This window comes from Erinaceus europaeus, chromosome 3 (genome assembly GCF_950295315.1).
Source record: "Erinaceus europaeus chromosome 3, mEriEur2.1, whole genome shotgun sequence".
Classification (NCBI taxonomy): domain Eukaryota; kingdom Metazoa; phylum Chordata; class Mammalia; order Eulipotyphla; family Erinaceidae; genus Erinaceus; species Erinaceus europaeus.
The window spans coordinates 72943986-73015537 of NC_080164.1; the positions used below are offsets into that span (position 1 = coordinate 72943986).

The following is a 71552-nucleotide window of genomic DNA, read 5'->3' on the forward strand; positions in this document are numbered from 1 at the left end:
GGCACTGAGCTCCAGCAATAACCCTGGAGGCAAATATATATATATATATTATTTATTTATTTATTTATTATTGGATAGAGACAGAATTGAGAGGGGAAGGGGGAAATAGGGAAAGGGACAGGGAGATAACTGCAGCCCTGCTTTACCACTCACTTTCCCTCTGAAGGTGGGGACCAGGGACTTGAACCTGAATCCTTGTGCATGTAATGTGTGCATAACCAGGTGCACCACCACCTGGCCCCTCACTGCGCTTTTCATTCCTCTGGTCACTATTAAGAATTTTTCTGGGAGTCGGGCTGTAGCGCAGCGGGTTAAGCGCAGGTGGCGCAAAGCACAAGGACCGGCATAAGGATCCCGGTTCAAACCCCGGCTCCCCACCTGCAGGGGAGTTGCTTCACAGGCGGTGAAGCAGGTCTGCAGGTGTCTCTTTCTCTCCTCCTCTCTGCCTTCCCCTCCTCTCTCCATTTCTCTCTGTCCTATCCAACAACGACAACAACAATAATAACTACAACAATAAAACAACAAGGGCAACAAAAGGGAATAAATAAAATAAATATTTAAAAAAAAGAATTTTTCTATGAACACCTTCATTATTTATCTGGATTTATTTTAGTCCTTCATAATTATCAGTTCATTTAGCATTTCTAGGGCTGTTGCTTTGAGCTCTTTGTCAGGAAGTTTGTATTTGGGGTTTCTTTAGACTTCTGTCTTGGACAAACAGACAATTTGAATTGTCTTCCCATTATGTTTGTTTTTTGTTTGTTTGTTTGTTTGTTTGTTTTGTTTTTTGTGAAGACCAGGGTCAACAGTTCATGTAGTGGCTGGCTGCAGCAAGTGCTGAGGCAGTGGGTAGCATGGACCTAACCAGATGGTGCCTAGCTGGAACCAGGTAGGCTGAACCGATGGTGCATTAGACAGTAGCCACATATGACAGCCAGGCTGACAGTAGACAACCCTACCAGAGGTTGTGCCGGGGCAGGTGGCTGCAACAGAAGCAGTAGCAACCAGAGGCAAAGTATTCAGAGCTAGTGAGAGTTTACAGTGGTGAGGTACTGGCCTAGTGGTATGGAACAAGTGGAGACTGGATTTTTTTTAATTTTATTTTTCTGTTTTGAAAGTTTCTGTTCCTACCAAATGGATTCTGGGCCTTTTTTTTCTTTCTTCTCTTTGTCAGTTCATTTGAGCTCCAGGTTTGTTTCTTTGCCATTTTCCCATATTGTAGGTTCTTTCCTTCCTTTAGTTATTATATATGTATTAAGATAGTTGTTGTAAAGTCTTTGTCTAGTGTATGTAAATCTGCCATTAAGTTTCTCTCATGGACATGGCTGTTGATTTAGTTTTCCTCTAAATGGGCCATGCTCTGCTGTTTGTTTATATACCTTGTAATTTTTTTTAGTTGAACACTGGACATGTGAATCTAATAATGTGCTAACTGTGGAAATCTAGTAAAGTGTAATAACCTACCCCTGCATTCATTCATTTTTGCTTGTTTTCTAATTTTATTGTTTTAAAAATTTGTTGATTTTTGTTTTTTATTGATTTTCTAAAATTTCTTTATTGGGGAATTAATGTTTTACATTCAACAGTAAATACAATAGTTGGTACATGCATAACATTTCCCAGTTTCCCATATAACTGTACAACCCCCACTAAGTCCTCTGTCATCCTTTTTGGACCTGTATCCCCCCACCACCAATTTCTTATTAATTTTAAGGTTTAGTTATTTGATGGGGCCAGGCAGTGGCACACCTGGTTAAACACATGCATTACAGTGCACAAGGACCTGGGTTCAAGCCCTGGTCCTCACCTGTAGGAAGAAAGCTCCACAAGTGGTGAAACAGGGCTGCAGGTGTCTTTCTATCTCTATCCAATAATAAATTTAAAAAATTAAGAAAAGATGTAATTATTTGTGAGGGGTGGGTGGTAGCACACCTGGTAGAGTGCACACATTACCGTGCACACAGAGCCGGGTTCAAGCCCCTAGTCCTTACCTGCAAAAGTAAAGCTTCATGAGTGGTCAGTTAGTGCTGCTCTTCCCCTTCCATCAGTTTGTCTTTATCAAACATGAAAAGAAACACAAAAAAATTTTTTACAGATAATTTCAATAAAAATATTTAATTGTTAAGGAGAGAGAAAGAAAGCATGGGATGCCAGGCATTGAGCTTAGGACCTTGAGAGTCTAAGTCACTATCCATGTGCCAACTCCTGGCCCCTGCTTGTTTTTTTTTTTAATTCCCTTTTGTTGCCCTTGTTGTTTTATTGTTGTAGTTATTGTTGTTATTGATTTCATTGTTGTTGGATAGAACAGAGAGAAATGGAAAGAGGAGGGGAAGACAGAGGGGGAGAGAAAGATAGACACCTGCAGACCTGCTTCACCGCCTGTGAAGCGACCTCCCCTGCAGGTGTGGAGCCAGGGGCTTGAACTGGGATTCTTACGCCAGTCTTGCGCCACGTGCGCTTAACTTGCTGTGCTACCGCCCGACTCCCTGCTTGTTTGTTTTTTAAACTGTTGTGTGTTGTTTCTGGGCTGAGGATCAGCTTGAGAGATAAACTTAATAATATCTTCTCATCGGCTGAGAAGACATAATAATGGATATGCAAAAGACCATACCTGAGCCTCTGAAGTTCCAGGTTCAAGCTCCAGCAAGTGTGTGTGTGTGTGTGTGTGTGTGTGTGTGTGTGTGTGTGTGTGTGTGTGTGTGTGTATCAAGGCTCTTCTGAACTTTTTTTTCTTGTGTATATAACCACTTTTTAATTTTCTCCATATGTGCTAATACCATGACCCTAAAATTGGAAAAAAGCAAAGTTACAGCAACCCTATAGTCATTTCAGAGAAGGAATTTATAAAAAATGCAGGGTAATCCAGCAACAATAATTGTCCACCTCTTTGTCTACAGTGCTGTGACCAGATAAGACTATTGACTCATCTGGTGTCATAACTGATTTTCTAGAAAGCCATCTCATCTTACATTTCACATAGACCAGCTGCTTGATGATGAGATCTGTGATAAGATGAATGAGTTCTATGGACTGAGAACTAATTGTCATACTCTTCTGCAGTGGGTGTGCTCTTAGTAAATATCCGTATGGGACCCCAATAGCTGTACACATGCTCATTTGGAGAAGCTCATCCACCTACTTCTAACTCCTCAATATTCAAATACTGTTATTTCCCTGACCAGCCAAACCATTAGCAACTTGTCTTTAACCATTAGATCTATACTTCTTATCATCTCAGTGTAGAAAAAGCTCAAAATTGTGCCTAAGTAGACTACAGTTCCTCCCTGTCTTTCAATGGCACCACTGAGTGAGTCTGTAATATTGCGTCAACCATCTATATTTTGTTGGTTCCAGCAAATCAGGACTAAGTTACTTCCTTCTCAAGTGGGAACCATAGATGAGGACTGAATGAGAGGAGACAGTACAACAGGAGGTTAGTATCAGAGCATTCTGAGCCATCTGACCATGCAGCTTTTTTGTGTCTTCTGCACCATCTTGAGTCCAGTCTATTTTATTAATGCTGTAAGGGTCTAACTTTGTTGTTGGTCAAATAAAATCTATAATGTGAAGTTCAGGACATTTGATTACTAGGTATTTCTTCACTAAGGACCAGTAGTAAATCAAGATCTTGTTTTTCAAATGAATAATACTTTTCTGGAAAAGAGGGCATGAATTTGCATCAAACCTTACAACCATGGTTCTCTTATTTGTATTTACAAAAAGCTCAATAGAACACCTATTTGCCAAATACTTTAACTAGCATAGGATCTGCTGGTTCATAGGCCCAAAAGTAAGAGCAGCTAGCACTTCAGCCTGGGCTTTAGGCTTGGTACAGGACCTTGTCTTGCTTTAGTTTGCTGAAAATTAATTGCTCTCAGCTGGGGAGATGGTACAGCAAATAATGCATTGGACCCTCAAGCATGACGTCCTGGTTCGATCTGCAGCATTGCATGTGCCAGAGTGATGCTCTGGTTCTCTTGTAAATAAATGGAAAAAAGAACTAAAGGAGAATTACTTAGTAAGAACATTCTGATTTATGACATTTTGCCTTCACACACACACACACACACACACACACACACACACACACACACACAAAGTACAGTAAGTACTGCCTTCTTTTTTTAGTGAGAAACAATGTAATTTTTTTTTTTTAACCTTGGAGGAGATAGTCAGACATGCTTCTAATCATTGGTTCTCCAGAAGCTTTACTGAGGTGGTTCTCCAGAAGCTTTACTGAGGTGGCTGGCCTTTGATTTTTCATGGATATTATCTCTAGTCTGTTCACATGTCTTTCAAGGTATGGATCTAAACAGTTTATTACTTTCTACTCATTAGATTCAGTCAGTATGATGTTATCAATCTACCAGGATTTGCATATGCTATATAACAGAAAGCAGGAGAGTTTGCTTAATGAAGGCAAGACTATAAAGTGCTACTGTTGATCCTACCAGATAAAAGCTTCTTGTCTGCATCAATTGGGATAGAGATCCAGTAGTACCATACCAAGTGTTTTGTCCAGTGAAGATAATTTTATCCTTAGGCTAGAGTAGTAACTCAGTGGGTAGAGGACATACATGCCCCTGATCTATATTCTGACAAGCACATATGATGGGATGGTGCTCTAGTCCTGTGTGCCTAGTTAAATAAGTAGATAAATAAAGATACTACATCTTGAATAACAGTTACAGTTGTAGTCAACGCCTGATTAATTTCGTGTTAACTTTGTCCAAAATCTAAGAGGATCCTTTACAGTCTAAAGATGAGTCAAATGGAGATCTGATAGTATTTTCATCCCTGTATCTTCCAAGGTTGACACTAGCACTAAATTCTACAATTTCCCCTGAGTGTAGTATTGCTGTTCAATGACTTCTGCTTGGTCTTACCTGCTTGCTGTGATCTCAATGTGATCTTTCTCCTCGCCTCCCCAGGCCCTCACCACCACCCCAACTTATATTGAAGATCTAACTCCCAGAGTAATGGTATGGGATCTTTGGGAGGTTGTTACATCATGAGGTTGGAATCTTCGTGATTATTGGGATTAGTGCTTTATAAAAGAGACTCTAGAATTCCCTACCCTTTCTACCATATGAGGCTATAGAGAGAAACCACTGTTTAATCAAACTGTCTAATCAGAAGGCACTGTTCTAATCAAACATTGAATCTGCTGGTGCCTTGATCTTGGAATTCATAGTCTCCAGTTTTGTGAGAAATAAAGTTCTGTTGTTTATAAGCTCCCCAGTCTCTGGTGCTTTGTTATAGCATTTTGATTATACCATCCTGAACAAAGACACATGGTAAGCCAATGTGGAGGAATTCTGCCAGTTACCAAATGTGTCTGTTCCAATTTATACTTTCAGACACTGGTATCGTAACTATAAAAGTGGACCTGCAGATGCACTTGGACCACTGTAACTCAACCTTGGGCTAAAATTACAATTTTCACCTGCTCAAAAGTAGCATAGAAGCAGGAAGTAGAAGCCAATGAGAAGTAGAGTAGAAGTTCGTCCCAGGGCCCTGAGGATAGTTCAACATGTTAGAGCACTGGATTTATATTGTTTGATTAATTTTTTAGAGATAGGGAGAGTGAGAGAGACCACAGCATTGAAGCTTCCTTCAATGCTGTGGGGCCTACATTGCACACATGGCAAAACAACGTACTAACCAAGTGAGCTATTTTGTTAGGCCTGGTTTTTCTTGTTGTTGTTTTTGGCTTCCAGGGTTATTGCTGGAGTTCAGGTGCCTGCATTACGAATCCACTGCTCTTGCAGGCTATTTTTTCCCTTTTTGTTTATTGTTGTTCTTATTATTGTAGTTATTGTTGTTGTTGGGTAGGACAGAGAAAAATGGAGAGAGGAGAGGAAGAAGACAGAGAGGGGCAGAGAAAGACACCTGCAGACCTGCTTCACTGCTTGTGAAGCAACCCCCCTGCAGGTGGGGAGCCAGGGACTCGAACCAAGATCTTTACGCCAGTCCTTGCACTTTGTGTCGTGTGTTTAACCTGCTGTGCTATGCCCAGCCCCGTTAGACCTGTTTTTGCATTCCTGATGTCCTATAAACCTCAGGTTTAATCCCTGGCACTACCATAAATTAGAACTGAGGAGAGTTCTGGTCTTTCATAACAATAAGTAAGTCTTTACTGTTGAATGTAAAACATTAATTCCCTAATAAAGAAATTAAAAAAAAAAACTAAGTCTTTTTATTTTTTTTATGCAAGATTGGTTTGGCCTTAAAAAAAAAATAGTCCGGGAGTCAGGCGGTAGTGCAGCGAGTTGAGCATACATGGAGCGAAGCACAAGGACCAGCGTAAGGATCCCAGTTCGCATCCTGGTCACGGTTCTCCACCTGCAGGGGAGTCGCTTCACAAGCAGTGAAGCAGGTCTGCAGGTGTCTTTCTCTTTTCCTCTCTGTCTTCCCCTCCTCTCTCCATTTCTTTCTGTCCTATCCAACAATGACAACATCAATAACAACAACAATAGTAACTACAACAGTACAACAAGGGCAACAAAAGAGAATAAATAAATAGTCCATGTAATGCTTCACATTTATAGGTAATACTTTTTTGAAAAAGCACTTAACTTTTTTTGTTCTTGGGAGATTTATACTCACATGATTCCAATGCTCCATTCACACTTCCCTTAAACTTGTTTTTATTAGTGGCTTAATAGTGATCTACAAGACTGTAAGATTCTAGGGCATAGTTCCATACCACATCTGCTACCAAAGTTCTGTGCCCCTACCCTTCCAATAACTATCATAGTTCTCATAAAGTTTTAGAGACAGCTCAGCTACATTTTCCTTTTTTCCCCTCACGCAAGTTCATGTGTTTAATTTTTTTTTTTTACCAAAGTACTGCTCAGCTCTGGTTTATGGTAGTGTGGGAGATTGAACCTGGGACTTTGGGGCCTCAGGCATGAAAGTCCCATTGCATAACCATTATGCTATCTCTCCCTGCCCGTTTGAATTCTCTAGATTCCACATAGGAGTGAAACCATCTGGTAATTGTCTTCCACTTTTTTTCCCCCTTTTGCTGCCTTATTGTTTTATTGTTGTTGTAGTTATTATTGTTGTTATTGATGTTGTCATTGTTGAATAGGACAGAGAGAAATGGAGAGAGGAGGGGGAGATGGGGTGGGGGGAGGTGAGAAAGACAGACACCTGCAGACCTGCTTCACTGCTTGTGAAGTGACTCCCCTGCAGGTGGGGAGCCGGGGGCTGGAACCTGGATCCTTATGCTGGTCCTTGAGTTTCAGGCCACATGCACTTAACCCACTGTACTACCACCTGACCTTCGTGTTCCACTTCTTTTTCATTTTATTTTATTTTATTGCCTCCAGGGTTATTGTTGTGGTTCAATGCGTGCATTATGAATCCACTGCTTCTGTGGCCAGTTTTTCAATTTTTTGGATAGGGAAGAGAGAAATTGAGAGAGGAGGGGGAGACAGAGAGAGGGAGAGAAAGACACCTGCAGACCTGCTTCACTGCTTGTGAAGTGTCAACCCAGATCCTCGCACTTAGTAGTAAGTGCACTTAACCAGGTGCGCCACCACCCAGCCCCCTCTTCCACTTCTTTACTTCACTAAGCATAATCATCTCCAGTTCCATCCATTTTGTCTCAAAGGACACAATATAATGTTTTTTAGTTTCAGAGTAGTATTCCATGGAGTGTTTAAACCATAACTTCTTTATCCAGTCACCTGTTGATGGGCATTTAGGCTGGCTTCATTCTGGCTGTAGTGAAAAATGCAGGTACTGAACATAGGGGTCTGTGTCTTTTTGAATTAGTATTTTCAAGTCCTTTGGATAAATGCCCAAGAATGGTATCACTGAATCACAAGGTATTTCCATTTTTATTTGTCTAAATATGTCTGTGGGCCATGTGTATTTCTTTAAAAACTATTTAGGTGGGAGGTAGGTAGTATAATGCCTATGCAAAAAGACTTTCATGCCTGAGTTGCCAAATCTTTTGCCTACTTTCTTATTGGGCTATTTCTTTTCTGTTGAATTGTATGATTTCTTTATAGATGTCTGGTATCAATTATTTATCAGGTGTGTGATGTCTAAGTATCTTCTCCCAGTTACTGGGTTGCCTGCTTATCTTTAAAGTTTGCTTTTTATGTGTAGAAGTTTTTTTTTTTTTTTTCAGTACGATGTAGTCCCATTTACTTAATTGTCTTAGCTTCACTTACCCATGGTTTGTGTCTCCAAATACATCTTTTGATGTTCTGGTCCTAAAGTGTTTCACTGATATTTTTGTCTATGTATTTCATAAATATTCAGGTCTTTGATCCAGTCTGAGACAATTCTGGTTTATGATGTTGAGTGATTGGTCTAATCTCATTTTCAGACCTGTGGCTATCCAGCTTTCCCAGCACCATTTGTTGAGGCCCCAGGCCCCATGGTACTTGGGAAATGGAAGCTTTTTGGTTGTCTCAATATCAGCAGCCCTTCCCTCAGACCACCTTCTAGGGAATCTGCCCAGGGTCAGGCCTCACTAGGACCTGAGAGAGCCCTGCTATTATGGCAATATAGCCATCTCTATTTTTAATTAAAAATTTGTATTATCTTTATTTATTTGATAGAGACAGCCAGATATTGAGAGGGAAGCAGGAGATAGAATGGAAGAGAGAGAGACATCTGCAGCACTGTTTCATCCACATGAAACTTTCCTCCTGTAGGTGGGGCTGGGGGCTTGGACCTGGGTCTTTGTACATTGTAACATGTGCTCAACCAGGCTTATCACCACCCAGCCCCTATAACCTTCTCTTTTCCCTCCTCACCTTATCCTAGAGCTGTGTCACCCTAAGGCAGTAGAGGATGCCGTAAATGACCGCCTCACTGGGCTGGCACCTCTGAATATTGCGGATCTGCTGATTGAAAATCTTGTGACTGGTGAGGAAATCCATGAGGCAGTTGTAGAGGTAACAGTGGGTGGCACTGTCAAAGGCAGTGGACCACTGGTAGACAATTTGGCTTGCTATTTCAAAAGAAGCCAGGAGATTGCATAGGTACCATGGAGTGGTGTCCAGCACGAAGCACCAGGACTGGGCTGTAGGCTTGAATGGATTCTATGCTGTGCAGGCAGCCTTGGTGACTCAGCTTCTGCCATGTCCACAGAATAATGTTGGTCCTTGAGCTCTGGAGAAGACATATTTACAGCAGTTCCATGGTGCTGGAAACAGCCCTGGCCACCCTTCATCTATTTATTGGTCAATTCTAGGTAGAAGAGGTCAGTACACAGAGCCACTGGTGTGGCCATGTCGAGTGACCAGTGACAAAGAGGTGAGTAGATTCACAAAGTCAAGGATACTTTCTTCCTGTACAAGGTAATTAGAGCACACCTTGTGGAATCACACTTTGTAGGTCTTAGGGTACCCTCTAAGACATGAGACTGTCTGGCTCTGGCTCCATTCTGGACTTGGTGATGTGGGGGCCGGGGAGGGGGTAGTGTACTGGATAGTGCAAAGCACAAGGACTGGCCCAAGATTCCCGGTTTGAACCCCCAAACCCCTACCTGCAGGGAGGTAGCTTTGCAAGGGGTGAAGCAGATCTGCAGGTGTTTTCCTCTCCTCTCTCGGTTTCTCTCTGTCCTATCCAACAACAATGGGAAAAAAAGATGGCTACCAGGAGCAGTGGATTCATAGTTCAGGCACCAAGGCCCAGCGATAACCCTGGAGGAAAACAAAAACTAACAACAACAACAAAAAAACCTGGAGATGAGATGGTCACTGCTTAAAAACCTCTGTTTCTGTTGGGTTGTCGGAAATGTTATGGCATTTTTTTCTATGTTTCTCAGAGGTCATTTACTTATATAAAGAATAAATACCAATCGATGTATTGCCCATTTTGTTTGATAATTTTTTGCCATCTTTCAGTGAGCTTCATAATTCCTCATTCATAGAAGGACCTGTCTTTATTGGTGAAAAACTGAAAAAGATGCTGATTTACAGCTTTATCTGAACTGAGAGCAAAACAAATGGAAACCTCATGATGCAAGGTCAGGCAAGTGGTAGGTGTGGACTCACGCTGTTATAGACACAACTCCTTTATAATTAAAGAACTCTGGAGAGCTCTGGACGTTTCTGGGTGGTGGATTTGTTCAAACTGTTCAATTGCCAATAGTACACATGCAAAAATGACTGTTTCACTCCTTGACAGGAGCTTGAAAAAGACGGCACCTTTATAATCTCACCACACTGAGATCACAGCCTTCCTCTGATGAATGTCTGCTTTCAGTGTCATTTGAGGCGAATCATCAGGACCAAGACTGGTTTTGCACCCCATTGTTGTAAAAAGTCTGCTTCTCATCACCAGTTATCAGTTGCCTCAAAAAAAAAAAAAAAGGGTCAGTTTTCCTCATGTTTAATGAGCATAGTCACAGATAATTTGTATGCACTGTCAAATGAACTTCTTTGAGTTTACGAGGAACCTAAATACTGAGCTTGCTGACGTATCCCAACTTCTCCAGGTGGTTGTGAACACCTGAATGGTGGATGTTCAATGTTCCTGCAACCTCTTCTGTCATGTGAAATGGCTTTGACTTGATCAAAGTCTTTATTTTGCCATCAGTAGGCTTCCCTGACTGAGGAGCATTGCTGAGCTCAAAATCACCACCACAGAATTTTGTGAACCGTTGTTGGCACTGATGTTCTGATGTTCATGTAGAGCTCTGTCACTATAAACTTTATGCAACTTTTCACAAGCTTGATATGCTTTCTTCCCTTTATGGAAGTAAAACAATGCAGTATGGTGAAAATGCACTTTGGCTTTCCATCTTTCACTTAATGTCAAATCTCCAAAACTCAACCAAATTGCTCAATTCTTTTCTTTTGAATAAAGCTAGAACTGTCACCGGTGGGAGTCAAGCAGTAGTGCAGTGGGTTAAGTGCACATGGCACAAAGAGCAAGGACTGGCATAAGGATCCTGGTTCAAGCCCTCCTGCAGGGAGGCTCCATCTTTCCTCTTTCCATCTTTCTCTCCCCCTCTCTGTCTTCCCCTCCTCTCTCCATTTCTCTCTATCCTATCCAACAACAATGACATCAATAATAACTACAACAATAAAACAACAAGGGCAACAAAAGGGAATAAATAAATTAAAATATATTTTTAAAAACTGGCACCTGTAAAATGATATAGCAGTAACAGGTGTGAATGACCCTAATACTTCCATACATGAACTATTGCAAAAATGCATCATGACTTTTCCGACAACCCAATAATATCATGGTGTCCCCCACACTCTTCTCACTGCTGCTGAGACAAGTAGACAATCTTCAGAGTCAGCACATCCTCTTCACTGTACGGAGTTACTTCCATGGGGAGGGGCGTGCACCACAGATGCTACAGATCATATCACTGCAGTTTCAAACAGCAGGGCAACTGAAAGCCCAGTAAGACATTACACAGGAGCTCCTGCAGCTGACTCAGCCCCTCCAAGGTCAGAGACTTTTCTGCTCCAGCACCAAATTCAGAAATGTTGGTGGACACCCAAGGTTCTATTCCAACTTGGCCTGACTTGAGGCTGCAAAAAAAGCAAACCCAGGCTCGCTAGCACACTAGCAGTTTGCTCTCCACACCAAAGACCTGTATAAATGTAAATCTAGGTGGAGCCAGACAATGGAAATCCAGATGTTTTTACCTGGGCTCCTGGATTCTCCTCTCAATTCATTATCCTTAACCCAAAGTTCCTGCTGCTCCAAGTTTCAAATGTTTTATTTATTTTTAGTTAATTTAATTATTTTTTTGGCCTCCAGGGTTATTGCTGGGGCTCGGTGCCTGCGCTACAAACCCACTGCTTCTGAAGGCCATTTTTCCCCTTTCATTGCCGTTGTTGTTGTAGCCTTGTGGTTATTATTGTTATTGTTGATGTCGTTCATTGCTGGATAGGACAGAGAGAAATGGAGAGAGATGGGGAAGACAGAGAGGGAGAGAGAAAGACACCTGCAGACCTGCCTCACCACCAGTGAAGCGACTCCCCTGCAGTTGGGGAGACGGGGGCTTGAACCGACATCTTTACCCTGGTCCTTGCGCTTCGCGCCACGTGCGTTTAACCCGTTGCGCTACCGGCCGACTCCCTTTTAGTTAATTTTTATCAGAGCCCTGCTCAGCTATGGCTTATGGTGATGCAGGGGATTGAACCTTGGAACTCTGGTGTGCCACAGGCATGGAAGTCTACTGTGTAAACCACTACGCTGTGTCCCTAGCCCTTCAAAGTATTTTGATCTTATTGTTTGTTTTGTTTTAATATTTATGAGAGAGAAGGGGATCAAGAGAGCCAGAGTATGACTTTGGCATATGCAATGCCGGGATCAAACTTAGGACCTTATGCTTAAGAGTCCCAACACTTGATCCACTGCACCACCCTTGTAGGCAGCTTTACCCACTGTCAGGGCTGTCAGCCAACAATTCTCAACAGGGGTTGATTCTGGAGCCAGACATGAGGATTTAGAGAAAAGCCTTAGAAGATGATGAAGGAGGGAGTCGGGCGGTAGTGCAGCGGGTAAAGCGCATGTGCGGCAAAGTGCAAGGACTGGCGTAAGGATCCCGGTTCGAATCCCCGGCTCCCCACCTTTGGGGGAGTCGCTTCACAAGGTGTCTCTTTCTGTCTTCCCCTCCTCTCTCCATTTCTCTCTGTCCTATCCAACAACAACTACATCAATAACAACAACAATAATAACAACAACAACAAAAAAGGGACAACAAAAGGGAAAATAAATAAATTAAAAAATTTAAAAAAAGAGAAGAGGGTGGAGGAAAGCAAACTCTTCTTTCTCTAAGGCAGTGAAAGAGTTTGACTTAAATTCCAGCAGTGGAGCTGGAACTGCAGATGGTGGCTGGAGGTCTGGATCCTGACACAGATCCCTATCAGGATCTGGGTTCCACATCTGCATTATGGGTTGGGTTGTGCAGCAACAACAACATACTGTTGTTTCTTCTTTCAAAACCCCCCCCCCAGAAATTTTAATATAGTCTTGTTAACTGCCCCTGCCTTGTCTCTTTTGGGAGTGCAAGTGTGTGTGAAGTGGGGGGAAAGGACCATGGATTCTATTCTTTTTCTCAAGCTAGGTGGGGAATTTGTGAAGATCACTGGTAGAAAGAGCTGCTTCTTCCCAGAACCAACTATAATTTTTGTCAGTGGGGTACGGGACAATCTCCAGATGTATGGGGATGACTCCTCAATATGCAAGAGCCAACAGTCTGGAGGGGGTGGGATGGGCAGGATGCAGACATGTAATAGATGCAGCAGGGGGGCAGGATGGGAGAAGCTGTGGTGCTATAAGGGTCACATGGGATGAGTGTGTCAGTCAGTAAGGCTTCCGGGAAGAACACTTCCGGGGGAGGCCAGAAGAAAGACAGCATTAGGGAATGATCAGTGGATACAATATTTTCCAGGTAGATATTATTTTTTTAAAAAAATTATTTTTTATTACTTTTTAATATATATTTTTTAAATTGCCAGGGTTATCACAAGAGCTTGGTACAAATCTACTGTCCCTGGTGACCATTTTTTCCCTTATTTTTTTTCTTCTTTATTTGATATGGCAGAGAGAAATTGAGAAGGAGAGGGTAATAGGGAGAGAGACAGACACCTGTAGTACTTTATTCACCGCTTGTGAAACTTCAGGTGAGGAATGAGGCTCGAACCCAGGTCCTTGATCATGGTAATGTGTATGCTTAACCAGGTGTGCCAGTGCCCAGTCCTCTTTTTAAAAAATATTTATTTGGGGGCTGGGTGGTGGCGCAGTGGGCTCCCCACCTGCAGGGGGGTTGCTTCACAAGCGGTGAAGGAGGTCTGCAGGTGTCTTTCTCTCCCCCCATATTCCCCTCCTTTCTTGACTTCTCTCTGTCCTATCCAACTACAATAGCAGCAATGAATGGGAAAAAATGGCTTTCAGGGGCAGTGGATTTGTAGTGCAGGCACTGAGCCCCAGCAATAACCCTGGAGGCAATATATATATATATATATATATATATATATATATATAATTTATTTATTCATGAAGATAGGAGGAGAGAGAGAGAAAGAACTAGACATCACTCTGGTACATGTGCTGCCGGAAATTGAACTCTGGACCTCATGCTTGAGAATCCAATGTTTTATCCACTGCATCACCTCCTGGACCAATACGTATATATAGCAGGGGTTGTCGTATGCTTTACATTGGTTTGTCCTAGCCCTCCCCCCCCCCCCGCCAAGAGAATTGGATCAGTCCTGTTAATTTCGAGGGCCTGCTTGGCCCCACCCGAAGGAACCCCGGGAGAGGGTTCCTGAGTTGGAGAGTGCCAGAGTTCCTGAGTTCCTGAGTCCGAGAGTTCCTGAGTTCCTGAGTCCGAGAGTTCCTGAGTTCGAGAGTTTCAGAGTTCCAGAGTAAGAGAGTGCCTGAGTTCCTGAGTTGGGGAGTTCCTGAGTTCCAGAGTAAGAGAGAGAGTGCTTGCACCGCGGCAAAGAGACAGCAGAGTTCTGTTTGGTGATTAGTTTGTCTTAGTTTGTGAATCGTTGTTCCTGAATAAAGAAATACAGCTTCCCTGCCCAGCCGTTGTCTCCGCGTCTCTGTTACCCGCCGTGAAGCTAAACCGCCCAGCAAGAGCCTTCCCAAAAATTTTAAGAACAAGGGGTAGATAGCATAGTGGTTATGCAAAGAGACTCTCATGCCTGAGGCTCCAAAGTCCCAGGTTCAATCCCTCGCACCTCCATAAGCCAAAGCTGAGCAATGCTCTGATAAGGAAAAAAAAAAAAAAAGTACTGGGTAGAAACAGAAATAGAGAGGGGAGTAGACAGAGAGACATCTGGAGCACTGCTTCACTGCTCCTGAAGCTTTTTCCCTGCTGGTCGGGACCAGGTACTTAAACCTGAATATTTATACATTGTAACATGTGTGCTCAACCAGGTGTACCACCACCTGACCCACCAGGTAGATATTCTCTGCTTCCAGAGTCAATTTTCAGATGGAGAGGTGTGGATTGTGAGCAGATCTGAAATGGAGTCATAGTGTTCTTGAGACTCAGCCCAGACTGAGGCTCTCAGGGTGTTAATCAGATACCAGGTTTCACTACTTGAAAGTCAGTATTCAACAGAAAAGGGTTGGTTACAGGTAAAGATTATTTCTCCAGATGCTAGGAATCTGAGAAGATGGCAGGCACATACCTCCAAAAACTGTCCCCCTCTCAGAGATTTTAGGGCTGCATAGGGATAGAAGAGGGGAGCTTGGGAAATAGGGAAGGATGCTGGAGAAGGCTAAGGGGTCCAGCCCCATGGTTGTGTCTTTGACACCAGTGGTCATGTGCCTAATCCACTCCACTAAATTATTAAAAATGAACTTAAGATAAACATTATTCTGCGAAGTTTATATTTTGGAGGATCTTGTGCTGAGTATTAGAGACCTTCCCTCAAGGACATTTCTTACCTGATCTCTCCATGGGCAACTAGCCCCTCCCTGGTTTATCAGACACACAAATACAGTTAGTGAAAAAGTCCCTTTCTTAGTATCTATAGGAAAGTAAAGATAGCATGGGAAATCATGAGGTGAAAGCCATATTTGTGCAGGGTGACTAAGTTAAAAATAAAATGTTTCTTTGGTGTAATTATAAGGGGGGGTGGATGGTGAGGACTAGGTTGGGGAGGAAGCAGGGACAACAAAAACCTCCAAACCAAGACGTCTGTTTTTTGTTGCTTTAATTTTTTTTTTTTTTATTTCTATGGCTGGGGAGAAAGCATAGTGGTTATACAAAAGACTTTCATGTCAGACGCTCTGAGTTCCCGAGTTCAATTCCCAGCATCTCCTTAAGCCAGAGCTGAGCAGTGCTCTGGTAAAGATTTATGCCATGAGGTAGAACAAACCACCAGTCTTCTCTGGCATATATGATGCCAGTAATTAATCCCAGAGTTCCCATGCATGAAAGTCGTGTGTTCTACCCTCTCTGCCACCTTCCTGGCCACTGTTTGTGTTAGTGGCTGAGCCCAGGGCCTTAGACATGCAGAACATGTTTCCTGCCATTAGGCTATGTCTTTCAACTACACTGAGGTCTAACTTGGGAACAGTGGAGAGCCATGGATCAAGTTTATGCAGGACACTGAACTGATCAGAGTGGGAATTTGAGATAATGCTTTTATCAGCTACTGATTTCCTCCATACATAAAGCCACAGGCCTCATCTCGAAAGCATGTACTCATGCTACAAACCACACCAGAATTATTCCCTTTCCACTCTGTTCTGTTGGTGTCAATCATAGGTTACCTTCTACATAGCTCCTGTGGCAAGACTTTTTTTTTCTAGGAATATAGGTGACAAGGAGCAACCTACTCACATTTCTCCCAAGAAGATCTCTTACTGATTACTACCCAGGCATTCCGCTCAGTAGCTCAGAGGCAAGTGATGTCCAACCCAGGCTTCTAGGATTTGACTCTCTGGCTCAAGCCCTGATCCTCCACAACCCTTGCTCACAGGGGTGGAAAATCAGACAGCTCAGGACAGGACCTGCAACTGAGGTGTGGTAGTGAGATAAAGGACTTGAGTTAGACAGCACGTCATCAGGTGGTCGCCAGTTAGTCGCCAGGTATGTATATATAGACTGTAGGCAGACTGGTGACCCTGCAGCAGGCAAGCACTAGCCCTATCCCAGGTCCCTGGCAGATGACTGATCAATTGCATCACTTTCATTCACATGCAGTCAACCCAAAGCTAAAGACAACTATAATCAATTAACCAGAGCTGGTGCCTGCTATTCTTGACCCAGACCCAGACCCAGACCCAGACCCAGACAGGATCCAAAGGTCAAGGTGAATGAGTCAGAAGCCAGGCTGGAATTTCAAAAGCCCTGAGGTAAAGGGCAGGGCCGGAGTTGGTCAGCTTGGGAAGCAGAACTATGGGGCAGGAGATGATGATTCACATTTGTTCAGAACTTGAATTTAAAAAGCACTTTCACTAAATGCCTGCAGCTCTTGAGGTAGAAATGACTCACTTCCAGATTATAGATGAGGAAAATTCACCTGTTGTTACTTAACTGGAGTAGCTTCTACTTTGGTCTCTCTGATGGATACACTTCCTCTGAGGGTTCTGGGTCAAAATCTTGGGAACATAGGTAAACACAGAAAAGATCAGATTCTTTCCTAAAAGTTTATCCTTGAGCTGAGGCCCACTGGGAGAGCAGCCTACTGTGTGGCATTTGTTGGTTCCTGGTGGTGTTATTATTCCTCTTTGCCCTTTTCTTTCTGAGTGTTGCATCATTGAGTGTGGAGTGGGGAGGAGCTGGCCCAGGAGTCATGACTGTGCTCCAGAGAGGGGGTACAGGGCTACTGCTCCCCACCCAACCTCTCCTCCCCTTCCTAATTGCTCAGCAGTTTCTGCAACTCTTTGAGCCAGAAGCTCTTTTCTTCCTGGGCCAGAGTTTGTCTCTGTTTCTTTTAAAGGATCTGAAACCCTTGTTGAAGCTGTGGAATATAGGTCTCAGGGCCTGTGTTTGGACTTACAGCTCCTTACCCTCAGTCTTGCTCCCATGGGGAGGGTTGACACAGGCAGGCAGGTGGTAGGAGTCCCAAGTACCAAGAAGTCAAGATCCCGGGAAACAGAACAGTCAGGAGGGGTGAAATGAGTGGGCAACAGCAGAGCTGGCAATGGCTGCCACTTGCTGGATGAGAGTGATACTGACTTTCTGGAAACAGCTGGGAAGGTCTTCTGAGGGCAGGTCTCCTGCCTTTTGCCAGTTCCTAGTCCTTCTCTATGTTAAGTTAGGGTTACAGGACTGAATTCTGTCCAGTCCTGCTGGCCTATGAACCGGTAAATGTTGCATGGGAAATGTGGTAATGACCCAATTGCCTGGAAGTCCTTTGAACTTTCTAGCAACGACATACTTGAAGCCTTTGGCCTAGTGTTGGCTGATTTTCTGACAACAGAGAACAAAAGCTGCCCCCTAGTGCCTGAGCAGCTGCAGGACCCTGGCTCAGAACCAGTGGGGAGATTGCAGGAAGCTTGATGATTGGCCTGAGCCCTCAGGGCTATGGAGACTGCAGTGAATGGACAGTACACCCTGGCAATGGCATAGGTGTTGGATCTGAGTAGTGGCTCCACATGGAACTAGAGGGTTGCCTTCACTCACTGCTGCCATCGACAGCTTGAACACCACAGTTTGAAAAGAGTCCCTGAAATGGCCCTAATATACAGTTTTTGTTTTTGTTGTTGTTGTATTTACCTTCAGGGTTATTGCTGGGGCTCAGTGCCCGCACTACAAACCCACTGCTCCTGGAGGCTCCCCCCCCTTTGTTGCCCTTGTTGTTTATCATTGTTATTATTGTTGTTGTTATTGCTGTCGTTGTTAGATAGGACAGAGAGAAATGGAGAGAGATGGGGAAGACAGTGGGGGAGAGAAAGATAGACACCTGCAGACCTGCTTCACCACTTGTGAAGCGAACCCCCTGCAAGTGGGGAGCTGGGGGCTTGAACCAGGATCCGTACGCAGGTCCTTGTGCTATGCGCCATGTACGCTTAACCTACTGCGCAACTGCCCAGCCCCCTAAAACAGTTTATACTTCAAACATAGGAACTGGCCTGTGGGCCCCCAGGGCAGGACTGGGAACTAGCAGAACAAGGCAGGTCATGCTAAGACAAGATGACCTGGAGTACAGCTGTCCACTGAGGGCCAGCGTTTCCAGGAAGCATGTATAGGATGCCCTTCCAGCAGGTGAGGCCCTCCCACTCAACTGCACCCTGAAACTTGCCACTCCAGGATCTTAGAGGTATAAAGAGTCAGAACTTACCCTGGGAATTATAAGGAGTAAGGGAAAAAAAATCATGCAATGCTAGCACTCCAAGAGTTTTCCCAGAAAGAATGGCCCATATCAAACCTTGGGTGTTTGTACTCAAACCGGGGACTACAACATCCTGCGGAAAGGCAGTCCTCAGAACAACCTCAAGAGGGTGCCATCATCACAGTGTTTTGTTCCCAAATTCTACCACCAGGCACACCTGCCCGCCTGCCTCTGTTGTCAGACTGAGGTCACTGTGGATTTGCAGAGGAAGGAGGCTCCATTTCATACAGGATCCTACACATGACCCGTAGCCCTTGCCTCCCTGTGACCCTGGGGCTCTGACCCCATAACTAGTACTGTCCTGAAAGTGTCTCCTGGCCCCTACAACTACTGAGACTAGGGGGTCAGAGTTGGGCAGCATGTGGATACAGTTGGGAGTTGGGGATCTGGGGCTGGAAATCACATAGCTACCAGAACCGGCATATCCCTGGAGAGAAGCTGGGAACTGGCCACTATCCTCTGGATACCCCACCTCCAGCTCCCATCTTGTAGGTCTGAGTCCCCTTACACAGACAGCTCCTGGAGTGAAGGCAGGAGGCTGGCTGGGATGGTTTCAGCCCTGGAAGCATTCTGGTCTAGATGCTGCCATCCTTTCTGGTGACTTCAGTGTAAACTAATGGGGAGGGGGTGTAGAGGTTGTGTGTCCCAGAAGATAGCTCCCTCGTGCCCTGAGGTTGTGAACATCCTAGGGTGTGGGGCAGGGCGAGTTCTGGGGCAGATTGAGGGTTCCTGCTTGCCACCCAGGAAGCCACATGGTCAGCAGCAGCACTGCCTTTCTAGGAGCCCATGGGGTTTGCCTTCTAAGCAGAGGCAGCCTGGGAAAGGGTGGGGAGTGGGCCTGTGAAAGGGGCTCTCCCTCCCTTGAACCAGGGCAGTGGGTCCATGTCTCCCTAGTCAGAACCTACACAAAGAAAGGCATGAGGCTACAGAATTTCAGAGTTGCTGGGGACAGCTGCACCCAAAGTAATGCTGATGCCCAGGCCAAGATCATGCTCCACCTTCCCCTCTTTTTCTCCAAGTGCCTCTAGCTGCTTTAGTTCTGTAAGAACTTAAGTCTGCATCTATCAGCAGGGCAGACCAGTTCAGGCTTCCTCCTCATCCCAGCAGCCCCCAACAGCACTGTGGTGTTAGCTTAACACTGCGGCCACACCTGAGTATACACGCTCTGCCATTTAGCTGCTGGGGGAGCTGGGGAAGTCATCAGTGCTCTCTGAGCTGCAGACCCTCACCTGCACCATGAGGAAGGTCACTAAGCCATCTAGAGGCTCTATTAAGGAAGGGAACTGAGAGCCCAGAACAAATGTGCCAGGTTACAGAAGGGTGATTAGAGGCTGGACTTCACTTTGGATCTGAGTGATAAGTAGGACCCTCCTCTTGGCTCCCCCTCCTCTGACCCTGCCCTTATATTCCACCAGCTTTTCTTGCATTTATATATATATATATATATATATATATACAGAGAGTGAAAGACCACAGCACAGAAGCTTCCTTCAGTGTGGTGGTGGTGGATGGCTTTGATCTTAGGTCCCACACATGACAAAGCAACATACTATCCAAGTGAACTACTTTGCCAGCCCGGCTTCTTTTACTCTTGTAAAGGTTCCCACCATGCACACTTCAAGGCTGAGTAAAATTGCATTGGTCTTTTATTGAGTTTTTCCACGAGCAGCCTAGATGCCTCCAGCGGCTGTCCACTTCCTCAGTCCCTGGCCTCTGCTTTGGGGGGTTGGGAGGGGCCTCCAGTTTGGAGCTGCCAGTCCTGCACCTTTTCCCAAGGACTTGCTACAACTGGATCCCTAGTCACTGGGCTTTTGCTGCTTAGGAGACAAAGCCTGTTCTCCCTCTGCCTCCCTTGTTTGTACCAAGTGGCCCAGACAGGTGCTGAGCTCTCCTAGGGAATGGACAGACCCTGTTCTGGTTCTGCAGGCAGTGACTCCACCTCGGGCCACTCCGGCCCTCTGCAGCACAGGTTAACAGAAGGCTTGGACCTACAGTTTGGTGTTGAGGTGGAAAAAATGGGGTGCTGCATAGGTTGTAGCAGGAGGCACGTGCCAGGTAGACGAGGTTGGGCAAAGTCTGTGGCGGAGGGCACTGTCGAAAGATGCTGGGGGCAAGTGCATTAGGCCAGTGGCCACAGGGGCTGGGGCTGTGGTGGCCAGGAAGTGGGCTGGGAAGGCTGGGATGACCAGGGGGCTGAAGGGAAGTGTGGCTTGGCCCTTTAAGGGGTCTGGGGTGCCAGCAAAGTTCAGTGGGCAGCGTAGCATGGTGCCCCTGTAGGCCTCTGGGAGGGCAGGCCCCAGGGCTGGGCCCAGCAAGCAGGATACAGCCAAACTGGGCCCCACAGGTTTAGTCCCACACTCCTTGGCATCCATCTCCTTAAGATAGGGGGACACAGCACGTAGTTTTTTGCCACCATGGGCAAAATCCTCCACCTCCAGGCTGCGCTTGTTACTGAGGCCTGGGTTGGTAGGGAAGGTGGGGAGGGGCATAGGGCTCTCAGCAGGGACCTTGGCCATGGGGGATACCCAGCAGGCTTTGGGCTTAGGGTAGAGGTTGCCCTTTCTGGAGCTGCCTTTGTGAAACGCAGAAGGACGACTGGCATCTCCACCCCACACCAGTTGGGGCTCTTTGACCTGCAGCCCATCCTCATTACCAGAAGGCCTTGGTAGCACCCCTTTTTTAAGACTGGGGAAGAAGTCCCGGGGGTACTGGCTGATAGGCTTCGGCACTTCAGTGGGGCAGGCATGGAAACAGCCAGTGAAGATGGGGGCTGATGGCCGGGGGCCCACATGAGCCTCCTCCCTGAGGGTGCCCCCGGTGGCAGACAGTCCCTCCTGAGGAGTCAGCTGGTGCCTGGAGATCTCAGCTGGTTCTGGGCTCTGGGGACGCTCTTGATGGCAAACAGCTGGCGGTGCCTGGAGCTCTCTGTTAGGACCTCCTGTCCCATGGCAACAGCCCTCCTGGCACTGCAAGGCCCCTGCCTTGCTCACCTGGGCCAGGAGCTTCTTTTTGGCTAGTGGTGACATGATGCCATGTGTCCCTTTGCAGTAGAAGCTGGACAAGAGTCGCTTGTAGGCCTCAGGGCAGCATGTGGCACCCAAGAAGGGCAAAGAGGACCCCAAGGTTGGGCCTGGCTCTTCTATGTTGTCCTTAGGGAGCTCCTGGCTGGGAAGCTGGACCAGGTCAGTGGCAGCGGCATCTGTTTTGATTTTTCCTGGCATCATCTAGAATGAGAGAAAGCTATGCCTCAGGGGTGGGTATAAGCCATGCATCCTAATCCAGGGCCCTGGTGTTAGCAGGGTCACAGGGAGTGGGAGGGATACTGGGTGTCTGTCTCTGTTAGCCCTTCCAGGACCTCTGTGCAAATTCTGGTGATGGGAACCACGCCGGAGTTCAGCTCCCACATAGGCCCTCACTTAGGGTCCTCTAGTAGAAAACAGCTTGCACAAGCATCGAAGAGGCCCTGGAGTCCCCCTTCGCAGGCTCTGCCCTCAAAGCAGGAGGGCTGGAGAGGCAGGTGACAGGGAGGCTGAGCTCACCTGGTCTCCCTGCTTCTCTTCCTTGACTTTCTTCGGCCTCTCTGTGGCCCCATCATCCCCCCGAGGATCTTTGGTCATCTTGTATTGCTTCTTGGGCTTGGAGGGGGGCAACGGCTTATCATCCTCCCCCTTCAGGTGCCGCACGTATGGGAGGACCAGCCTGAGGAAAAGCCGGGAATGTCCACCAGGAGGCCATGGCTGGGGACCTCTTCTGGGAGCACCTCCTGCTCTTCCCCACAGCCACCAGCACCCCTGCCTCCCAGGGCACACAACCCACAGCCGCAGGGCTCTTCTTGTCTTCCTTATGCAGGAGGCTATGGGCTGAACTGGCTGAGATGCACCTGCACACACAGCTGGTTTACCTGCACTCCCACCTCCCACCCCTGCAGCTGTCTCAGCTCCCGCAGGAGGTCACTGTGCTCAGGGGCAACCCCTGCCTACCTCTCGTAGTGGCGGCGTGTGCACGTGGCGGCGCTGGTGCTCCCTGGGCTGCCCCCCAGCTCGTCGTACACGTTCTTCCAGAGGCGGCGGCCAGTCACCTGCAAGGACACCCCATGAGCGTGAGGCTGGCACACACCTCCACAGCAAAAGCTACAGTGCTGCTTCCCCAGCTGTGGGGTCGGGAGGCTGCCAGTTCTCCCTCCCAGTCTGCTGGCCCAAGCAGCTTTCTGAGTGAGGGCAGGGTGGAACAGATGGGGAAAGAGGAAAACTTGCTTCGGGCAGCAAAGTACCAGCGAGAAGGCAGCCCCTCCTCCCCTGCACAGGAGAGCCAGGAGAGGTGCTAAATTTGGGAACCTGCCTCTTCCTTCTGTCTAGAGGCGAGGACAGCTCTAGTGTTCTCCACCCTCCTCCCCACTCCCTTTCCAAAATGTGCAGGACCTCAGACACTCAGAGGGGTCATCCTTACCAGCTCATAGGCACCCAGCTTCTCCACGGCCTTGTAGATCTTCCACAGGTTAACTGGAGGAAAGAGAAGGCCAGCCGCAGTCAGTCTCTGTGGGAGGGAGGGCACCAGCAGCCCTTGGGGGTCCAGTGATGAGAGAGAAGGAAACCCTGCCCCACCCCTTGCCAGCTCTGTGTCTGCAGGAGACAACCCCTTAGGACTGGCAGTGACCAGGGTCGCCTGAGTGGAGGTGCCTGCCCAATGCCCTGCCTTGGTGGGGTCCCCTGCTGGGCCCCCCCTCCCTGCCTGCACCCCAGGGACGCACTCTGCTTGAAGCCGAGATGGGGCACCCTCTCGATGGGCGTGTGTCGCTCCTTCATGAACTTGTAGAGGCTGACCAGGAAGGCCTGTTCCTCCTCCCGCTCCTGCTCCTCCCGCTCCCCGCCTGTCTCGGGGGAGTCCTGGGGAAAGAACAGGAGGCACCAGGATGAGCCCCCAGTTGATGTTTGGCTGGGGACAGGCGGAGATCACTGACGGTTGAGGAGGAGTGAGGTACCTGGCCTCCAGCCCCAGACTCACATAGGAGGGAACAGGCTTCCAGCAGCCCACCTACTGCTCTGGACGACAGTGGTTGTTCCTGGGGCCCAAAAAGTACAGTGTCTGTTCTTAGTGCCCCGGACCCTCATTCATTTAGCTAAGGTGCACAGAAGCCTGGCGAGCAGCTCTGCACCTTCTGCAGGCCTCTCTCCAACTCAGGTCACTTTTCCATCCTGTGCTGGGTTGTTAGATCTGTCTTAGCTTCTCTCCCAGACTGTGAGTTCCTGGAGGCTGGCTGGTCCCTGAGCTCAAAACTGAAGGAACAGAGGGATCTGGTGCTTCCTGGCACCATGGGGCCACTCCACAGGTCCTGTGTCCATCAGGCCTTTGCCCTAGTAGTCTGTCTCTTTGACCCCCAGCCTGCTCGCCGAATTCAGAGAGGTGAAGCCCTATTCGAGGCTTCTAGAGGCACACTGGCAGATGCACAAGGACTTCTGGCTTCCATTCTGAGAGGGGCAATTTCTGCTGATAAATAGCATCTAGCTGTGGCTCAGGACAGATAGGTATTGCAGGGCTTAGACCAAAAGTTCTAAAAACAGCTTTTAGGTCCTGGCTAGGGAGGCCCCAAACACTGAGAAAGTAAATTATTGAGGCCAGGAACACAGATCCTAATGCAGACAGCCCTCACTTAAAATATCTGACTCAGGGTGGAGGAGATAGTATAATGGTTATGCAAAAAGCTTTGGTGCCTGAGGCACCAGAAATCCCAAATTCAATCCCCCATCATAAGCTTGAGCTGTGCAGTGCTCTGGGGAAAAAAAAAAATCTAATTCAAGTGCCATTTCCATATTTCTTACTTATCAAAACTCCCTGCTAATCAACACATACAGTCACATGTCCCCTCAGAGAAGTTTAACTTGCAGGAGAGGTCAAGTAGCTATTGCATGTAGGTCTTAGTGAAGGTTCTCCCACTGCTGCCCCTGGAGAGTCTGCTTTTTAGTCCCCCTTCCTGATTTCAGACAACTGTGAAACACTGTAACCATTTGCAACCTGTTTCCTTTCTACACAAGTCAGGAATTCTATTCCAAACTGTGGCACTGAGCAAAAGACCAAGATGAATAGGTGCTAAGGCTGACTGCTCACCCTCTGGCCCCTGTATTCCACTGTGCTGGACAAAACAGCCTCACTGATCTCAAAGTGGCTTTAATATCCATGTGATAAGTCTGGATGAGTGGATGGCTGTAAATCTAGTGTTGCGTCACAGAATAGTGCTTTTGTCTGTTTTCTAGATTAGGGCTCTGCTATGAAAACAAAGTCATAGGTGTTGTTGAATCTTGCCTACCCAACCCCACTCCCACACCGCCCAGTGGGGCCTGAGACAGTGGGGCTGGGCCTCTCTCCTGACAAATGTCCCCCTCCTGCCAGCCTGGGGAGTCTCGAAGCTCACCCGGGAGGGCTGTGCACAGGCTGGGGTGGGGGTAGTCCCCAGGGGATCACCCGACTCACCTCCAGCTGGATGGGGCTTTGGCTCCTGCTCTGTTCACCATCAGGTTTAGGGGACACAGGTGGGTCTAGTGGGTCACCCCCCTCTGGCTGTTTCCTTTTCCCTTTGACAGGAGGTGCTGTAAGGAAAGAAAGAAGGGGAGGGGAGGGATAGAACACATGAGATGCAGAAAGGGACAGGGGGTGAGGAGAGGTCTCCTGGGAAAGGTGACAAGCTCTCCATCTGAACAGATCAAGAGGGGGTCCCCCCTTTTCCTTCACAACATGTCCACTGCCCAGTGGTCACAGGCAGGCTGGCACTTGTCATGTACTTACGGGCTCTTCTTGGCTGCTCTGTATACCCTCCTCTTTGGAGGGGAAAACTTAAAGCACTTTGAGGCCAAGTTGGGGTTGGGGGCCATGGTACTCAAGGAAATCATTTCCAAAACATGTCCCCCATTTAGGCAGAAAGCTTTTTTTTTCAGTTGTTCAGCTGAATTTGGGGAGCTCCTGGGGTCCCATATTTTATGGGCTCCCAAAGCACTATAGTAGGGGTGGGGGTGGGGGAAGAGGGTTCCTAGCCCATAGATGCTCCAAGGACAAAGAGAAAAACAAGTTCCTGTTTGTGAAGCATCAGACCTCCCCCCAGCACCTACAGAGCTCTGCCTCAAGTTAGGCCCCACTCTGCCCTGGCCTGCCAGCGTCCTGGCCCTCGCTGCACACGGGCAGCCCTTCCCAGCTCCCAGCTAATCACAGCGCTCCTTCCTCTCTAGCCACCCTCTAGCCAGCTACTCTTGGCTGTCCGGACCCACATCCGGGCCTGTCCTGGCTCCTGACAAAGGGTGAGGCATCACAGCACCCACACACAGTGGGTCCCAGGTAAGTCAGCATGAGTGAGCCTTCAAAACCATGCACAGAAGGCATGGAAGACCGGTGGGCTCTCAGGGCACTGATGAATGACGATGACAGCTGCAAAACACAACCCCTTGACATTGTGGAAAACAACCAGATGTGGCCTGGGGGGGGGGGGGTGGCACAGTGGATAGAAACCCTGACTTGCAGGCACAGAGTCCTGACCTGAGTTTGATCCTTCGCATTGCATATGCTGTTTTTGTTTTTTTGCTTTTGCATTAAATAAATACACATGCACACATGGGAAACTGCCTCTGTACCTGATCTCAGATCAAAGACTAGGAGCCCGTGGTTTTTTGCCAGCTAGCCATCCTTCCATCTTCCTTTCTTCTTCCCTCCCTTCTTTTCTTTTTCTTTCTCTATTTATTCCTCCATTTTTGTTAGTATAATAGGAATTATTTTTTAGTCCTCATTTGTTTCAACTCAGGAAATCCCTGATACAAAAAGAATCTCCTTAACAACAGATGGATCCCAAAATGACCCACGAGACTAGACTGAAGTGGTGTTTGAATCTTTGACACTGGAGAGGGTCTTTTTTGGTGGTTAACACATACCACTACGCCCATAATTACTCATGCTTCTTCGGCTCCATGTTCCTGGCTCTTTCACATGTGTTCTCTCTGTTAGTTCCAGGTGGAACCCCATTTTAAAGAGAGGAAAACTGAACCCAAAGAGGTTCCAATGCTTGTCTTTCTGGGGGACCAGGATTCAAAACAAGGTGGGTCTGAGTGCCAGTGCAGTGGCCTAGCTTCGCCACCACTGTGGGCGGTGTGGCTGTTACCAACACTTGCAAAGCCTTAGCGAGGAGTCCAAATCAGTATGGAAGAGAAATCACTCCAAGAGCAAAAGATTCTGGGGCTGAGGAGGTAGAGTGTGTACCTTGTATGTAGGAGGCCCTGGGCTTGGTCCCCAGCACAACATGAAACCAAAAAAAGACTGAAACAAATGGGCCATCATAGATGGCAGAGCTGACTCCTAATCATTTGAGACAAAGTTAACCTCTAGAGATACCTGGTGCTAACAACTGTGCCCCCCCCCCACCCACCTCCAGAATGGTGCTTTTTCTACCAAGCCCATGGGTGACTCTGCCTTCATCTGTGAAATGGGGATTTGCTAGGAATTCCTCGTGTCTTCTAGACCATCAGCACAGCTGCTCTACCAGCGTTTCTCTTCCCCTCATGTCCTCACTGATTCACTCTCATGTCTTCTCTCCCTTCTGAGTAGAGGTATCCTCTGTATACCTTCTGTCTTGGGTCCTAGGCATTTGAGGATCCTCTCCATCTGTTCCTGTAGCCAAGGCTTCTCACAGGAACCCTCCTGCAAACGTGCTATATGACCCAGCAAGTCGCTGCCTTTGAACCTCAGAAAAATAAGGTGGTCAGACTACGCCCCCTTAGAACCTCCCTGGGAGCATTATCAATGCACTGCCCCCTGCCCCCCAACTCCCAGTTTGATTTTCAGGTCTTCCAAGGTGCACCAGGATTTTAAGCTCCCCAAGGGAATCCCAGAGGGGTTGAGAGCTGGCTGGTCAGTGTGTCCTCATTCCTGCTGACCAGTTCTAGAGTTTGTGAGCTCTACCTGGGTTGCATTGAGGGAAATTCTCCTGGAGTGGACACTCAGGTTACCTGGAAAGGAGGTCATCAATGTGAGCTGTTCAACCCCTGACAGGAAAAGGAGTAGAGTTCTTGCCTAGAGACACAAAGGCAAACACTCGCTTTATCTGTGTCTCACTGAGTCCCCAGATGAACTCAACCACCATGTTCTATGTGCTGCAGCGCCCCACTTCTTCACTCTTAGATGAAAGACGGGGAGATCCTCTCCCTCTCTCTCCAGGGTCCCTCGGTCCTGCTCCTGGTTGCCCTAATCTCTCCCTTCCCTAAATATTAAGGCTCCAATGAGTTCTGCTGAAAATAAATAAATACAAAGTTTGAAAGCTTCTGCATAAGGGATAGGTAAATCCTTTGATCTGCCAAGCTTTAACTGCCACATTTCCTTTTTTTTCTTACATATGTTTATATTTTATTTTATATTTATTTGTTATATTTATTTATTTATTTATTTATTTTACCACAGCACTGCTTAGCTCTGGCTTATGGTGGTACAGGGGATCGAACCTGAGACTTTGGAGCCTCAGGCATGAGAGTCTCTTTGCATAACCATTATGCTATCTACTCCCGCCTGCCACATCTCCTAATGCACAGTCTAGGATGGAGGATGGAATCTCTCTGATTCTAGAGGGAAGGAAGGGGCTTCTGGACCAACCATCCAGGCAGAAGTGACTGTGATTGCTGCTGCTGCTGCCAAAGAGCCACCGAATTACTAACTTGCTTCCCTCTGATCACAAGGTCTTAGATAACACATTGTAATGAAGGAGGTCAATCCGATCACTAAAAGGGAACCTCTACTCGTTAAAAGAATGTCATTCAAACACCACTGTTTCCATTCAGAGACTGATATCAGTGATGGTGATTACTGTGTCACTGTTTACTTGAGACATATCTGAAATTTACACAGTATAAGCCAGAGATCTATCCCCTGCCCCCATTGGTTAGGTAGTTCCAGTACTGATTCAGTGAACTCTACCCCCTGTGATATCAAGTGCTACTTCCCCCTCATTCTATTTTTTTTAATTTTTACTATCTTTATTTATTTATTGGAGACAGCCAGAAATCCAAATGGAAGGGGGTTATAGAGAGGGAGAAAGAGAGACACCTGCAACATTGCTTCACTACTTGTAAAGCTTTTCCCCTACAGGTGGGGACTGGGGGCTCATATGCAAGTCATTATAATATGTGCTCAACCAGGTGCGCCACCACCTGGCCCCTTTTCCCTCATTCTAAAGGCCTGTGAGGAATACCTTTTTTTGTTGTTGTTGTTGTTTTTATTGATGTTGTTGTTGAATAGGACAGAGAGAAATGGAGAGAGGAGGGGAAGTCAGAGAAGGGAAGAGAAAGACAGACACCTGCAGACCTGTTTCACCACCTCTGAAGCAACTCCCCTGCAGGTGGGGAACCGGGGGCTTGAACCAGGATCCTTATGCTGGTCCTTGCGTTTTATGCCACGTGCACTTAACCCGCTGTGCTACCGCCCGACCCGAGGAATACCTTTTCCTGTGGTATACTGGGCTTCATGCATACTGTTTTAATTTGTGGAATTTTGTAGAAAAACTTACTATTCAAAAGGCAAGCCCCCCCCCATCACTACTCTTCCTTTTAAGTTTTAAAAGTTTCATCTGAACTTTAGGATAAATTTGTCACATTCCCATTAAAAAAAAAAAGGTAAATAAAAGGGTCAGGGGCTGGGAGATAGCTCACATGGTAAAGGACACATTACCATGTGTGAGGCCCAGGGTTTGAACTCCTGGCCACCACATGGGAGCACCATGCGAAGGGGAAGCTTCATGGGGCAATGCTGAGATGTCTGTCCTGTCTTTGTTTTTCTCCCTAGAGATATCTGGAAGATATCTAGAGAGAAAGGAATAAAGGAAGGAAGGAAGAAAGAAATCTCCCAGGAGGAGTGAGTGGACTTGCACTGGTGTGAAGTCCCATTGAAGCCCTGGCAGGAAAAGAGAAGGGCAGCGAGATGGCTCACGGTAGGCTCATGCCTTGCGGTGCTCACAGACCTAGTTCAAACCCTGGCACCACATGGCAGTACTGTGGCCCTGGGGACACCCTGGTGCTCTGTCTGAATGAAAAAGTCAACCTCAACACTGAAGAGATAGCTCAACTGGTAAAACACAGGACTCTTGTGATGGAGCCCTGGTTCAAGACCTGACACTGCATGTACCACAGTGGTTATCTGGCTTCTTCTATTTAATATGAAATACATTTTAAAAAAAATGTTTAAGAGAAAAAAATCAGGGAGGTTGTGCGGTGGGTAGAGCACTGGACTTTCATCGTGTTCAATCCCCTGGTGTCAAATGTGCCAGACTGATGCTCTGGCTCTTTTCCTCCTCACTAATGAGTAATTAAATAAGTCTTTAAAAAAAGAACATGTCAGCCCAAGTGCAGTAAAACCACACATGTATGAGGCCCCAGCTCCATAAAACGAAGTAAATAAATAAAATGCCTTTGGGGTTTTGATGGAATTGTATTTCAACTTGGAAATTACTTCGAGGTTTAAGTAACATCTTTATGCTAATTCATCTTCCTTCTTAGGACCACAAATCTCCAGTGGTTTAGGCTTTCCTCGGTAGTTTTCAGACATCTCTCTTTATGGTCCTGTGCATTGCCTTCTGTTTTGTGCCACTACATAACAGTGTGAAAAGAGGTTTGATAATGGACAGCAGACCTTCTCTCCACAGCCTGTCTTCTCACTCACTGGGAGGAAGAGGACTGAGGGAGGCAGATGGCTAAGGTGAGAAGAAAAGCCCTGGGTCCCAGTTCCTCACTGCACAGTGACTGGGCATGAGAGGGTGCTGGACAAAAGAATTGCTCCAGCCCATCCTGTGTTAGTAATCTGGTTTCTGTTCCACTCCACAGCTCATGTTACAGTCAAGTTGAATTGCTAAAACCACAGCAGCGAAAAGGTTAGTTTCAGTCACGAACTCCAAAAGAGGGTGCTCTCTAAAGTATAGTTCCTACCCCCTTCTTCCTTTTGCACACCAAACACTTCACCACCTCAAACCAGTGTGCTGCTAAGCCTTGGCCTAGACTTCTTCATACTCATTGAGTTTTTTTTTTTTTATTTTATTCACCGGGTCCCCTCCTCCCACTTTTTTCCCCTCCTAGTTATATTATCTGAGGTTCAGAAGGGCTCAATGGTTTCTCTGAGGAGGCACAGCTTACTAGCAGCAAAGTTGGGACTCAGAACCAGAAGGGTCTAACTGCCTCAAGGCACTCAACTCTGTTTTTTGTTTGCTTGTTTATATGGGGGTAGGGAGGCCCTGAATTCCTTACCTGTGCTCAGAGGGGACACACTTGCTCACGTTCCCTGAGTAGGTATGCAGTTTTTCATCATATCAGCTCTTTTTCATTATTTATTTTTATTATTGGATAGAGACAGAGAGAAACTGAGAGGCAGCAGATAGAGAGGGAAAGAGACAGAGAGACACCTACAGCCCTGCTTCACCATTTATAAAGCTTTCCCCCTGCAGGTGAAGACCAGGGCTTGAATGTGGGTCCTTGTGCACTGTAATGTGTGCACTTAACCAGGTGCACTGCTGCCTGGCCCCATATCAGCTCTTTAATTTGTTGACAAAAGCCTTTCCCTGTAAGCCCTCAAGATAGCTCACCACGGAGCGTGCCTGCTTTGCCATGTGTGCAACCCAGGTTCGAGCCCTCAGTACACCACATGGGAGTACTATAGCACTGCAGGAAGCTTTGGTGCTGTGGTGTCTCCCCCCTCTGCTTTTCTTTTGATCTGAGAGTAGTAAAGCCCGTCCTACCAGATGACAAGCTGCATCATATGAGAGTGGGTACCATACAGGTACGTCTTCTACAAAGTTGGCAGCTGCTTCTGTACATGTTGCCTCATGTATAAAATGGGCATGCTAGACTCCATGGGCCCAATGTTTCAAACAGAGTAAAGAGAAAGGAACAACTCCCCCCACCAAACACAGGCAAGTGTGCCCTCCTGGGTGAGATCTTTGTTTGGACTCTCCTACTTCCCCACTGTGTCTCACAGTTCAGAGGGGTGCGTTCACAGCACAGGGCCTCCAGAAATGCCAGCCACGTGGATGCTGTACAAGCAACTGCACATAACTCCTGTGCCCAGAGAGCAGCTGGGGCTGTGGGCTCAAGTAGAGTGTCTCTGCCCCCTCCTCCCCCCTCCCTCCCTGCCCCACTCATGGTGTGACGGGAAGGAAGCAACACTTCCTTTCATGAAAAGTCACCCACTGGGAGCAATGCGTCAATTATGACAATAATGCTAACAAGCAGCCTCAACAACAACCAGACACAGCCCCACCCCCTCGCCTGAGGTTGGCCTGAGGTTGCTGGCTTAAGTTTCTCTTAGACTGAAACAAAGACAGCCTTTGAAGCGGCTGTCCACTCAGCCTCCCAGGAGTCCGCTGCCAGGCGGAGACTCTATGTGGTGCTCCCAGTCCAGAGGGCGGTTTGTGGAGTGGAGCCCAACAAAGACCTTCACTTCTGTCCATAGTCAGGCAGAGCAGCTGGACATGGGATCCCCTGATGGCCCCGGGTGCAGTTCCTGCCCCAGCCCTGCCTCAGTGTCTTGGCTGCAAGGTGAGGGGCACCGGGTTTGGAAGCAGCCAGCATTAAAGTGAGGGTAGTGGGTACGGAGGCACCAGATGTGAAGACTACAGACTTCTAGGCCTCTCTGGGACTCTTGTCCCCCTCTCATCAATTCTGGGTGTCCTAGAAGATCCCATTCCAGGATAGAGTTGAATCCCCAGTGCCCTCCCCTCCAAGTCTGGGCGATACTGACAGTATCAGTAATCGCTGCATCTATGGACTGCTTCCTATCTTCTCATGAACTACACTTTGTGTTCCCACTCCATAGAGAAATCCGAACCAGAGGCATTTAAGTGACTTGTTCAAGATGTGGCACAAGAGGACCCCTGCAAGGGAAGGGGTTCAGTTTTTCCATTCCTATCCTAGACACCTCTGCTGGAAGCTGGTCTAAAGAGGCTGACCAGGGCAAGGAGTGACCAGAATAAAGGAGACAGGGTGGGGTCCTGAGTGCCCACCCCTTCCTCACTGCCAGACCAGGGCTGGTCTCTAAAATCTCATTTCTCAGACTCCAGATCATAAAGTGTGTGTGTGGGGGGGTGGGGGGGTGGTGGTGGCTGTTTCTCCACGGCCCTTTCTACTGTTCCTCCAAGTTCTGGTCCCCAGCTTTTGGAGGGGTAGTTGGAACTACGGCTGGGGGGGGGGGGTGTCCCAGGCTGCTCGCTGCAACACCCCTTCCCCCTTCATGGCTCAGGCTGTAGGCACAGACCTCCCTACTGTGCCCACGATGCTGGTGGGGGTGGGGGTGGGGGTGAGGGGGGAGAGGCACCTGCTACCTACCGGCCTCCTGGTCAGCCAACGACTCCGAAAAAAAACCAAGCGGCTGTAGGGCCTGATCAATGCAAAGCCTCCAGACTTCTGGCTCCGGCGCCCAGCGGACACCCTCTTCCACCCCCATCGCATCAGTAGCCGGCCCTCGGTGCAGGCGCTTCTCTCTCTCCATCACCCCAGGCCGCCACCCCATCCCTTCTGGGGAGGTGAAAGACAGAACAGAACCAAGTAGAAGCGATTTGTTTTTTCCCCTGCTGGAGGCGAGGGACAGGGACAGGAGACTAGAAGAGAGGCCAGAGAAGCAGCACCAAAAACACACACGACGGCCCTGAGAGCAAGGATGGAGGGTGGGGTGGGGGGCTAGAAGCAGGTACCTGTGGGAGACTCAGCAGAGCCCTCGACAGAAAGAGCAACAGCCGATTCTTCAAAGTGCATCGAGCAAGTTCTTCAAAACCCGCGCAGAGGCACTTTCAGGAAACCCGCGCGCCCCGCGTCCGCGCTCCATCCTCCCGGGCTTCTGAGAAGCGCCGGGATGACACTGCGGCTGACAGCTGTCACAACAAATGAGCTGAGACCAGCTCGAGATTGAAACCGCAGCAGGAAGTGGGCCGACACAACGGTACAGGACTTGGTGAATTTCAGTGAAGAGACAACGCAAAAGAGTTTCGAGATAAACGCCCGGGAAGCCCCTGGCCGCCAAAACTTTTCGTCTTTCCGTTTTCCGCAGAGCGAAGACCGACAACCCGCCGCCCCGCCTCCCCCTCAGCGCGGGGCGATGGGCGCAGCGCCCCAGCTCCCGCCGGGTCTCGTGCGCCCGAGACCCCGAGTGGCCCTGGGGCCCCGCGCCGCCCCCCAAAGTGACACCGACCGTCCCGGGCCGGGGGCGATGGGGCGCCGCTCTCTCGCCCTCCCTGCGAGGCCCGGGGCCCCGACCCGGCCGCTTACCCATGGCCCGAGACCCTCCTCGCTCGCAGCTGTGCCAACCCCGCGCTTTCCGCGCTACTGACCCGCGGCTCCGCTCGCCGGCGCCGCCCCGCAGCTCCGCCCCGCTAGGGCTCCGCCCCCGCCCCGCTTCGGGATTTTATTGGTTAACTGGATTCTTCCGGGCGGGGGCAAGAACCACCTCCTGGAGTTCGAGGAACTCTGGGAGTTGTAGTCTGTACTCCACCACCCCAACTTAAAGACCCCAACTTAAAGACTAAGGGCTACTCTTACAGCTCTTATCTGAAAGAGGACACCTGGGAACCAGGTGCTTCCTTTTGCCTCCAGAATAAAAAAATTATAAAGTGTTGGAAAAATCCTCCTAGAGAGCAGGGAGATAACCCAGAGACAGAGCACAGGACTCAGCTTGCGTGAGTTCCCAGGTTTTATTCCCAGGGCATATGCCAGAGCTGAGCTGTGCTCTGAGGACGCCCTCTCCTTCTCTTACAAGAATAAAAATAAATAAATGAAAAAACTTCCTTGCTTGCCTACAGTGTAGTAGGGCTTACATAGATCTAGAAAAATGCTTCTGAAGGGTCAGGGAGATTGCGCAGTGGAAAGACGTTGAACTCTCAAGCTTGAGGTCTCAAAATTCAATCCCCGGCAGCACATGGACCAGAGTGACGTCTGGTTCTTTCTCTCCTCCTATTTTTCTCATAAATAAATAAATAAATACTTAAAAAAAAAGAAAAATGCTTTTGATTGACTGGAATAGCTTTATGGACATATTTCAACTTGCAATACACAAAGATAGAAAGTGCTAACTACAAGGTGAACAGTTCAAAGAGGGAACATCCAAGTGAGTTGATAATGAGGCTTTGGATGGAGCAGGGGCCTGAGGAGGAGAAGCCGAACCAGCCACAGCTGGGATTCTGCTAGTGGAAGGAGTGACGAGTCACAGAGGAGGAAACTGAGGCTTGACTTTGACATCCCGAAGTCTTTTGGCATTATTCACAATAGTTAAAAAGTGGAGGGGGTCGGGCGGTGGCGCAGTGGGTTAAGCGCATGTGGCGCAAAGCACAGGGACCGGCGTAGGGATCCCGGTTCGAGCCCCCGGCTCCCCACCTGCAGAGGAGTCGCTTCACAGGCGGTGAAGCAGGTCTGCAGGTGTCTATCTTTCTCTCCCCTTCTCTGTCTTCCCCTCCTCTCTCCATTTCTCTCTGTCCTATCCAACAACGAATTGTGTCAACAAGGGCAATAATAATAACCACAACGAAGCTACAACAAGGGCAACAAAAGGGGGAAAAATGGCCTCCAGGAGCGGTGGATTCATGGTGCAGGCACCGAGCCCAGCAATAACCCTGGAGGAGGAGGAAAAAAAAAAAAAGTGGAAGCAACTCATGTATCAACTGGTGGATGAATGGTTAAACTGTGATATGTACATACAGAGGAATAATAATTTAGGGACCAGGTGGTGGTACACACATTACAGTGCCCAAGGATCCAGGTTCAAGTCCCTGGTCCCCACCTGCAGGGGGAAAGCTTCACGAGTGGTGAAGGAGGGCTACAGGTGTCTCTTTTTTTTTCCTACCTCCCCCCTCCCCTCTCATTTTTCTCTCTGTCTCTATCCAATAAATAAATATTTAAAAAATTAATAAATCTTAGATATAGAGATTGAGATAAACAGGAAAAAAAATCACAACACACTTCACATGTGGTGCCAGGGTTTGAACTGGGCCTCCTTGTATAGTTACATGATCTATCAGGTGAGCTATCTCTTCAACCCAATATTTGTCTTTTTGTATCCAGTTTATTTCAGTTATCTTAATGTCTTGGGGCTCATCATGTTGTGGTATGTGTCAGAATTTTCTTCTTTTAAAAGAAAAAGAAAGCCTGAGGAGGTAGTATAATGGTTATGCAAAGAAGACCTTCATGCCTGAGATTCCAAGGCTCCAGATTCAATCCCTGGCACCACCATAAATTAGTGCTGAGTTGTGCTTTGTTGAAAGAGAAAGAAAGAAGGAAAGAAAGAGAGAAAGAGAGAGAGAGAGAGAGAGAGAGAGAGAGAAGATTGGCAAAATAGCTCACTTGAATAGCATGCTTCTTTGTAATGTGAGCAGTCTAGGCTTTGACCCAACTCTCACCTCATCGAAGGAAGCTGCGATGCTGTAAACCGCCCCCTCCACCTGTCAAGACAGAGAGAGAGAATGAGAGAAGGATTGAGAGGCAATATCACTCTGGTTTATGCAGTGCTAGGGATCGAACTCAGGACCTCATGTTTACAGCCCTGTGTTCTATCACAGTGCCATTTCTCCCAAGAAAAAATCAAGAGAGAAAGGCGGTAAAGGGAGGGAGAGAGAAAGAGAGACACTTACAGCTCTGCTTCACTACTTGTGAAGCTTCCATCTGTAGGTCTTTGCTTACTGTAGCATGTGTGCTCAACCAGGTGTGCCACCAGCAGGAGCATAAGATTGATGTTTATTGTTGTCATAGGGGTTTCACTATTATTGGCTGACTTTTTCAGTTAGAAATATGCACAGAAATTTATAGAGAGACAGAAGCTTTTCAGTGTGGTGGGGACTGAGCTCTCTCTATCTGAAAAAAAAAATCAACACAGGGCACTGAGATACTGTATATGAGAGCCCCAATTCCACAAATAAGGATAAATATCACATCAGTCTACTTATATGAGGTACTTGTAGTTAAATTCACAAAAAAAGAAAGTAGAGTGATGGTTATCTGCGATTGTGAGGAGTAGGAAACACAGTTCGTAGTTTATACATACAGAGTTTCATTATCATTATCATTATCATTATCATTATCATTATCATTATCATTATCATTATTAGCCAGAGCACTTCTTTGCTCTGGCTTATGGAAATTCTAGGCATTGGACTTCAGAGTCTAAGGTATGAGAATCTTTTGCACAAACACTGTGCTATCTTTCTGGTCCAGAGTTTCAGTTTCATAAGAGGAAAAAAATTCTGGTAATGGACAGTGATGGTGATCATACAAGAATATGAAATACTTAATGTCATTGGTCTGTCCACTTAAAATCATTAAAATGGTCGATTTTATGTTATGTGTATTTGCCAGGGTTTCTTAAAAATATTTTTATTTATATTTATTATTATTGGATAGAGACAGAAAGAAATTGAAAGGGGAGGGGTGATAGAGAGGGAAAGAGACAGAGAGACACCTGCAGTCGTGCTTCACCACTCATGAAGCTTTCCCTCTGCAGGTGGGGATTAGGGGCCTGAACCCGGGTCCTTGCACACTGTAATGTGTGTGCTTAACTAGGTACCCTACTACCTAGCCCCCCAGTTTTTTTTTTAAGCCCAAGTTCAGAATGGGACTAGTAAGACTTTGAACTTGCTCCTAACACACAATAGACATTTTTTGTTAATTGGCTTTACATATGTGTATAATACAATACCTCTACACTTTGCATAATCACTGTCCAGATTTTGTAAGACAAAATAAGGTTCTGGGAGGTTAATTCTCTCAAGTAACATATCTAACAAGTAGTGGAACTAGAGCTAAACTCAGGCCTTGGGACTCCAGAGATGGTCTCCTTATGCTTTGCCCTCAGTCACGTCTTCAAAGGGCTGTTAGCAGAATCAAGGAGTATGACCCAAGAAAGAGAGAATATAAGGAGAAAGAAATGGAAGGAGTGGGACACCCAGATATCCAGCAGGGCACTGGAACTGAGGCTTGGAATTCTGGAGTAGAGCACAGACTAAAAATAAAGATCCTTAAAGAATCCTCAGACTCAGGCCCCCCATCAACCCTATTTGCATTCATTACTGCCCACCTGTTACCCTAAACAAATGGGCTGTGGGTTGGTGATCCTGAAACACTGGTCCTTACTCCTTGGCTCTGGGATAGGAGAGCTGTCTAGACTTAGTGGAACAGCACTGGATTTCCTTGTTTACTTCATAATAGGCTAGTTTGTGAGGATTGGTGCCTGTAGGTTCAGTAGCAGACACATCATTGAGACTAGGTAATAACTGCCCAGAACAATGGCTATAAAGATGATTTTGCTAGTATACTTTACTTCTCTATTTATAAGCTTTCCTGGAGAACAGAGATTGTGGTGGCAGATGCAGCAATGGGATGCCATCATTGCACTTTTACCCATTCTAGAAAGATCTCACATTCAGAATGGAGGCCTACATATTGCCCTCAGGGTCACAGTATAGGCCAACCTCTCCCTCCTGGACTGGATATTCCTATTAACAAGGAACTCAGTCAAAACTCACAGTATCACAAAGCAAGGGCTTAATCCACAGAGGAATAGGCTCATCCCACCATCTAGGCAGAGAGCAAGCACACTCTTACAGACAGAGGTTGTTGTGCACAGACTCAGCAAGTCAACACCTGCCTGTGCCAATGTGGGAACAATCTGATCTAAATTTAATTTCCTCCCGAGGCAACTGTTTGCACTAGAAAGTAATTTACAAGGGCCAATAAATCTTGCAGAGCAAAGATATCTCTATTTGCATCCATAAAAGCAAGCATAAATGCTTCCATTGCTCAAGCCTCTTATCACATACCTCCACCTCCTGCCCACCACTACCCTCCTTTGCTCCCTGTAACTATAGGATCTGTGCCCAGGACAGCCTGACAAGAATCACCAAGGTTATTGTTTGTATTAGATGATGATGATGCCACTAAGGCTTCATTGGGATTTTGTGCCTGTATGACTCCGCCTTTTCAGGCAAACTCTTCCCAGCTTCCCCCACCTTTTCTTTCCAGATATAGGGATAGAGAGAGAGAGAGAGAGAGAGAGAGAGAGAGAGAGAGGAAACCACAGCACTGCTTCACAGCATTGTTCCACCAATCACGAAGCTTCCCCTTTACATGATGCTCCCATGTGGTGCTGGGGGCTCGAATCCAGGTCCTCACTTTTGTAAAGTATGTGCTTTGCTAGGCGAGCTACCTCCTGGACCCCCTGTTTAAAAAAAAAAAAACAGTATTAAGCATATTTTTCCCCTATAAAAACATTACAAACAAATGAGTCATCTCTGACACCACTCTGAATTCACTTCCATTCCCTGACACTAGAAATAAGGACTAGTGTCATAGTGGATGAAACAGTCTAGACTTTTTCCTATGTATTTCCTAATTTAGGTATACATGGTATAGAAAAAGATGTAACCTTATTTTAAGTGTGTTAAAATGAATGGTACACCTTTAACTGCTCTATCCTGAAAACCTGTATTTTGCCCAATAAGAGAGCCTAGAGAGGCTTCCACATCAGAACACAGAGCTGCCTTCTAACTCCTGTCCCCCGTACTTGCACCCCTTGCTGACTCAATTCTAGGAAGAAAACCTGGCCTTGAGGATGTTTCTCATCCTGGAGAATTCAAATATGGAGGGACTGTTCAAAATTTTCTGTTTACCTGCTTTTACTTTAGAGAGGAGGCCACCAGGTTCAGAGAAGTTTAGCAAGTTGCCCAAGGCCACACAGTAGACCTGTATGGTTGTTTTTTGTTTTTATTATTTTTGCTTGTCTGTTTTGCTCAGTGAGGTCTCATGCCTCACTGCTCCCTACAGTTTTTATGTTCTATTAGTGATTTAATATTGATTTACAAGACTGTCAGATAATACTCCCTATACTTTTAAAAGATTTATTCATTAAATAAAGAGTAGGGGGGGAGAGTATTACTCTGGCAGATGTAGTGCTGGGGATTGAACTCAGGACCTTGTGTTTTCAAGTTCAATGCTATATCTACTGTGGCACTTCTTGGGCCATGCAATTTTTTTCCCTTTAGATAGAGACACTGAGAGAGAGAGAGAGAGATAGAGAGAGAGAGAGAGAGAGAGAGAGAGAGAGAGAGAGAGACACTGATCTATAATCCATGGAGCTTCCTTGGCTCAAACCTGGATCTTGGAGCATGGCAAAGTATGTACTCTACAGGGTGAGCTATCTCCTAGCCATCAGTGCTCTTTTGAAACTCCCAAATCCGTCCAGTGAACTCAGCAAAGAACGCAGGAACTTTTCTGCCCAGCCAGTTTTCTGCCCTGGGAAGCTTCATTCCCAGGATCAGCAGTTACAAAAAGCCCCCAGGGCTTTGTTTTCAAAGGAGAAATGAAGTGGGAAGTATTTTTAACTGCAGGCCTCCGCCTTGCTTCTGCCTTGCTTGCTAATGCTAGCTGTCCAGGAAAGGCCGGCTTCACAGTGGCATTCGCAGCTCATGGAAAACAACAAACGCCCAAAATAGATGATACCCAAGCTCAGGAATGGAAAAACTTGGCTCATGGGCTTCAAATGCCTCTTTTAGAAAAAGCCAAGAATAGCTTTTGGCCTTTGGGAAACTAACTGCAGGGGGTATGGGAGGGGGAGGTGTAGTGTGGGATGGGGGTCCAGTGGCCCAATATTTTGCCTGAATAATTTTGGCCACTTTCCCTCAGGACTCTTAAAACTAGGTCACCTAGCTTTGTCCACAATAGAACAGAGCCTAGCTGGTTGTTGGTTCCATCCATCTCCCCTCTGCCCAGTTCTCTGGAACAACTAATTTCCTTTCTTGGACTGGATCTGGATTGCTCCCCTCCCATTAAGGTCCCAGTGGGATGGAAATTCAAGATTCTGAATGTCTAAAACCTGAAGAATGAAAGTTGAATCTCTCTCTTTCGGAGAATTTGGCATAAGGGGTGGTAACAAAGAGAAATTTGGGTTTTCATCCTCACTCAACCTTATCTGGAAAGCAGAATAAGGGTTCATTTGTTCATTGTCCTATTTGTCATGGTTCTGGCCTCAAACTAGGAACATGGCCACTACCAGAAAAATAATCATGACTTTGGAGTAGAAGTTATATGTATCCATTTCCAATCTTGTAGGAAGCAAGGATCAAAAATTTTCTTTTTTTCTATTCTTTCTCTCTTTTTAACTAAAAAAAAAATTTTTTTTTTGTTTTTTAAGATTTATTTATGAGAAAGAGAGGAATGAGTGAACCAGAACATCACTCTGACATATGCTATGCCAAGGGTCAAACTCAGGACTGCATGCTGGAGAATCCAATGCCTTATCCACTGTGCCACCTCCTAGGTCATCAATCATTCCTTTTCCAAGCAGTTACTGAGAGCCAGGTGTGGGGAGGGCCGAAAATACCTGTGGCTAGAGCTAACTCTGTTAGATATTGCAGAAGGCATCTTGTATGAATACTTTCTTTTTTTTTTTTTGTTACCCAAGATTTATGCAGATTATATTTACCTCTATACTATAGGAGAGGACATTAAGGAGCACAGGGTAAGTGCTGGGCAAATTGGCAGGCTGGTTCACAAAGAGCAGGGAGTTAGGAAAAACTGACTGTGTGTTGGTTCTCCATCTAGATAAAGGCTGGGTAAACTTTTTTTTTTCTGTCAAGGGCCATTTGGATATTTATTTTGGGGATGTTCCCCAGCCCTGATCTAAAGTATGGTTCTAAACATCTAGGCTGGCGGTCAGTACAAATGCCTGGCACAAAATACTTTTATTTCTATTATTTTATAAAGCTTTATCTATTTATTATAGAAAGAGCCAGAATACCACTCTGGACACAGTGTTGGAGATTGAACTCTGAACCTCATGCTTGAGAGTCCAACATCCTATCCACTGGGCAAAATATTTTTAGAGTGTGGGGTTCCACTGCCCAGGAAGTAGTTTAGCTGGTAGAGTACAGTACTTGCATGCCTGAGACTCCTGATTTGATCTCAAGAACCACTGGCTTCCCTTTCCCTCAAATGAAACTATCATCCTTGAAACTTTCTGTCACATGCAATAAAACTTTTTTAAAGTATGAGGTCCATGTAAGGCTTTATTTTATTTATTAATGATTTATTTATTTATTTATTTATTTATTTATTTATTTGAGAGAAAGAAATATACCTGCAGATCTTCTTCACCATTAGTGAAGAGTCTTCCCTACCGGTGAGGAGCAGAGACTCTTGGGAGTCGGGTGGTAGCACAACGGGTTAAGCCCACCGGGCACAAAGCCAGAATACCGGCGTTAGGACTCGGGTTCGAGCCCCGGCTTCCCACCTGTAGGGGAGTTGCTTCACAGGTGGTGAAGCAGGTCTACAGGTGTCTTTCTCTCCTCCTCTGTCTTCCCCTCCTCTCTCCATTTCTCTCTGTCCTATCCAACAATAGCGACATCAACAACAATAATAACTACAACAACAATAAAGGCAACAAAAAGGAAATAAGTAAATAAATATTTTTAAAAATTAAAAAAGAAAAAGAACTACATCTCCCAGGATGCTGTGGAAGACAAGTGTAAGGGTGCAGCCCTAGCGAAAATAAGACTGTAATTTCTTGGTATTGGGGGAAAAAAAAGGTAGCAAAAGAAAAGAAAGAATCAAAGCTTAAAACGTCACGTCTAGGAATAGCCTCGGATTCAGGCCAAGTCATTATAGACGATGAGTAATCCGGTTAAGTCATTTCTCTAAACACCATTCCTTGTAAGAGAATTAAAATATCAGTTTACATCAGAAGGGGTAAAGGCGGGCTCCGAGGGCCGGCGGGAGTGCTGCCCGGAGGGGGCGCGGCCCGGCGCCTCAGCTCTTGGGCAGGCAGGGCTGCAGGCTGGGCCCGGCTCCGGACTGGCGACCAACTGCGACGGGCTTCAGTTTACTGTTGTTAGGGCCTTCGGGGAAATATTTGGAGCTGTTGTCATTTCGATCCATTCGGCAGAATCTGTGTTCATGTTGGAGGCGTCCCTTGGAAGGGAATGAGGGAAAGGGAACTAGGTGGGCTGGGGCTCTTTTTCTGTAGAGCCCCCTTCCCTCCAGAGCCGCTCCCCCCATATTCTCAGAGCCCCCTTCCCTCCAGAGCCGCTCCCCCCATATTCTCAGAGTTCATATCTTCAACGCAGTAGGTCCACTCTCCCACTGAAAAATTACAGACCCAGTTGGGGACACAGGGAGAATGAGAGGGGGGTGTGCCTTAACACCCCCCACCTTTTTACTTTATGTTAAAAGAACGTGATGAGGGAGTCGGGCTGTAGCGCAGCGGGTTAAGCGCAGGTGGCGCAAAGCTCAAGGACCGCCATAAGGATCCATAAGGATCCCGGTTAAAGCCCTGGCTCCCCACCTGCAGGGGAGTCACTTCACAAGTGGTGAAGCAGGTCTGCAGGTGTCTATCTTTCTCTCCCCCTCTCTGTCTTCCCCTCCTCTCTCCATTTCTCTCTGTCCTATCCAACAACAACAATAATAACTACAACAATAAAAAACAGCAAAGGCAACAAAAGGGAATAAATAAAATAAATATTTTTAAAAAAAAGAACATGATGAGTTGGGGTGCTATCAGTATCTCTAGGAATCACCAGTTTAGCTTTTGGTGTCCCAAGAGCAGAAATGAAATGATTTAGAAAGGATGGACTGGGGGTAGGGAGGGCGGTAGCTCAGCAGTTAAGCGCACATGGCAAAGCAAGGACCATTGTAAAGATCCCGGTTAGAGCCCCCGCTCCCCACCTGCGGTGGGGGAGGTCGCGTCACAAGCAGTGAAGCAGGTCTGCAGGTGTCTTTCTCTCCTCCTCTCTGTCTTCCTCTCCTCTCTCCATTTCTCTCTGTCCTGTTCAACAACAATAACATCAATAACAACAATAATAATAACCACAACAATGATAAAACAAGGGCAACAAAAGGGAAAAAATAGTCTCCAGGAGCAGTGGATTTGTGATGCAGGCACCGAGAGCCCCACCAATAACCCTAGAGACCAAAAAAAAAAAAAAGAAAGGATGGACTGATCAAGAAGCTTCCAGCATGGGGTGAAGAGATAGCCTTGTCTACAGTTCAGGTTCAGCCCCCATACCACATGGGAAATGCAATGGCATGGGAGGAAGGTCCTGGACTGTAAGATCTCTCTTTCTCTCTAAATGAAGAAGTATCCAGGAGTGGTGAAATTGTGTGTATATATCCACCTCTGACGTACACTCTAATTTAAAAAATACATCTTTTAAAATTATTAATTTATTTTGGTTAGAGATGGAAATTGAGAGAGAAGGGACACACTTACAGCACTGTTTTAGCATACATGAACTTCTCTCCTGCAGGCAGGGATCGAATACTTGAACCAGGGTCCTTGCACACTGTAGCATGTGAACTCTACAAGGAATGCCAACTCGTGGTCCTACAACATAAATTCTAAACATTTGCTTGTTTGTTTATATGAATTGGGGAGAGAGACCAGAGCACCACTCAGTTCTGGCATTTACAGTGCTGGGATCCAACCTGAGACTTCAATGCATGGCACATACTTCCTAATATTTAAGGATATTTTGGTCTTGAGTTCACACATGTTACATTCTTCTTGGAGGCCCCAATGGGGCTCTTTGGCAGAGATGGATGAGGCTGTCTTCTACTTGTCCCAATATGTCGTGTACACTGCTTGCTCCAGGGCTTTCTGGCCACTGTTCACCCTTCCCTCCCTCCTGTTCATATTTCATTGTCGTTGGGGGCTCCCCCCCTTTTTTTGGTGCCACGTGTGCTTACCCGCTGCGCTACCGACCGACTCCCTCTTTTTTTTTTTTTTTTATACATAAACAAGGTCTACATCAAACCTCTGATATTCTGGTTAAGTTTTGAAACAGCTCAGAAATCCCCTCCTCCCCTTGTGAGTCAGTGGCAGGAGCACAAAGCAGAACCGCTAGCGACTGCTGTGAGAAATTCTGCAAAATAACAGCTGGGCAGCCCTGTGGCCCCAGGGATTTGAAATAGGGTCTTGAAAATGCTAGGCTGCGGTTGAGAGGCACTGTGGCCTGATGGTCCTGAGTGGGGGTGGGGTGGGCACACACCCTTCGTTTAATTTGACATAGAAACATTTCTGAGCTGAGTTGTCGTCAGGTTGGTGTAAATTAGATCCACAAGACTGACTTCCCGGAATTATGATTTCGAAGCTCCTTTGGAAAATCTTTCCAAGCATCATTTTTCAAATTATTTCCTTCCTTCCTTCCTTCCTTCCTTCCTTCCTTCCTTCCTTCCTTCCTTCCCTCCTTCCCTCCCTCCCTCCCTCCCTTCCTCCCTTCCTTCTTTCCTTCCTTCCTTCCTTCCTCCCTTCCTTCCTTCCTTCCTTCCTTCCTTCCTTCCTTCCTTCCTTCCTTCCTTCCTTCCTTCCTTCCTTCCTTCCTTCTTTCATCTTGGTGACCTAAGCACGTGCGTTGTGGCCCTAGTCCTATAGTTCCTCCGCAAGTTGTCCAGTCGCGTCTTTGCAGGCACTGCTGCCCACAGTCGCGTTCCTGCTGCTCACTCTCTGCGCTCCCGCCGGGGGCAGCTGCAGTCCGGCTGCTGCGGGAAGGCGCTAGGGCTCGAGCAGCCCAGCCATCCATCCTCCTCGTTCCCGCTGGGCTGCGCTGCTCCTCTCCCCCAACCCCCTTTTGCTCAACCCTCGCTGAGCTTGGAGGAGGCAGAGAGGGAGAACAGAAGGGGTTTCGGAAAGCGCTTTCTTTGCCCAGCCGGATCTGAGTCAAAAGGGGGAGCTGGTTCAAACCGAAAGAATAATTCGGTTAGCTAAGGCCGCCGATATCTCTCTAGGACCCAAATTACTGCCAGCAGGGAGCTCCAGGGTCAGAGCATCGCTGGTCCCTCGGGCTTCGTTGAAAACCCCATGTCGCCACACAGTTCCTCTTCCCTCGCCCCAGAAAAGGGGCCAGGAAAGACTCAGGGCAGGGGGCCTCCTCCAGCTCCACGGACTCTGCTAGGTGCATTGAGTGGTCCTTGGCTATCTGAAGGCCCAGGTTACTGGGGCTCCCCGGGAGAGGTAGATGAAGTTTTTCTCTACCTGTACTAGTAGGCTCTGCCTTGCTCCAGACTTCTCAGGTCAGCCAGCAAGTCCTTCAGGCCTCTCTACCAGCTTGCACAGTCCAGCTCTGTCCTGTGGCTGGAGAAGTGAAACTTTCATAATAATTTCCCGGAAGTCTCCTATCGATATTGCTGGGACTCTCTACCTTCTCTTTAAACAGTCCTGACTTCCCAGAATAGAGACTGACGCTGAAAGAGGGTCTACTGCCTGGCACCACAGGAAATCAAGCTCTACCACACCATTTCTGTATGAAGGGAAATTTGCTTTGTTGCAGCTCAAACTGCAATAGGAGATGCTAATCCATAGACTCATATCAAACTCCCTGCTCTCCCAGTACTGGGGGAAGTGGGACAGGTGGGGAAGCCAGGAGCTGGGGTTATTGGGGAGGGAGCTGAGGTTTTCAAATCTTCCTGATTCGAGGACCATTCCTCCTCCCATTTCCTCCTAGAATGAAGTTCATAATGTATCACAGCCAACATTCCTTCTTAATAAGGTTTTGCTGTAACATTTTTTTTTTTTTTGGTTAATGATTGAGTAAAGAAAGAGGGAAAATGGCAGAGAAAGAGAGAGCTTAAGAACATTACTCTGGCACACGTGGTACTAAGAATTGAACTCAGTAACTCATGCCTGCCCAGCTCATTGCTCTGACCACTGTGTAACTTCCCAGGCCACACTATCATTGTTTGCTTTCAAACTGACTTTAACCCAGGAGAGAAACACACACACACACACACACACACATATTCCAGGGTAAAGTGGGGCAGGTGGGAAAGGGGGTTCTCCTCAGTAACTGGATACATCTGTGTAGATTCTGAACCCTCAGATCCTGATTCAGCTGCAAGATACCCTTCACTGATGTTTTTTACCCTTTGTTATTATTTCTCCTCCTTGTTGTTATTGTTGTTGTTATTATTTTATCACAATTTTATCACTCCTTGGCTGATTTTTTTCCCATTCAGATAGAAACACACACACACACACACACACACACACACACCACAGAATCAGAATTTCCCCAGGTGTCATGGCACTACCATATGATGCCGGTACTTGAACCCAGGCTGCACACATCAGGGTACACTCCCTACTCAATGAGCTATCTCTCTGGTCTGGCACTTTACTCCTGAGGGGTAGCCCAGGGTTTTTTAGTTACCCAAATACTTTGGTTCAGGGACTTTGCTAGATTGAAGTTTGTTCTAACTTCAGTAGGTCAAAGAGATGCTGATGGTTCATCTTCCTGGGCCACCCGGAACACCTGTTCTGGGATTGCTGCATTGCTACTTTGGCCCAGTTTGCCAACTCAGCACAAAATTTCCCTGGTAAGCAGGACTGTCATGAAATCCCAGGCAGGACCAGACACGTAGCTGCTCTCAAGCAGAAAAGTCCTATAGATTGTGAGATGACTTTGCAATAGAGGGCCTTGCTGCTACACAGAACAGTGGTCAAGGTCAGGGAAATGCAAGGACATTTGAGCCTTTAAGGGGGACAGAGGTGCCCCCTCCAGATTCTTTACTGGGCAATGCTAATGAACAGGGCTAGGTCAGCATGGCCACTGATCTAACAAATATCTGGCATTGTCACTTTATTGTGTGGAAGTCTGAGAGGGAATCAAGGTTGCCAAGTGGTGGGGGTCTCATTACTGGTTTGGAGCAGCAACTATTACTAATATTGAAGTAGGTCAATATTATGCATTAAGAATAGGGAGAGTAAAATAGAGAAGAATTGAGAGATGAGGGGAAGACAGAAAGGGAAAAGAGAAATAGACACCTGCAGACATGCTTCACCGCCTGTGAAGTAACCCCCCTGCAGTTGGGGAGCCAGGGGCTTGAACTGGGATCCTTACTCGGCCCTTGTGCTTTGCGCTATGTGCGCTTAACCCGCTGCCCCATCGCCCGGCTCCCAACATCTTTCCTCTTATAATCTTTCAGATTATTTCTAACCCCATGAAAAGGAAGTGAGAAGTCAGTAGTGGCTGACAAGACCAGGTTGCCTGTCCACCCACAAGGTGGGAGATGCCTCCAGCCAAGGAAGCTTCATGGAAGAAGAGTTCTCAGAGATTGCTTTCCCTGAAGGCTCTGGCTTGGCTTCCTACCTTCTCTCCTCTTCTCCAAGCCTCCTAGAGGATGGAAGCCTTGGATTACCAGCTACTCTGGGAGCACTCTGTTCTACCTGGGGAAGAGCTGGCTAGAGGATTAGGAACAGTGCTTTTTTTTTTTTTATTTCTTGATTGGGGAATTAATGTCTTACATTCAACAATAAATACAATAGTTTGTACATGCATAACATTCCCCAGTTTCCCATTTAACAATACAACCCTCACTATGTCATTTATCATCCTTCATGGACCTGTACTCTCCCCACCCACCCACTCCCACCTCAGAGTCTTTTACTTTGGTGCGATATGCCAATTACACTTCAGGTTCTACTTGTGTTTTCGTTTCTGATCTTGTTTTTCAACTTCCGCCTGAGAGTGAGATCATCCCATATTCATCCTTCTGTTTCTGACTTATTTCACATAACATGAATTTTTCAAGATCCATCCAAGATCGGCTGAAAACGGTGAAGTCACCATTTTTTACAGCTGAGTAGTATTCTATTGTGTATATATACCACAACTTGCCCAGCCACTCATCTGTTGTTGGACACCTGGGTTGCTTCCAGGTTTTGGCTAATACAAATTGTGCTGCCAAGAACATATGTATACACAGATATTTTTGGATGGATGTGTTGGGTTCCTTAGGATATATCCCCAGGAGAGGAATTGCAGGGTCATAGGGTAGGTCCATTTCTAGCCTTCTGAGAGTTCTCCAGACTGTTCTCCACAGAGGTTGGACCAATTTACATTCCCACCAACAGTATAGGAGGGTTCCTTTGACCCCACACCCTCACCAGCATTTGCTACTGTTACCTTTTCTGATGTATGACATCCTCACAGGAGTGAAGTGATATCTCACTGTTGTCTTGATTTGCATTTCTCTGACAACCAGAGACTTGGAGCATTTTTTCATATGTTTCTCAGCCTTTTGGATCTCTTCTGTGGTGAATATTCTGTCCAAGTCCTCCCCCCATTTTTGGATGGGGTTATTTGTTGTCTTATTGTTGAGTCTGGCAAGCTCTTTATATATGTTGGTTATTAAACTCTTATCTGATGTACGACATGTAAAGATCTTCTCCCATTCTGTGAGGGGTCTCTTGGTTTGGGTAGTGGTTTCTTTTGCCGTGAAGAAGCTTTTTAATTTGATGTAGTCCCATAGGTTTATACTTGCCTTAGTCTTCTTTGTAATTGGATTTGTTTCATTGAAAATGTCTTTAAAATTTATGCGGAAAAGAGTTCTGCCAATATTTTCCTCTAAGTATCTGATAGTTTGTGGTCTAACATCCAAGTCCTTGATCCACTTGGAATTTACTTTTGTATTTGGTGAAATACAGTGGTTCAGTTTCATTCTTCTGCATGTTTCAACCCATTGTTTCCAACACCATTTGTTGAAGAGACTCTGCTTTCCCCTATTTAATAGTCTGGGCCCCTTTGTCAAAGATTAGATGTCCATACGTGTGGGGCCTCATTTCTGGGCTCTCAATTCTATTCCACTGGTCAGTGTGTCTATTCGTGTTCCAGTACCAAGCAGTTTTGACGACAATGGCCCTATAATATAGTTTGAAATCTGGGAGTGTGATGCCTCCGGTTCTGTTCTTTTTTCTCAAGATTGTTTTGGCAATTCTAGGTCTTTTCTGGTTCCAGATAAACATTTGTAGCATTTTTTCTATTCTCCTAAAAAATGTGCTTGGGATCTTGATGGGGAAGCATTAAATTTGTAGATGGCTCTGGGTAATATATTCATTTTGATGATGTTAATTCTTCCAACCCATGAACATGGAATATCTTTCCACTTCTTTGTGTCTTTTTCAATTTCTTTGAGCAGTGACTCATAATTTTCAGTATACAAGTCTTTCACTTCTTTGGTTAGGTTTACTCCTAGATATTTTATTGTTTTTGTTGCTATAGTAAAAGGAATTGATTTCTGGATTTCAATTTCTTCTAACTTAGTGATTGCATAGAGGAATGCCACTGACTTTTGAATGTTAATTTTATAGCCTGACACCTTACTGTATTGCCTAATGATTTCCAAAAGCTTCTTGCTGGATACCTTAGGTTTTTCCATGTATACTATCATGTCATTTGCAAATAAGGAGAGTTTGACTTCTTCTCTTCCAATCTGTATACCTTTAATTCCTTGCTCCTGCCTGATTGCTATGGCAAGAACTTCCAATACTATGTTGAATAGTAATGGTGATAGTGGGCATCCCTGTCTAGTACCTGATCTGAGTGGAAATGCTTCCAGTTTTTCACCATTGAGTATGATGTTGGCTGTAGGTTTGCTATATATGGACTTCACTATCTTCAGGAATTTTCCATCTATTCCCATTTTTTGTAGTGTTTTGATTATAAAGGGATGTTGTATTTTGTCAAAGGCTTTTTCTGCATCTACTGATATGACCATGTGGTTTTTGGTCTTGCTTTTGTTGATGTGGTGGATCACATTGATTGATTTACTTTACGTATATTAAACCAACCTTGCATGCCTGGGATAAACCCCGCTTGGTCATGATAAACAATCTTTTTGATATACTGCTGTATCTGGTTGGCTAGAATTTTGTTCAATATTTTAGCATCTATGTTCATCAGAGATATTGGTCTGTAGTTTTCTTTTTTGGTTGTGTCCCTGTCTGCTTTTGGTATCACAGTGATGTTGGCTTCACAGAAGCTGGCAGGGATATTCCAGTGTCTTCAATCTTCTGGAAGACTTTTAAAAGTAGAGGTATTAGTTCCTCTTTGAAGGTTTTGTAGAATTTATTTGTAAAACCATCTGGTCCAGGACTTTTATTTTTGGGGAGATTTTTGATAACTGTTTCAATTTCATTAGCTGTGATGGACCTGTTCATGTTATCTACTTCCTCTTTACTTAGTTTTGGAAGTTGGTAGGTATCTAGGAAATCGTCCATTTCTTCCAGGTTCTGTAGCTTGATGGCATACAGTTGTTCATAGAAGCCTCGCATGATATGTTGAATTTCTGCGGTGTCTGTTGTGATATCTTCTCTTTCATTTACTATCCGAATTATTTGGGTCTTCTCCCTTTTTTGTTTTGTGAGTCTGGCTAAAGGTTTCTCGATTTTATTTACTCTTTCGAAGAACCAACATTTACTTTCGTTGATCTTTTGTATGGTTTTCTTATTCTCAATGTTATTTATTTCTGCCCTAACTTTAGTGATTTCTGTCCTTCTGATTGCTTTAGGGTTCCTTTGTTGTTCTTCTTCTAGGTCTTTAAGATGTGCAATCAGGCTGTTTATTTGTGCTTTTTCTTGTTTCCTAATGTGTGCTTGTATAGCTATAAACTTCCCTCTTAGGACTGCTTTAGCTGTGTCTCAAATATTTTGATAGCTTGTGTCTTCATTTTCATTGAAGTCTCGAAACATTTTGACTTCTTCCTTGATTTCCTCTTTGACCCAGAAGTTGTTAAGAAGTGTACTGTTGAGCTTCCACATTTTGGCACTGTTACTAATCTTTTGTTGATTGTTAAGTGTTAGTTTAATTCCACTGTGGTCTGAGAAGATGCTTGGGATGATTTCAGTGCTCTTGAATTAGCTGATGCTGTCTTTGTGGCCTAACATATGGTCTATCCTTGAGAATGATCCATATGGATTTGAGTAAAATGTGTATTCCAGTTTCTTGGGATGAATGACTCTGAAAATGTCCAATAGTTCCAGTTTATCTATTTCTTCATTTAGCTCCCTTATGTCTTTATTGATTTTCTGCCTGGATGATCTGACAAGTTGAGAGAGTGGGGTGTTGAAGTCCCCTACTATGATTGTGTTGCTGTTAATGTTTGGATGTTGAACTCGTTGTTTTGTGCTTCACCCTCTGGAGGACTTTTAGCTGGACTCTTGTCCTGGTTCGATTCTCTGATATTTTTTTCTTGTTGTTTAAACCATTTTATATATTATGTTATGAGTTCCCTTTATCAGTACTTTTCAAATTACTGACCACTATTGCTTGTAATGACTTGTGTCTAAGTAAGTTAATTTAAGGGTTCACAGTGGTGGAAGTTAACAGTTGTTTCAATAGTCTTTTAATCCCTGAGTTGGAGCTCAGTGGTTTAAAAGCCTCTTTTTTTCCCTTCCCTGTAGGCTATGGGAGCCTGAGGGCTTTAAAACTATCAATGGGCTTCAGCTTAATCACTGACTCCTGACCAAGAGATAAAGCAGGGTGTGGCAGAGATAATCCAGTGGTTATGCAAAGAGACTTTCACAGCCCCTCAGCTATGCCACTGACCTATAGGTCTTCTCCTGAGTTTCCTGGTTAGATCTCTGTCCCCTGGTGTCCCTCCCTGTCTCTGCTCCAGATTCTGAGGGTAGTAGCAATGGAGATTCAGAGTTGCACTTGGTGAGTCTCTGGGGAGTCCTCTCCTCCCTTCAGCTGTCGCCTTGTTGGTGGAGCAGACTGGAGGTGGTGTCTCAACTGATAAACTGCTGAACTGTTAGCCGTCACTTAATCTCTCCTTAGGATCCTCTATCCTCTCTGTCACCAGCCACACGTGTTTGTACTCACCAGTGATTTAGTGGGTTCCTGTGGTCATTCTAGTCCTGTCTTGTTTCAGTCCTGGGTGGTCTCCTTTGGTATTCTTAGTTGATCCGGGAGGGGAGAGGAAAGAAAGCGATTTAGAAACAGTGCATTTTTTACTTCCAAACATCCAAAGGTTTTATTTATTTAAAAAATATGATTGTGGGGGCTGGGTGGTAGTGCAGCGGGTTAAGTGCACTTGGCGCAAAGCACAAGGGCTGGTGTAAGGATCCTGGTTCGAGTACCCAGCTCCCCACCTGCAGGGTGGTTGACTCACAGGCAGTGAAGCAGGTCTGCAGGTGTCTGTCTTTCTCTCCCCCATCTGTCTTCCCCTCCCCTCTCTTCTCTCTGTCCCTCTTCTCTCTGTCCTATCCAACAACAACAGGCTATAACAACTACAACAAGGGCAACAAAATAGGACAAATAGCCTCCAGGAGCAGTGGGTTTGTAGTACAGGCATTGAGTCTCAGCAATAACCCTGGGGGAAAAAAGAAAAGGAAAAAAAATAAAAAAGAATCACCTCCTGTGCAAAAATCATCACCTTGGAGAAAAAAAAGTGATTGCTAATATTTGAAAAAAGGAAATGCTTTACATATTTTAAGATTTTGGCCTTTTTTCCCACAAATCAGTTCTGCCTCATTAGGCCCACATTCCCTTGAGTGGCAGATACTCCTTCTTTGTGTGGGGACCACCTGCTGTTCTTCCCCCACTCGAGACCACTTCCCAATGGGTACTTCTCACTAAGAAAGAATCCCTTATTAATCTCATAAGAGAAAGAAAGAGAGAGAGAGAGGGAGAGAGAGAGAGAGAGAGAGAGACCAGAGCAGCAATCTGGTTTACATGGTGACAGGGATCATATTCAGGGCCTCATGCCTATGGGCCCAAAGCTGTCTTCCACTGTGCCACCTCCTGGACCACTGCTCAGTTTGCTCTTCAGTCAGACCCCAGAGGGATTTGAGTGAGACTACCCATTGCAGCAGGATCTTCCTTTTATATATATATAAATTAATTTTTAAATTTTAAATATTTTATTTATTTATGAGAAACATAGGAGGAGGAGGAGGAGAGTGAAGGAACCAGACATCACTCTGGTACATGTCTGTTGGGGACTGAACTCAGGATCTCATGCTTGAGAGTGTAATACCTTATCCACTACACCACCTCCCAGACCATGAGTTTTGTTTATTTTAAATAATTCTCATGACCACAGAATGTGAGCTCAGATCTACAGGGATGCAGAAGTCACATAGGCTCCTAAGCTGAATATGGGCCCCAGATCAGATCAGATCAATGGGGTTACAGTCAACAATATTTATACACCTTTCCCCTATTTGGGAGCTACTCTCTTCTCTTATCCAGCTTTCTGGTCCTTTTTCCAGCCATGACATCATCTCCCCAGACAATAACTAGGATCCACCTGCATATCAGATGTCAGGCTCAGAAACCAAAAACAAAAACATAACCAAATAAAGAAACAAAAAACAACTAGTATAGTCATAGGCCCTTTGGAATATAACTAAAATAGGCGTACTATTTACAAAATGGAGACCCCCCCCCCTCGAACTCCTCATCTGAACTACTGCAGCCTTTAGTTTCATGGTTAATCAACAGCTTGTTTGGCTTTATATGTTAACTCTTCTTTTCAGCCACCAGGTTCCAGATGCTACCATGATACCAACTGGACATGCCTGGGCAGACAACCCCACCGATGTGTCCTGGAGCCTTGCTTCTCCAGAGCCTTGCCCCACTAGGGGAAGAGAGAGATAGGCTGGGAGTATGGATGGATCAACCTGCCAATGCCCATGTTCAGCGGGGAAACAATTACAGAAGCCAGACCTTCAACCTTCTGCACCTCATAATGACCCTGGGTCCCTACTCCCAGAGGGGTAAAGAATAGGAAAGCTATCAGGGGAGGGGATGGGATACAGAGATCTGGTGGTGGGAATTGTGTGGAATTGTACCCCTTTTATCCTATGGTTTTTGTCAGTGTTTTCTTTTTATAAATAAAAATTAAAAAAATATTTATTAGTGATTTAATATTGATTTACAAACTTATAAGATAATAAGGGTATAATTCTTTACCCCTGGTGTTTTCCAGGTTTGCTTCCCTCTCAGTGATGGTATAAAAACAAGGTTCTGGGAGTCGGATGGTAGTGCAGTGGGTTAAGCGCAGATGGTGCAAAGTGCAAGGACCGATGTAAAGATCCTGGTTCAAGCCCCTGGCTTCCCACCTGCAGGGGAATCGCTTCACAAGTGGTGAAGCAGGTCTGCAGGTGTCTATCTTTCTCTTCCCTGCTCTGTCTTCCCCTCCTCTCTTCATTTCTCTCTGTCCTATCCAACAACGATGACAACAATAATAACTACAACAATAAAACAAGGGCAACAAAAGGGAATAAGTAAATAAATGTTAAAAAACAACAACAACAACAAGGTTCCTTGGGTCGTGTAACTAGTTAGCATGCCAGAGTCTCGTTCGTTATTGGAATTAACCAGACAAATGGCTCCACCAACTAAGAACGGCCGTGCACCACCACCCACGGAATTGAGAAAGAGCTATCACTCTGTCAATCCTGTCTGTGTCCGGGCTGGGTGAGGTTTCCAGTGTTGAGTCATATTAAGTCTCAGGCTCCACTCCTGGTGGTGCCTTTCCATCAATTCCTTGAAGTTTCAGTTTTGCAACCACACTCCTCCCCGAACCCAAAGACTTTGGTTTCCCAGAAGCTGCCCGGTGGGTCATGGGAATAATGCCCCTGCATTGCCAATTGTCATCGTTTATGGTCGGAACTAAGACGGTATCTGATCGTCTTCAAACCTTCGACTTTTGTTCTTGATTAATGAAAACATTCTTGGCAAATGATTTCACTCTGGTCTGTCTTGGTGGCACACCTGATTAACCGTTTACATTACAGTGCATGAGGACCCAGGTTCAAGCCCCTGGTGCCCACTTGCGGGGAAAGCTTCAGGAGTGGTGAAGCATGTCTGCAGGTGTCTCTCTGTCTCTTTTCCTTTCTGTCTCCTTCCTCCATTCTCAATCTCTCTCTGTCTCTATCTAATAAATAAATCAGAAACAAACAAACAAAAAAAGGTTCCCAGTGACAAATGCTTTGGGTGCTGGTCGAATGGGGTTCAGAGCCTTCTGGCTATCTTCTCCTATCATTTACCCCTCTGGGCATATGGACCAAATTTTTGGAGTGCAGAAGGTGGAAGTTCTGACTTTTGTAATAGCTTTTTTGCTGGATATAGACACTGGCAGGTCAATCAATACAGGGTCCTTATTTCACAGAAGACATGGCTTCCTTTGATTTTAATAAGTGATTTAGAAGAGAGAGGAAAACTTAATTTTGAGGGGTAAGGGAGTTGGGAGCATCTCAGTTTTCTTTCTTTCTCTCTCTTTTTTAAAAACTTTATTATTTATAGAGACAGAGAATAATTAAGAGGGGAGGGGAAGATAGAGAGGGATAGAGACGCACATACCTGCAGCCCTGCGTCACCACTCATGATGCTTTCTCCCTGTAGGTGGGGACTAAGGGATTGAACCCAGGGCCTTATGTAATGTGTGCACTTAACCAGGTGCACCACCACCTGGCCTCTCAATTTTATTTTCTATGAAATATCTTTGGTCAGTAACATTAGGTAGGTTTCAAGTGTAGGGGTATATGCACTGAAAACCATGTTTAACAACTTCATTTTTTTCCCCTTTGTTGCCAGGGTTTTTGCTGGAGCTTCACACCTCACAGATTAAAAAAAAGATTTTTATAGTGGGCTAGAGACACAGAGAGAAGGAGAGACACCACAGCAGTACTTTACTGTTCATGAAGCTTTTCTATGTGTGCTCCCATGTATGGTTGGGGGCTTGAATCTGGTCCTCCTGCATGGCCAAGTATAATAATTAAAAAATAAAAAACGGGGAGTTGGGTGGTAGCACAGTGGGTTAAGCGCAGGTGGCGCAAAGTGCAAGAACCAACATAAGGATACAGGTTTGAGTCCCCGGCTCCACACCTGCAGGAGAGTCACTTCACAGGCGGTGAAGCAGGTCTGCAGGTGTCTATCTTTCTCTCCCCCTCTCTGTCTTCCCCTCCTCTCTCCATTTCTCTCTGTCCTAACAACGATGACATCAATAACAACAACAAGAAAACAAGGGCAACAAATGGGAAAATAAATAAATAAATAAATATTTTTAAAAATTCTTAAAAAAAAAAGAAATTTGCTCAAAAGAATTTGCAGGCTGGGCTTGAACCTAGACTGTGCACATGGCAAAGTGGTGCACTATCTAAATGAGCTATTTTTCCCCCCTCCCTTGTTCTTTTTAAAATGTGTACTTATTCACTTGCTGAATGAGAGAGAACCAGAGTATCACTTTGGCATACGTGCCGCTTCACCACTTAGCTCCCTGCCAGGTTCTCTGTGTGCTCCTGTGGGAGCCAGTCTGCTTTTCCTTCATATTGCAGTGAGTAGAAGGAGCCGGCCTGTCAAGGCTGGGTCAGCTGTCTGGGCTAGCAAGGGGTGGGAGAGGAGACTTAAAGAGATGCTTGTGCCCCCAAGGTGGTGGCTGCTTCATCTCCCTGCTTGCAAGTTGCTTTACTGAGGTGCTTTTGTCACTTTTTCGTAAGGGGATCTCCAAGCTCAGGATTAAATTCAGAGAATGCAGTTGCTAGTTTCTGTACTTTTTTTTTTTTTTTTTTTTTTTTTTTACCCCCTGTGGTCTGACTTGTTTATCAAGAGTGCTGGAATCAGAACACTCAAGTGAATGTATGCACACATGCACTCAAGTGTCAGGAGGTTCTGGGGAAGTGACTTTTCTGGGTAAGTGAGGGTTAACTGGAAACCTGTTTTCTTATGGCTTATTGAAAATTTTTCTACAAATGATGAGCATTTCCCCAACTTAGTATTTTGAAAAGTTCCACCACTTTCTAAATGTGTGACCTTGGTCAAGTTACCTAACCTCAGTAACCTCAGTTTCCTTATCTGTACAGTGATACCTTTCTGGGTTGTGAAAGGCACTAGAAAGAGGAGCCATGTGCTCTAGAAATGGAGCCGCTACCTCTGTTGTTATTGTCATTAGTCAAAAGAACTGAATGTTGACTGAGACTCTTTGTAGGCATTTAGGATTCCGGTTTGGACATTGTTGCCTATTCTGTCCAAGTTGACATGGAGATTGGGCAGAATTGGCATCACTCTGTGGTTTCTGTCCCAATTAGTTCTCTCCAGGGAGATTTCTTATTATTTGCTGCTTTCACATAAAAGTTGGTGCAGTTAAGGCTGACTGCAAGGAACTCAGGACTCTTAGTTGGTAGCCCAAACCAGCTCTTTCTTTGAGTTTGTGGCACTTCCTCTGGGAAAATGTCAGCAGATAAAGGGTAGAGCTGGGTCTCATCCTTCTCAGCTTGTCATCCCACCCCTGTCTTATCCTCCTACAGAAACTTTCTTGTCACTGGTAATCAAAATACTGTGCTGCAGATGATGATGTGGAAAACTTCACAAGTTCATTTTCATCTTTGTCATAATAGTTCCTGATTTCAAAATGTCAGTGATTTCATTACTGGAGGAAATTGTGATTAACTAGGATACAACACAATGAAGGCAATGTGAGGATGGAGAAAAAAATCTTGGGCAGGGGGGAGATAGCATAATGATTCTGCAGACTCTTATGCCTGAGATTCTGAGGTCCCAGGTTCAGTCTCCCACACCACCATAAGCCAGAGCTGAGCAGTGCTCTGGTTTTAAAAAAATTAAAAATGCTTGATCTGAGAGTACCTAGAGGTAGGGATTTGAGCCAAGATCTTAAACACACTAGGCAACCAACAAATGTGTATTCATTTGTTGTCAATAGAACTTGTGACAGAACCTCTATTTGTATGAGGATGGCTGGGAGGGGAGGCCATTTCCTGGTATCTCTTGCAGCTAGGGATAATCTTTGGAGAAACAGTTCTGGGACATGAGGTCTAAACAGAAGTCAGCTTGGCATTTCTGGGAACCTTTGACTTTGCTGTGATAGGCTCAGCCTTTTATTTGATACTTCTTGTCCTTCCTGCTTGGAGAGTGGGATGAGCCTGAGATGAAGCAGCTATTTGGAAACCATGAGGAGGAAAGCTACTTGCCAAAGAAGTAGAGCTGGAGATGGAAAGGCTGCTGAAAGTCTGGACTTGCCACTCTGGGACTTCTTGTCTTTTGAAGAAAATGAACCCCCATGTGATTAAGCCATAGTCATAAATTTTCTGTTCCTTGAAGCTCAGCTCAATTCCAAGTAGAGCCAGAGGCCCACACTCTAAGCTACCACACTGGATATAGGACTCTGAGAATCTTACTCATTAATTTCTTTTTTTTTTAAATTTATTTATTTATTCCCTTTTGTTGCCCTTGTTTTATTGGTGTAGTTACTATTGTTGTTATTGATGTTGTTGTTGGATAGGACAGAGAGAAATGGAGAGAGGAGGGGAATACAGAGAGGAGGAGAGAAAGATAGACACCTGCAGACCGGCTTCACCACCTGTGAAGCAACTCCCTTGAAGGTGGGAAGCTGGGGGCTCGAACCGGGATCTTTCTGCCGGTCCTTGAGCTTTGCGCCACGTGTGCTTAACCTGCTGAGCTACCACCCGACTCTCACTCATTGATTTCTAAAGATCTGCTTCCTTTTCTATAAGCCAAAAATTGAATGACATAACCTTGAAGTTTTTTGATCACTCTCCCTTGCTAATTTATAATATTTGAACATGCAATACACATCCTAGTGTGTATTTTCAGTGTGTTGGGAGGCATGACTAATTTACACAAGTCAAATTACTACAACCCAGAGTCTTCAAAGGAACTCAGCTGCCCTCCAAGTCCGGTAGGTGCTCCTGCAGGGAGTCAGTGGTAGATGTAGGACTTGCACATGTGAGAATGTGAGGCCCCGTTTGGATGCCTGATACCTCATATGATACAGTAGTGCTCTGATACTCTATTTTGTTGAATGAATGAATGAGTAAAAGAAAATCCTTTTAAAAAATTCATTCATTTATTTATTTATTGATTATAAAAAGGAAACACTGACAAAAACCATAGGATAAGAGGGGTACAACTCCACACATTCTCACCAACAGAACTCCGTATCCCATCCCCATCCCCTGATAGTTTTCCTATTCTTTAACCCTCTGGGAGTATGGACCCAATGTCATTGTGGGATGCAGAAGGTTGAAGGTCTGACTTCTGTAATTGCTTCCCCGTTCAACATGGGTGTTGACTGGTCGAGCCATACACCCAACCTGGCTCTCTCTTTCCCTAGTGAGGCAGGGCTCCAGGGAATCGGAGCTCCAGGACACATTGGTGAGTTTGTCTGTCCAGGAAGATCTAGTTGGCATCATGGTAGCATCTAGAACCTGGTGGCTGAAAAAAGAGTTAACATATAAAGCCAAATAAGTTGTTGACTAATTATGAATCTAAAGGCTGGAGTAGTGCAGATGAAGAGTTGGAGGAGTCTCCATTTTGTAGATAGCCAGTAAGCATATTTTAGTTATATTTCAAAGGGCCTGTGGCTATACTATTTTTTTTCCCCCTGAATCTGAAATCTGATATGCAGGTGGATCTTAGTTATTATTTGGGGAGATGATATTATGGCTGGAAAAAGGACCAGAAAGCTGGATCAGGGAAGAGAGTAGCTCCCAAATAGGGAAAAGGTGTGTAAATATTGTTGACTAATTTTTAATTAATTAATTTATTCCTGAGAAAGTTAGGAGAGAGAAAGAACCAGACATCACTCTGGTACATGTGCTGCCAGGGACTGAACTCACGACCTCATACTTGAGAGTCCAGTGCTTTATTGACTGCGCCAACTCCCAGACCATTTTATTTTATTATTTATTTATTTATTTATTTATTTATTTATTTATTTCCTCCTCCAGGGTTATTGCTGGGCTCGGTGCCTGCACCATGAATCCACCGCTCCTGGAGGCCATTTTTCCCCCCTTTTGTTGCCCTTGTTGTAGCTTCATTGTGGTTATTATTATTGCCCTTGTTGACGCAATTCGTTGTTGGATAGGATAGAGAGAAATGGAGAGAGGAGGGGAAGACAGAGAAGGGGAGAGAAAGATAGACACCTGCAGACCTGCTTCACCGCCTGTGAAGCAACTCCCCTGCAGGTGAGGAGCCTGGGGCTCGAACCGGGATCCTTACGCCGGTCCCTGCGCTTTTGCGCCACATGCGCTTAACCCACGGCGCCACCGCCCGACCCCCCAGACCATTTTATTTTTTAAAAAAATAAATAAAGGAAATCTATCTAGGACAGTATGAGGCTCATGAGAACTCATAAAAGAACTGAGAACATAAAGAGAGATCTACTTTAATACAAAAGTCTAGTTATTGTGGTTTGGGAGGTGGCGCAGGGTTACTCCTCCCCCTTCCCATTCTCACGAAAGCTGCTCCTATAAAAGCCTTTCTTATTCCGCACCTCGCTCTCTTGCCAGCGCTTCACTCCCATGTTCAGGAAAGGTTACTGTGTGAGGTGGCCATTTTCACTACCTCCACGTGGCCCAACCTGCCTCTCTAGCACCCAACTCTGAGGTGCCAGCGCAAATTTCCTCTTCGCTGTGGACCCCTTCTCTCTCTTCTCTGCGGCCTGCACAGCACACAACAACATCTGGCGCCTGACGTGTCCCGCACTCACGCCCAACCTGAGGTCCAGAAAATCCGCCCAGACACAGGTAAGTGGCAGCTGCCTGACTCTGCGGCTCCGCGTTTCCCCCACCATGGGATTTTTTCCGTTTTATGAGGAGGTGTCCCAGACATTCTATCCTTCTCTCCTGGGACAGGTTTTCTATCTCAGAGACTCTTTAATTTTCGCTACACTGTGGGTTCTCATGGCTATATTTACTATTTTCAGGATATGTACAAGGCCTCCTGCCAAAAGGTTAAGTGACCTTGAGGCTGAGATATGGGAGTTAAAGGATATTTGCTTAAGACTTAAACACCCTAAGCAATCTGCAGTCAGATTGCCCTTGGAGACACGTGTCTGCCTTCTTCTGCAATGGCTTCTGCTTCCACAACCCCTCCCCCCACTACCCCCGCAGACACATGTTCCACCACTCCTTTGACCCCTCCCCCAGCTGTCCCCATAGACACGGGTTCGGTTTCTCTTGCCGTGGCTTCCGCTTCTTTGACTCCTCCCCCTGCTGACACCTCATTATTAAGAGACCTTGTGGCTGAGATACGAGAGTTAAAGGATATTTTTTCAGCATTTAGGGACCTTAAACCATTTGCAGTCCACCCCAAGAGCTCCATCCCCGTAGATAAGTGTTCAGTTTCCCCTGCCACTACAGCAGTTTCCATGGCACCTTCCACTTCCATAGATATCTACCCAGTGTCATCGAACCAAATCCACACCTTCCCGGTAAATGTGGCCCCAACTAGACAAAATCCTCAGGTGTGGCACCCATACTCCTCTAAAGAACTCAGAGAACTCCGCCAAGCGGTCAGGGAAGACGGAATTCATGCTCCATGGACTAAGTCCATTTTAAGGAGTTTTTACCAGCACCTTAACACCCCCCCAGGACTGGAAAGACCTGGTTTGTGCTGCACTCCCAGACCCCCTTTACCTACAGTGGACAGCATACTTCCATGATGAATGCTCTAGACAATCTCAGGAAAATAGTAACAAACAGATAGCATGGAATTTTGATGCATTGTTTGGAGCAGGAGAGTTTGAATCTGGAACTCAGCAGGCAGGAGCCAAGTTTCCAACTGGTTATTTTGAACAGGTACGCATCTGCACAACACAAGCATGGGAAAGATTAACCCCAACCTCTACCTCAGTCCCTATTAACTCTCTTCGCCAAAACACTGATGAAACCTTAGCAAATTTCATCTCAAGGGTGAGGCAAACCTTAGAGAGAAAGGTTTATAATCCTGAAATCCTCTCTTTCCTCCTGTGTTCTATTGTCTGGGATGGCATGATACCACAATTACGTCAGGCATGCCTTAGTCTTAAACACCTACACCCAGATAATTGGATTTTAGTGACACAGGAACTTACATCAGGCAATTATGGGGCACCTGCTATGACACAGGTTTATGCAGTTACCCCATGTAATCAAAACAGGGCCTGCTTTCAGTGCGGTTACCAAGGGCATTGGTGTAACCAATGTCCAGATAAGCTGCGATCACGCCTCCAGTTAGAGCTACCACGCCTCCAGTCAGGGCAATCCCGCCTCCAGTCAGGGCAACCCCGCCTCCAATAAGGACAACCCCGCCTTCAGTCAGGGAGCCAGAAGCCACGTACGGTCTGTCCAAGATGTCGTAAAGGGTTTCACTGGAAGAGAGATTGTTGGTCAAATTTTCACAAAGATGGCACGCCCCTGAATGGTACAAACTCGGGGCCTGAGATTTTGTGGATGACTCCTGTTTTAGAACGAGGTCACCCTTCTATGACAGTAAGGATTGGAAATATTCCTTTTAAATGTTTGATTGACACGGGAGCAGAAAAGACGATTTTAAGGCAAGCAGAGGTTCCCCAAGATTGGGAACTCCTCCCTGGTCCCAGTATACATGGAGTAGGAGGGGTGATCCCATCATTTCGCACATGAGATTTGCTCGTGTGAGAAGACCCGGAAGGTTCTACCGGACACTTCCGCCCTTTGGTAGCTAATATTAGCACCAACCTACCGGGCAGGGACCTTCTGGAATGTCTTGATGTTAGGATATCCACAGATGCCTCTGCAGAGCGTAACACCCGCTCCTGTGAGACCAGATCTAATCAGCACCCCCAATACTAAATGCCACTGTTCATAGCCAAACACCCCGCTTAAGCTGGCTTTCTAATGAGCCTGTCTGGGTGGAACAGTGGCCTTTACCTAGGGATAAACTAGAAATTTTAAAAGAGCTCATCTGAGAGCAGTTGTCCTTGGGACACACTTGTCATTCTCGAAGCCCATGGAATACTCCTGTCTTTGTGATTAAAAAGCGCTCAGGAAAATGGCGCCTCCTCCAAGATCTCCATGCGGTTAATAAAACCATGCAGGTCTGGGGCTCCCCCCAAAGGGGTTTGCCTCTTGCTTCTGCAATTCGCACAGGAATTCCAATCATAGCTATTGATATACAAGATTGTTTTTTCTCTATTCCCTTGCATCCGCAAGATTGTAAACGTTTTGCCTTCTCTGTTCCTTCTATTAATAACGCCAGCCCTGCTGACAGATTTGAATGGGTGGTGCTGCCCCAGGGCATGGCCAATAGTCCTACAATTTGTCAAGAGGCTGTCAAATCTGCCCTTTTTCCATATATCCATAAGGGCCTTAATGTTTTTCATTACATGGATGACGTATTAATATGGGGAAAATCGGATACAGATCTCTATGCCTTATGTGATTTTCTCATTCCTACATTAAAGAAAAGTGGCCTTAATGTAGCTCCTGAGAAGATACAGCTAATTCCTCCAATATCTTTTTTAGGTTCAGAGATTTCTCTAACGCAAATTCGTCCCTTAAAACCTAGTGTTACTTTTCCTTCTAACCTCACTCTTGCTTCTTTACAAAGTTTTCTTGGAAATTTAAATTGGCTTAGGCTGTATCTCTATCTGCCTATAAGCTGCCTCCAACCACTGTTTGACCTGTTGAAAGGAAACAAACAGCCCTCCTCAAAACGTAGGTTAACTCCCGAGGCCTCCTTGGCACTGGAAAGGGTTAACCAGGCCCTCCAGAACATGCACCTTGTTCGATTCTCCCCCTCCTCTCCAGTAAACCTTCTAATCTTCAACTCCACCCCCACAGTAGTAGGGGCATTGTGGCAAGACCATGGGGTTCTTGAGTGGCTTCACACGCCAGTAGGAGGAGCTCCAAGACTCCTCACTGAGATAGATGCGTTAGCATTCATGGTTCGCCAAGGGAGAAATAGGTCTGTGCAGGTCTTAGGGAAAGAACCGGATTTAATTATTCTGCCCTTTTCTCTCACAGATACAGAGTGGCTCATATGCCATCATTCCCGCTTTGCCATAAGCTTCATGGGGTTTCCAGGACAAATAGATAACCATTTTCATTCTAATAAATTGATAGCTTCTTTACCTCTTTTGCCTCTACTAGCACCTAAACTTTTCTCTCGAGATCCCATTCCTTCTGCTCCTACAGTCTTCACTGATGGTGGAAAAAAGGGAGCTGCTGCCCTCATATATTACCCGGACAAACAACCCCCTAAACCTCTCTTTACTGAGCTTCCTGAGAATTCCCCTCAGTACAAAGAACTTTATGCTGTTTTCCTTGCATTAAAAGCTGTACCAGGGGGATTCGACTTCCGGAGGCGGAGCTACGAGCAGCAGATTGCTTTCTCTCCTCTCCTCTCCTCTCCCGGATCAACTAGGAATACCAAAGGAGACCACCCGGACCGAAACAAGACAGGACTAGAATGACCACAGAAACCCAGTAAATCACCCGTGAGTACAAACACGCGTGGCTGGTGACAGAGAGGAGAGAGGGGCCTAAGGAGAGATTAAGTGACTGCTAACAGTTCGACAGTTTGTCAGTGGAGACACCACCTTCAGTCTGCTCCACCAACAAGGGGACAGCTGAAGGGAGGAAAGGACTCCCCAGAGACTCACCAAGTGCAACTCTGAATCTCCATTGCTACTACCCTCAGAATCTTGAGCAGCAACAGGGAGGGACACCAGGGGACAGAGATCTAACCGGGAAACTCAGAAGACCTATACCTCGGTGGCATAGCTGAGGGGCTGTGAAAGTCTCTTTGCATAACCACTGGATTATCTCTGCCACACCCTGCTTTATCTCTTGGTCAGGAGTCAGTGATTAAGCTAAGAAGCCTATTGATAGTTTAAAAGCCCTCAGGCTCCCATAGCCTACAGGGGAAAAAAAAAAAGGCTTTTACACCACTGAACTCCAACTCAGGGATTGAAAAAACTGCTAACTTATTTAAAATGGTCAAAACAACAAGAAAAAATATTGGAGACTCGAACCAGGACAAGAGTCCAGCTAAAAGTCCTCCAGAGGGTGAAGCACAAAACAACGAGTTCAACATCCAAACATTAGCTAAGGAAATAATAACAGGAGTGAGTAAAGAATTTGAAAAAATTGTAATCAGAAATGCAGGAACAACAAATGAGAATATGGAAGAAAATTCTAATTATCTCATGGTTATTAGAGAGCTGAAAGCTGAAATCGCTGAGCTAAGAAGACAACTAGCTGAACAAGCTAAAACAGTATCACAGCAGGGCAACAAAATAGATGAACTCCAGAAAGCAGTAGAGGGCAGAGAGAATAGAATCAATGAGGCTGAAGACAGAATTAGCAAGATTGAGGATGAATTAGAGACAACTAAAAAAGAAGTAAGAGATCTCAAAAAGAGATTAAGAGATGCTGAAAACAACAACAGAGTCCTATGGGATGACTTCAAAAGAAACAATATACGCATTATTGGCTTACCAGAGGAAGAAAGAGAAGGGGAGGAAGAAAGCGTTCTCCAGGCCATAATAGCTGAAAATTTCTCTAGTCTAGACAACACCAAAGACATAAAGATTCAAGAAGCCCAGAGGGTCCCAAACAGAATTAACCCAGACCTAAAGACACCAAGACATGTCATACTTAGATTGGAAAGGAATAAGGATAAAGAAAGGATCCTCAAGGCTGCAAGAGAAAAACAAAGAGTCACCTACAAAGGAAAACCCATAAGATTAGCAGCAGACTTCTCCATACAAACACTACAGGCCAGAAGAGAATGGCAAGATATCTATCGAGTGCTCAATGAGAAAGGCTTTCAGCCAAGAATACTATATCCTGCTAGATTGTCATTCAGACTAGATGGAAGCATCAAAACCTTCTCAGACAAGCAACAGTTGAAGGAAGCAACCATCACCAAGCCTGCCCTGAAAGAAGTTCTGAAAGGTCTCCTATAAACAGTCAGACCACCACAAATAGGACATATATCAAAACACTCTAAAACTCTACAAGAATGGCGTTAAAATATCTTCAATCTTTGATATCAATAAATGTGAATGGCCTGAATTCACCTATTAAAAGACACAGAGTAGGAAGATGGATCAGAAAACACAACCCAACAATATGTTGTCTACAGGAAACTCACCTAACTCAACAAGACAAACACAGACTTAAAGTGAAAGGATGGAAAACTATCATTCAAGCCAATGGCCCACAAAAAAGGGCAGGAACAGCTATTCTCATATCTGACATGATAGACTTTAAAATAGATAAGATTAAAAAAGATAGGAATGGACACTACTTAATGCTCAGAGGATCAGTCAATCAAGAGGACTTAACAATTATTAATATCTATGCACCCAATGAGAAGCCATCTAAATACATCAAACTTCTACTGAAAGAGCTACAGCAATATATTAAATGGACCTACCCTATGACCCTGCAATTCCCCTCCTGGGGATATATCCTAAGGAACCCAACACATCCATCCAAAAAGATCTGTATACACATATGTTCTTGGCAGCACAATTTGTAATAGCCAAAACTTGGAAGCAACCCAGGTGTCCAACAACAGATGAGTGGCTGAGCAAGTTGTGGTATATATACACAATGGAATACTACTCAGCTGTAAAAAATGGTGACTTCACCGTTTTCAGCCCATCTTGGATGGACCTTGAAAAAATCATGTTGAGTGAAATAAGTCAGAAAGTGAAGGATGAATATGGGATGATCTCACTCTCAGGCCGAAGTTGAAAAACAAGATTAGAAAAGAAAACACAAGTCGAACCTGAAATGGAATTGGAGTATTACACCAAAGTAAAAGACTCTGGGGTGGGTGGGTGGGTGGGTGGGGAGAATACAGGTCCATGAAAAATGAGGTATGAAATAGTGGGGGTTGTATTGTTAAATGGGAATCTGGGGAATGTTATGCATGTACAAACCATTGTATTTACTGTTGAATGTAAAGCATTAATTCCCCAATAAAGAAATAAATTATTTAAAAAAAAAAAAAAAAGCTGTACCAGAATCCTTCAACCTTTTTTCTGACAGTGTGTATACTGTTAACTTACTTCCATGGCTTGCTCATTCTTATGTGAAAATTGATGGCAACCCACTTTCCCCTCTCTTGATTCAAATCGCCTCTATGCTCTCTTCTCGAACCCAACCACTATATATTCAGCACCTTCATTCCCACAGCCCTCTTCCTGGTTCCCTGTCCGAAGGGAATGCTGCAGCTGACCGCCTTGCCTCCACAGGAGCTCTCCTAGTCTCTGTCTCTGATCCTGCTGATTTCCATTCTCTAACCCATGTTAATCTTAAAGGCCTTCGAGCTCGATTTCCGGATGTTCCTTTACCACAGTTAAAACATATCCTAGCTACATGCTCTTCCTGTGCAAGTCTCATATAAACACCTGCTATTCAGACTCTTGGTGTTAACCCCCGGGGCTTAAAAGCTAATGCTATTTGGCAAATTGATGTCACCCACATACCAAACTTTGGCAAACAAAAATATGTTTGTCTCAATTGATACCTTTTCTAAATTTATGTGGGCAACAGCTCAGACAGGAGAAAGCTCTAAAAAGCTTATAAACCATATGCTCTCCTGTTTTGCCATGATGGGCTTACCTCTTCAACTGAAAACTGACAATGGAACTGCGTTTACCAGCAAACAATTTAAAGATTTTTGTTCCCTCTGGAACATTACTCATACCACAGGCATTCCCTATAATCCACAGGGACAAGGCATTGTCGAGAGGGCCCATCAAACCCTTAAGGCTCAATTAAATAAAGATAAAGGAGGAATGTACCCCCCCAATATCCAGCTAGCAAAAGCCTTAACTACGTTAAATCTCTTTAATATTTACAATAACTCGGACTTACCTCCTATTATTCTTCACTGGCAAACACCATCTACTCTCCCATATATTAAGGTCAAATGGAAAGACCCAATTGATAAAATGTGGAAAGGGCCTGACCCTCTATTGACCATGGGAAGAGGTTTTGCATGCATTTTCCTACATAATTACTCTAAACTTGTCTGGGTTCCTGCCCGCCATGTCTGACAATACCCTCATGATGGCACTGTTATCCCTGAAGAACAAGAAATACAAGAGGACTAGCCACAGAATACATCCCAGGATCCATAATATGACATAGCAGAACCTACAAAAGTTGGCTCACAGAGCCCTCTCTCCTACCTCTTCCCTGAATGTCTTATGTTATGACTGGCCAGTTGTGTTTTGTGAGTGAGTGTGTTGAATGACCAAAAATTTTTGTATGACCCATCTGCTCAGAGTACTCTAAATGTTAAAACCATTGTCACTAACATGTGTTAACTCTCTAAGTAACCTGAGTCTGTTTATAGTCCAAAGTCAATTATAGTAAACCTCTAACTTGTTACAAGTTTTATTTTTTTCACAAGTAAGTGATTACAGCTATCAAGCCTTCATATGAGGAATCATCTGTTCATATGGTAAGGTATTAAACTGTAAGAAGTTCCTCCATATCCAGCCTATGCGAATTAACAACATTCACTTATTCTTGTACACTTAACTGGTGTATCTTGTCTTGCTACCATAGGCCTGCCTTTGTGAGCCAACAATTTAAAGATGTTTCCGTTTATGACATCACCCATGCCACGGACATCCTTTACTACCCCCAAAGACAAATGGCTGTTCCCCTGGACATCACATCCACTGACTGCTTCCCTTAGACTTAAGATATGATCCCACCTCTTCATACTAATGGATACATTCCCCCTTCCTTACATGTCTACACTTAGTTGTGGGACCCTAGCTTGTTTTACTTCTGCTCACAATAGGTCCTATAGTTCTTTTTTTTTTTCAACATCTTAATTTATTTATTAATGAGAAAGAGAGGAGGAAAGAGAAAGAACCAGATATCTTTCTGGTACATGTGCTGCCAGGGATCGAACTTGGGACCTCATGCTTGAGAGTCTAACGCCTTATCCACTGTGACACCTCCCAGACCACGGTCCTATAATTATTAACAAGCTCAAGGCGTTTTTGCGGCAACAGATTGATGCCATAAAGATGCAACCTATACAAACTCACTATCATAGGCTGGATATGGCAGAATATTGAGTTGCTGTGGAGCATTTGCCCCCCTCCATCAGAACGTTCACCATGTAGAGGGCTGGCTAGCCAATGATGGGTAAGAGGAAACTAGTGCTATCCAGTCAACCTAAGACAGGGCACCTGGTACTACTGGGCAAAAATGACCAGGTGTTCCAATGACGGGTAAGACGGAAGGCTGATCCCCAACCTAAGTCCACCCTACCACAAAACAAAGTCCACCAAACATCAAAACATGATATAAGACAGGGGGACATGTGGGGAGCCACATGTGCCCTCAAGGTTGCTATTGGCATGGCCATAGAGTTTATGTTAAAAGATAGTTCCTGGGAATCAGGCGGTGGCGCAGCGGGTTTAGCGCAGGTGGCGCTAAGTGCAAGAACTGGCTTGAGGATCCCAATTTGAGCCCCCGGCTCCTCACCTGCAGGGGAATCACTTCACGGGCGGTGAAGCAGGTCTACAGGTGTCTTTATCTCCCCCTGTCTTCCCCTTTTCTCTCCATTTCTCTCTGTTCTATCCAACAACCACAATATCAGCTATAACAACAATATAATTACAACAATAAAACAACTAGGACAACAAAAGGCAAGATACAAAAAAAAAGGGGGATAAGATAGTTCCCGCTTCCCTACATCTTAGAGTCTTTGTTAAAAGATAAGTTCTTTTTCCCCATGAATATATAATAATAAATGAATAGGAAAGATACATCCCCCAATACTCAGTTGGCTAAGGCACCAAACCTCTTTTTCGATAAAGCATTCAAATCAGATGCCCTGCTAACCACGAGAAGCAGATTGTGCTTCTTCCACAGGAATCCCAGAAAAAAACATCTGGACCCCTGCATACCCTGACATCACCCACTAGATGGCACGACTACAGTGGCACCCCCCCCCCCGAAAGCCTAGATGTCACCTGACGTGATCTGAAGAACCTGATTCACAGACTCCAAGGACAGAACTTTTTTACTGTCTGTCTGCTTTTCCTGCTTCTGCTTTGCCTGTCACGTTTTGGCAGTTCCAGCTCACAATCTACAGAAAAGCGGAATTCCAGAGGCTGACCTTCCTCATGCAGCATTTCATCCCCTGCCATTTCTCCCCCTAGTCACCTACTTTGGACTGAGATGTCTATCGGACTTGCTGGTATACCCTTTGGACACTTTAGACAATTTTACAGCAGCTTCCTTCCCTCCACGTTGCTGGTTTTTCATAGACTGACCCTGAGTAGTTCATAGACTTTACACACTGTTGAACTGGGCATTAGATAAAAGGAAAGGGGGAGATGCTGGGAAATTGTGCCGATGCAGTCACATCTGCCATATTGTCCCCTCAGGCTACTGCTAGTTCCCGCGAGAGTTGGGACATTTTCGGGGTGCCTGTTCAGCCATGTTGTGCCCTCAGGGCATTGTCTATATCCCCACAATATTTGGAGTGCTTTGGTTATTCCTCCCCCCTCCCATTCTCATGAGAGTTATTATCCTATCCTGGAGTGCTATGGTTACTCCTCCCCCTTCCCATTCTTGCGAAAGCAGCTCCTATAAAAGCCTTTCTTCTTCCGCACCTCACTCTCTTGCCAGTGCTTCACTCCGGTGTTCAGATGCAGGAAAGGTTACTGCATGAGGCGGCCATTTTCGCTACCTCCACGTGGCCCAACCTGCCTCTCTAGCACCCAACTCTGAGGTGTCAGTGCAAATAAAGATTTGTGTTTCCTCTTCGCTCCGGACCCCCTCTCTCTCTTCTCCGCGGCCCGCACACAACAACAGCGCAGTGAGTAAAGCATTGGGCTCTGAAGCATGTGGTCCCAAGTTCAATCCCTGGTAGCACACATACCAGAGTTGTTCTTCCTCTCTCTCCTGTGGTTCTTTATAAACCTATCATTCCATATAAACAAACAAACAAACAAATAAAATTTAAGGGGGGCAGACAGTGGCACACCTGGTTAAGTGTTCACACCACAGTGTGCAAGGACCTGGGTTCAAGCCGCTGGTCCTCACCTGCAGGGGGAAAGCTTCACAAGTGGTGAAAAAGGGCTTCAAGTGTTTCTCTGTCTCTCTCCATCTCTATCTCTTTCTCCCCTTAATTTCTTTCTCTGTATCTCTCCAATATTAAATAAATAAGATAAT

The 71552-nt window shown here is 45.7% G+C and overlaps 1 protein-coding gene across 6 annotated transcripts; it reads right to left on the minus strand.

Annotated features, from left to right (window-relative positions):
- Nucleotides 1-20431: 20431 nt before the first annotated feature.
- Nucleotides 20432-34156, minus strand: ARID5A (AT-rich interaction domain 5A). 6 transcript variants are annotated; one of them, XM_016194928.2, is made up of 7 exons: nucleotides 34064-34156; nucleotides 25269-25384; nucleotides 23551-23686; nucleotides 23250-23302; nucleotides 22784-22881; nucleotides 22343-22502; nucleotides 20432-22027 (listed from the first exon to the last, which is right to left on the minus strand). In XM_016194928.2, exons 1-7 carry the CDS (start codon nucleotides 34065-34067, stop codon nucleotides 20792-20794), a joined length of 1803 nt encoding a protein of 600 aa, XP_016050414.1. In that variant the 5' UTR covers nucleotides 34068-34156; the 3' UTR covers nucleotides 20432-20791. The 6 variants fall into 6 exon arrangements, with proteins under 6 accessions (XP_016050414.1, XP_060043511.1, XP_060043512.1 ...); XM_060187528.1 differs by lacking the exon at nucleotides 34064-34156 and adding an exon at nucleotides 33493-33971; XM_060187529.1 differs by lacking the exon at nucleotides 25269-25384 and having other exon boundaries at nucleotides 34064-34108.
- Between the last annotated feature and the right edge of the window lie 37396 nt (nucleotides 34157-71552).

Excerpts from the sequence above, each read along its gene's own strand:
- ARID5A (XM_060187528.1), bottom strand. The coding sequence starts at position 33,553 with ATGCACTTTGAAGAATCGGCTGTTGCTCTTTCTGTCGAGGGCTCTGCT. Across the intron at positions 25,385-33,492 it reads CTCTGCTGAGTCTCCCACAG|CACCTCCTGTCAAAGGGAAA; the intron begins GTACCTGCTTCT and ends CTTTCCTTACAG. Across the intron at positions 23,303-23,550 it reads CCATCTCGGCTTCAAGCAGA|TTAACCTGTGGAAGATCTAC; the intron begins GTGCGTCCCTGG and ends TCTTTCCTCCAG.